Below are 72,089 nucleotides of genomic sequence, written 5' to 3' on the forward strand. Positions count from 1 at the left end.
ATTTTTACTTTCCCACCAAATTAAAGTTGTTCCCCCCATTCTAAGTGTAGCTAACTGAATTGTCGTTTTATCGTTAGAAATGTTCTGAATGTGAAAATACACTTCTAACTGCTTAAGCCAGTTATCTAACTTTTGAGGATTCATTTCGCCATAATAAATAGGTAACTCGAATTTTACATCAAGTTTCAAAAGAGATGTTTTCTTAGGTTTCTTTTCTGTTTCAGATTTTGCACTGGAAGAAGAAGATGATGATGATGATGATGATGGAGATGATGGAGGTGAAGGTGGTTTATCAGCCTTGCCTTTACCTTTGTCCTTATTCAATGTCTTTGAAGAAGAAGCCGCATCTCTCGCCTTCTTGTCTTCATAAAGTTCTCCCAACATCTGCTGCATAGTCAATAATGCTTACCACTTTGCTGACTAAAGAAACTGTGCAGACATGCCAGATAGACACCCTGTGTCTGTCACTATCTCCCTCAAAAATTTCACCATTTTTTCAGCCAGTCACCTAGTTAGTTGGCTTGCTACTCGCCTAGAAAACTACACAGTTTTAATGAGCAGTTTCCTAGCTGCCTAGCATCCCTCTCAACTCAGAAACTATGCAAGGATGTCTATCAGGCCAGCCTCCCAGCATTGCGCAGTTTTTTCCAGTAGCACTCCTGTAACCCGCTACCAGCTCCCCAAGAAAATTGCACAGTTTTTGTCAGCAGCACTCCTGTAGCCTGCCACTAGCTCCCCAAAGAAATTGCACTTTTTTTGTTGCCAGTCCCCCTCTGTTGCCTACACAGCCTCCCTGAAAAAATTGCGTAGATCTGCCCTCCAGTCGAGCCAGATCCTACGAACATTCACTGTTGATCCCAATTGTCCATCTTAGCCTCCCAGTGACCTCTGCGCAATTTTAATGGCAGTGCTCGAAGCCTGCATCCCAGCTTCAAATCCTCCTTGCGTAGTTTTAGAGCCTTGTCATCTCTCCCAATCACATGCATCCGAAAGCAAATGACAATGCATCATGGTAAACTAGGGGGTTTCTAAATTTGATGTCATCTCATCATGAGTGATTGCAGATACAGGTACATGGATGAGACATGACATGACGATGAATGGGATGAACATGAGGAATGCATGCAAAGATATTATGTCATGAATGGATGAACGAGGAATGCATGCAAGGAGATTGTTTCACGAACGGACGAGAAAGGAATGCATGTGAGGAGATTTGTTCATGAACAGACGAACACATGAAGCATGCCAAAGTATAAGTGAAGGAGCAGCGTGCACATGCAACATCAAGTGAACACCAAAATCATCGAAGACTTCGCACACCTTGCCATGCGGAGGTGAAGCTATGATACACCAAGAGGACATCCATCACTCAATAACACTGCAATTCGACATGCTCGCTACCACCAGCATGAACATACCAACACTGTCATGTTGAGTCATGCATGAGTCATCTCGGCCACATCTCTACTATGGGCCACAATATTGTAATCAATGTAATGTAACGTGGAAGTCCAAGAGTCCCACATGTAAATCTGAAGAGTCATGTAAGTCAAATAGTCATGCGAGAAGTCGAAGAGTCACAAGGGCTATTTTTACCCTTGGTTATAAATACCCCTCATTTGTACATCCAAAATACTTTTCACCTTGGCTCCTCACACATAGCCTTGAGAGTCTGTAATCTTTTCTTTGAGGAGCGAGTAGTGGCTCCAACACTCCACTATTAGGGCTAGCGATGCAATGGTGTATGGATGTGTCTTGGAACTTTCTCTTAATTCATAAGCCCGTTAATAGGCCGACATGTTTTCACACATGTATTGTATTCATTTGTAAGACTATTATTTGGACACTTATAATGCATGTTTCTTTAACTTGTATTAAGATAGTTTAACTATTTCGATTGTTTTAGTACATATGCTATTGGAAACGTGTTGTATCATTTGTTAACGTTGCCTCACTCGTGTGGGTTATTCCTCCGGACACTCGATAGGTTCATTCTTGTAAACTTGTTATAACGCACGTTGCACTTGTGTGGACTATTTTTCTGCATGTTATACGTGCTATATGTTCACCTTGTTTTTTTTATCGTCTCATCCGTGTGGAATACTCCCCCAAAAGCTACACATGTCTTGTTGTGTTGTGTGTCTCTAGCAGAGTTGGGACTATTCCCTCTCAACCTGAGACTCACTTCCACCCTCTCCCTCTACAATAAAAGAACTCTGACACAACCAAAACTAAGCACTCACCAAGCACGTGAACGTCGTTGTTCAAAGACAAAACATACCACTCTCACGTGTTGAAAAGCAAGAGCTAAGGAAAATCTTTAAGATAATGGCAACCAGGCCATCATACCGGATAGGACTCCTACACCAAATGATGTGAGGTCTAGTTAAGACTTCATACCGGGGAGATCCCCTGAATGTTGGCGGATCTAGCACCATCAACACTCATTCAAAATAAGTTATATAATTACAACTCGAATAAACTCATCCTAGATGCCTAAAATTTAGGGATCACACATAGATTACTACAAAAATACTTCCAACTCGAAATTCCTAAGCTAATTAAGACAATTAAACTTAATTATCTATTTACAAGTTGCTATGAGAATAGAATTCGATTTTAATTCACAGTTTAAAGAAAAATTAAAATGGAATTTCTTTTTTCCATTTCTCAACAAGATATTTCTAATCCCTAGACTAAATCGGAAGGTTGCATTCTGTACCCACAAAACAAAGTTGGAGAAGGAAGATGTTACAATCTTAGATACAGTGGAATCCATACATTTCTAGGTGAGTTGTACATTGTTGCATCATTCTCTATGCTATCACTAAAATAAACTGCCTCGTTCCACTCTCTAAATTTCAAATATGATATAGCCTGCTTTCTTCTTCATCCTCAGCTGTTTTGTCCAACAAACTAGGATTTTGGTCGAGTAACATTGGTTTTTTGAGTAATTTTTTAGTACTGTGTATGTGTGAAAGCCTAAAGGAAAATAAACAACTCTTGTTTTAACTTAGTACATGAAGATCATTAAATTTTATATATAAATTTATTCGACTCCTATTTTGAGGGAAGGTTAATCATGATGGTCACAGAATTTGACACTACTTGCAAGCTTTTCACTTCATCAGTCATAAGAGGCTTTGCAACTTAATAAAGTCTACGCTTATGCAATATTATTTGTTTGCACACTCTTCTTGTATGTGTGTGAAGCATTGTTTATGATCTTGGTGTCTTATTGCAGAATTGATGAAGAGATTGCAAAAAGAAGAATGATTGTCAAAACCAGTTTCAAATATTCTGAAGAATATTAATGACAAACGCAAAAACTTATTGAAATGCATGACAAGAGGAGAAGTGAAATCAAAGAAAGATAATTACAGGAGGAAATGGCTTTCGAGAAGGAATTGGAACGTGAAATGATCTAACTCCTAGAATAGTATTACAACAAAATGCAAGAAGTAGACTGTATTGTTGTTTAACTGCAAATGTTGGACAATTATTTCTAAATAATTGTGTAGCGATTTTTAATTATTAAACTATGAAATAAGTAAAAAACATATTTACCATTGGTTACTTCTTGCTTTTATTTAAGCAAGTTTTTTCATAAAAGGTGGATAGGAATAAAATGTAAATAAATATATTTATTCGCAATTACTTCTCACTATGATTTATGTTTTACTCAACACTTATGTAGTGGTACAACTCTAAATGTGTAGACAAGCTAGTGGTTATATCCAACAAAGTTGATGAAAGTCCATGTGCGTGAGCAAGAAACTTATTTATCCACTTCATATCTCAATTTATTAGTTCCTCCCAAAGAAAGAACCATCGACAAGCATTAAACATCATTATTGTTATTCTTCATTAAAAAATGTTACATTAATACTATCATTCGACAATACAATTTGTAATGAGATTGTGATTTATTGTTGTTTAAAATACACTTTTGAATGCATAAATGGATTTAGCACATTGAAAAACCTCTAAGACACTCGATATTTGCAAATTAAATAACTTAAACTTATGATTTTTTTTAAAATTGTATCGGATTTTAAACAAAATTGACTAGAAAAATGGTCGAACTATTTCGTCTATTAATTAACACATACACTTTTGAATGCATAAATGGATTTAGCACATTGAAAAACCTCTAAGACACTCGATATTTGCAAATTAAATAACTTAAACTTATGATTTTTTTAAAATTGTATCGGATTTTAAACAAAATTGACTAGAAAAATGGTCGAAAAAGAACTATTTCGTCTATTAATTTCTATATATATATATATATATATATATATATATATATATATATATATATATATATATATATATATATATATATAGATATAGATATAGATATATATAGATATATATATATATATATATATATATATATATATATATATATATATATATATATATATATATATAAACAAAACTCTGCACACACACACACATATATATGATGAGCGCCAGTATTGCAGCAAGGATGCTGCAACTCCTAGGCTACCAGCTTTACTTATCAACCGGGGTTCGTACAAACTTGGAGGTGTCAGTGCTATATACACAAGTAAAAGTGAAGGTCCTCGTTGTCACTGTTCATCCGGCGAGAGACCCCAGGGGTTCCAATCCAGACTTATAGAGTCAAAAGAAGCTTGATTCTTTGATGAAAGAAGAGAAAATTTATTCTAAGAGAGCTACTCTACTGCAGTAATGAGGAAAACAACATGTAATGCTAAATCACACCATATCCTAATTAACCATTTAAACAACTATGCTAAACAGAAGTGCTAAATCAACACTAACCTAATGCTGCTATATACATTACAGAAGTAAAGAGCGTCAAATCATACTAATGTGCAAGCAAGAAAACTAAACTAAATCTGTTTTCACTTTTTTGGTAAAATCAAGCATGCAATTTAATTGTTCTTGTAGATGTGACAAGTGGATGGAAGGTAGTTGAGAATGGATAGAAGGTTTATGGAGTGGTTGGATGGTGTGGAAGGGTCCTACGAGGATTTTTGTGAATTCCTAGAGATTCCCCATCAATTCAGCCTCAAAACAGGTTGTTTCAGGAAAACCTACTAGATGTACTAGAAACCTATAGGATGATCCTATAGGAATTACAGGAAACCTACAGGATGCAACCGAGAGCTAATTTTAAGGTGTTGGAGGTGTTGGGAAGCTTGGAAAAGGTGTGTGATGAGTGGGATAGGGTGTTAGAAGGTCTAGGAACACTCAGGAGTCAATATCCAAGAGAAGAGATGTCTAGATTCGCTCAATGTGTCTAGGGGTATTTCAATGAAAAGGGACAAAAAAACTAGTGAGGGTGATGGTGGAACAAGACATGGTTGAGGTGGATCAGGTGGAAGATGGATGCTAGTGATGAAGTCTATACATCCTCCTGAAGTACCTGTAGTGCTTAAAACATGTGTGTCTTCCAAGAACTATGCAACAAGATATATTTTCATCAACTAGACAAGCATGAATCAATTTCCCATATTATGCATGAAGAAAGCTCTTAAGTAAATGAGAACATGAGTGAGATCTTATTGCAAAAATAGAGTAATGGAAAAAGATGACAATGAAATGGACCAAGTACTGAATCAAGATACCAAACTCCAAAGCGCATGTAGGAACTAGAAATCTGTGTTTTTGGGGTTGCTAAAGGGTCTCTTCCTCAAGTCATGGTCCCACAGGGAGGAGGTGAGGCCGAGACACCTGTAGATAACCTTATAGTGATCTTTTTCTCCTTGCTAACCTGCTAATTGAAAGAAGGTACAAATGGAAGAAAACTAAAATACAACCAATCTACTCTACACTGTTGTAATGGAAATGCAGCTACTTAAGCAAATGAACAATTAAAACATGAACCTATGCTAGCATACATGTACAATAAAGAGGAGCCTTAGCTGCTAGGGTTGGGCCCTAACCCAAGAGCTTCAGCCCTCTGAGTTAACTTAGTGCTAGCTCAAAACAAAACTCATTCTTATTATCAAAATAATGGATTACATCAAAAACTGTCACAAGCCTTGCAGCTGGAAAATAGAGTAGATTTTTACAACAAACAATCTAAATCCTACTAAGGTCCTAGGCATCTCCACTTATACATCTAAAGTCTCCAATGACTTCCTTAAAATTAGGGAGGCTCGGCTCCCAAACTCAAGATAAAATGGTGCTTTGTCTTTCACTTGCTCGGCTGCCTTCTAGTCTTCATGATTTGGTTGTTTGCACTCTGAGCTAATGGAGGAATATTTGAATGGAGGGGTGTTAAATGAGGAGGATTTACCTCCTATAATTCCTCTCCCTTGTCCCATTTGGGTTTTTCCCAAGGTCTTTGCAAAAATTCCTTTCTTTTATCCTTTAATCCTGCATTAAATGCACATTAGACCACAAAGCAAAATATCCAACTCTAACTCATCTCATAAACAAAAGATAATCAAAAGTATGCAATAAGTTGTGAGAATAGTTGGTTTGACTAAGCTAGGAGGTGAATTAAGGCCCATATAATTACCCAATGATGAGGCTCATCATTACCCCCCACTGAAATTATTGCTCATCCTCTGAGCAACTTAGTCAATTTCCATGTCCTTCATGGCTTTGGTAGCCTCTCTGACATCCCATGCCTCTGTTGTGGTCTCTTCTTCTTGTTCATAGAAGCTTGCTTTCTCTTCTACTTCATCCCATTGCCTCTTTTCCTCTTCTTCTTTTCTCCCTTCTACCATCCCTAGGAGTAGTGGTGGACTGAGTTTTAGGCCTATCCAATTGACCTTCAACCTTTGCATTGATTTCTTATACATAGATGTCCTGTTGAGTGCCTCTCTCAACCTTTGAGGGGAGTGATATTCTCTGATCTTCAAGCTGTGTGGCAGTGTGTTCCATCTCCTTAGGCAGGCATGTATACTATCATCTCCTAGTAGCCTAAACATATCCTCAAAATGTGAAATTGCTTACTCTTGGGCAGCAAGATATCTAGGTGCCAGCTGAGGATCATTTGCAATCAGATTGTGGATGCTGATTAGGGCCATGGGATTTGATTGTTCAGCTCTGATGACAATAGGTTCATTTTTCTCTTTGGCCAATATTCTTTTCATCTCTACAGCCCTTGACTCCTCATGGTTCATCCACGATGCCATGCCATTAATTGTAGGTCTCCTAGCTTGGCATTCAGATCCCAAACATTCATGTCTGTGAGGGCCATGTTGTGCAAGTAAAACTCAGACATTTTGGCCCTATCCTCTAGTATACTTTGATCACAAAGATCAATAAACTGCCTGTAGTCCTGAAATGGCATGGTGCCCCTTTGTGCTAGTGTTTTAATCTAAAACTGCAGCCATTGTTCTTTGAGGTAAAGAGCATAGGATTTAGCTAGCATCCTAGACTGGATGGCCTCCAAGGAGAGGCTAGCCATACATGCTAGTTGATTCTCCCTTTCCTGCAGATGTCCCCTCAGCCATGCATTTTCCCTCTCAAGTTGATCTCTCATTATTACTTCTCTGTCCCTTAGGCCACTTAGCTCTTTGCCCATTTCCTTGAGCTTCTCTTCCATGTGCCCAATGTCTTCCACCCCTTTTGACTTGGCGATTTGCATCCATTGGTGGGTTCTGGCCCTTTTTTTCTCAAGTTTGAAAAACAATGGGATGGAAAATTTTTGAGGTATCACTCTGCCTCCCTCGATAAACCGATAGTAGGAGTCTAGGTTAGGTTGGGGGCTTGGTTCCTTTATTTTGGGGTCTTCTTCTTTTGTTTCTAGTTGTTCCCCTAACTTGCCTTCCAATTTTTGTGCTTCCTGTAATTTTTGCAGAGTATCCTGTAAGACTGTTTTTGCTTCCTGAAGGTTTTCTTGTGGATCCTGTAGGATGGCCTTACCCTTTGAGGAAGTTGACCTGGTACTAGGCCTCCTTACATAGGTGATTGGTGACTTAGGGGAAGACATTTTGTCTCTTGGTGTAGGGGAATCTTCAATCTCAATAGGAATTTTTTTTATAATTGTGGCTTCCCTTGTTTGATCCTTGTGCTCTTTCTTGTTTTGAAATATAGAGGGGTTTGACTCCTTCTTTTCCCTTTTTGCTTGATTGGGGTGCTGAGAGCAGTGAGGGAAGCTGCTACCTCCCTCTCAGGGGCCTATGGAGACACCCTAGGTGACCCCTCCTTATGTTCTTCCCTTTCTGTTTCAATTCCTTCTCCCTCTATGTTTTTCCTATCTTCTTCCAGTTGTTGTTCTTCCTCATCCTCATTAGTTTCTTCCTTAGTTTCCTCCTATGTTTCACCATCATCCTCCTTCTATTCTCCCTCTTCTTCTTCTGCTTCATCATGTTCCTCTGTATCAGTTTCTTATTCATCCATCTCATCCCTATCTAGATCTATATCTTCTTCTTCTTGTTTTGTCTCCTCCTCACTAACAGAAGGACTAACATCATAGGTGAGGGTTTTGATGTCATCATCTGCTAACAAGTCTCTAAAGACTTACCATGTTATAGAGATCCTGAGGTTTTGGAGGGAATCCTCAATGAGGATCTTGATCAACCCATGGTGAGCCAACTGTTGGGAATTCCCTTCATTTACTTTGTTGCTGGAGTCTATGAGTGATTGCATCAATAAATAGGGTATGTTGAGCCTTTGTGAACTAGTGTCTCTACCCCAAATCTTAATTCTTCAAGGATCCTAAAGTGGTAGCCATAAACAACACTGTATCTACCCTCACATGAGATATATTTGAACCTTTGACCTCTTATGAGGAAAGAGATGCTATTAACCACTAGGGTCACTAAAGGAATTCATAAATTGTAAGGATAAATATTATAAAACTAAGTGATCAACAAACCCAAGGGATCAATATTAAAAACACAAGAGATTATTAAACCCTAGGAATTAATTAAACCCAAGATATTAACAAACCCATGAGATTATTAGTATTATAAACCCAAGGGATTAATAAACCCTTGGAATTATAAATAAACTCCAAAATTAAAAATATAAACCATAGGGTTTATTAATTCTCAAGGTTTATTTATCTTTTATGTTTTAAACATTGATTCCAATGTCTTAATAACCCTTAGGTTCCAATGTATTAATAACCCCTATGAATTAGATTGTTAAACTCAAGGGATTAAATTATAAACTCAAGGAATTAATATCATAAACTCAACAAATTAATATTACCAACCCAAATAATTATAAAACTTAAGGGATTAATATTATAAACCCAATGGATTAATATTATAATCTGAAATGATTAACAAAACTTAGGAATTAATAAAACCAATAAAATTAATAAACCCAATATAATATAAATAAATATTAACCATATTAAACTTATAAATAAATACTAACCATATTAAACCTATAAATAAATATTAACAATATTAAATCTTATTAACCTAACTAATTAACAATATTACCTATGGTTTATAACAATATTAATATTTTTAGGTTGATAATATTGACAACATTAAACCTATTGTTTATAACAATATTAATAGCTTTAGGTTGATAATATTAATATTTACGGTATTGCGTAATAATATAACAATACTAATTTATAATATTTATCTTTAATATTAATTATTTATTCTAGAACGATTTATTCTAGAATGTTAATAATGAGAGACAAAATAAAAATAAAAATAAAAAAATATTGTAATTATTGTAAATTTCACATTATATAAGTTATTTATTAAAATGAGAGTTTTAATTTACAAGGAGACTGGCCCAATGTCACTAATATTATGTAAGATATATTCAAAATTTATATTTAATTATTTTTTAAATTGGTGATGGTTCATATTTTTTATTTTTAAACAATTTTTGGTAAAATAAATAGTTTTATAACTTGTTAGATCTAAAACTTTTGTGATCTATAATGTAGATGAATGCCTTTTCGGATTAATCACATCACTAAGATTTGGTCATTAATCGAATATGATCAAATCATAATCTTTTTTAGATTTTATTCTATAAATTTGTATTTTATTATTTAATAAAAAATTAAAAACTAGGTTTTAAGATCCAATGAAAAAAAAAAAATTGATAGCATACAAATAATAGAATCTAGATATTAAAATATGAAAATGGAAGATATTACACTTTTGGCAAGAATCTAAAGCCTTGGAAATAAAGGACATTGGAATTAAGTTTATGCTTATTGATGAAAACCATGAAAGTATATCCTTGGCAGGAAATTTTTAAATAAATTTGTAAAATATGTAAAGGTGAAAAACAGAAATTGGTCCAATAAAACAAAGGATGACTATATCCAAAAAAATTTTTGTTAATAAACAAGATAAATTTGATGTTTAAAACCATCATCAACCTGAAAAGTTGTGACTTCAACCAACACAACTCTTTAATGAATTAAATTTACACTCATGACTTCAAAAGTGAAAACTTCCCATGTGCATTTGACAGTATTAACATTAACAAAAAAAAATTGTTAAATTTTTATTATTATTAATAATTATATAAATAATAATAACAATATTATTTATATTTATATATTTATAAATATAATTATCAATATATTTTATATATTTGTATTGAGTATATTAATAATATTAATGGTATGTAAAATATATATTAAACTAAAATATATTATATTAATTTCTTTCATTATATATATATATAAATATAATATAATATATTATTTAATAATATTAATAGTTATAATTTAAATTATAATATAATTCATATATATAATATAATAATAAAAATATATAATAATAATATTTTATTATTGTTTATAATACATATTTATTTCTCACATTATTTTATTATGGCCGATAATTATTATATATATATATATATATATATATATATATAAATTATATATTAAATTAAATAAATATTATACTATTACTTATGTATAATATTATTATTATATTACACCATTATTAAGTAAATGGTCCCGTACCACCGCCCGACTATTAAATATTCGTTGTTGAGAACATGTAACTTTATCGCCTACTCTTCTTTACAGGAGAACACGTGACTTCATCACCTGCTTATCTTTACCGGTGTGCGGCTCTGACCCGATCACCTGCCCGTCTTTACAAGGGAACACGTGAGGGAAAGGAGCAACACCGAACTTTCTCACCTACTTCTCTTTAATAGAAAAGTTATATTATATAAAAAATAATAATATAGACATTAACAATGTGAACACTACATAATGCATTGTGGAATCTAAATAATATGTATTTTGTGTAAAGTTGTTTTTTTTGAAATGTTTAAGATTTTAGATTTTCATATAACATCAAAATAATCATAACTTTATGTTTTCAACCTGATTTTTGATTAGATAAAATATTTATTTTATGTAGTTTTTTTAAGATAAAAGAAAATATAAATCGTGATCGGAATATTACTAATTATGATTTTATTTTTAAATACAAATTTTAATTAGATAAATATTTTTTATATTGTTTTTCTCTAAGATAAAAGTAAAAGTAAAAGTAAAGAAAATAGAGATAGTTGTGGGAATAATATTAAAGTGTGACTAAAGTCAAATATTGTTTTTCTGTAAAAAAAAAAAAAAAAGTTAATAGAGGTAACAGTTGATAGTACTTGGAATAATACCATAATGTAACTAGGATTATTACTTTATTATTATTATTTCATATAGTATCATCACTTATGTAGTCCAGCAAACTCTACAAATTCTCTTAAATCAAATTTAAAATTAATATTGCCAATAAAGCATCTAAAAGTTGATGATAAAGTAATATGTTTCCAAACATTTCAATTTCTTTTCTTAATGCAAATTAAAAAACGCATCTTAAACTGTGCTCTGTGTGATCAAGCTCATCAAACTAGTAGAAATGGAGAAGGGGAAAATCTAAACGAGAAAACCTATGTCAGAGGTCTTACATGCTTCTTTGAAGGAACAACCTAATTTTATCTCAATAAGTCGGGATCCCTCTTACACCCCAAAATTAAATAAGTGCCTATGCACAGTCTTCTTAAAAAATACAAAGGCAAAGAAGAGAAAGGCTTCCTACGCAGAGAGGTGAAGCATGCAACTCCACCAGGGTATTGACCAGGCTCGTTGGTAGTGGAGCAATGCATGTGTTCCTGCATCACTCCCTTGGGGCACTGTCCAGGCCTGCTGGCAACGGAGCAACACCAGAGATGAAAACTTATACTTTGAAATTTTTTAACTTGCGAGCCAAACTGCCCTTCCCAATTTCGAAACATTGCGATGACGCTGAAACTTGTTATTGTGTTTGACTGAGTTGCCGAAAGGTGAACCATGCCTGTCCACGGGGTAAGTGGGGAAGCCAAAGTAACCCACACAATGATTCAATACTCCCTGAAAGACCAAGGCCATGTGCTGTCAATAGGCCAAAACAAAGAAGTTGGAGTTCAACGAGTGTCTCACCAAGTGTTGTAGTGGTTGCATCACCATCCAAAATTTTGGCATGCATCCAATTTCAGAGCCTTCCTTAGGTGTTTCCTTGATGTTTGCAAGCACTCAGGCTCATCCCATGAGCTTGTGTTGAGTCTTTGCACCCTCCTCGCTTGACCGTTCAGCGGACATCTTTTTACATGTTGGTCATAATGTCATGATTGCAGTCATGTTCTGGCCATGCACAAGGTCCGCCTTCGTGTGTACAGTTTGTGTCCACTATGTAAACATCCATCGCACTCACAAACGGAGTGGTATGCATTGTCGCGCAAGCGTCAACATAGTCGTTCAATAATCAATCACAAGTGTCACGCTTGTCACTCACACTGTCGGTCAGTCACACTAAGTGTATGTTGTCTTGTTGGTTTGAGATGTCTTGTCATCAAGTCATGTTGAGTGTGTGTTCACGAGGTCATGCATGTACAAATTCACTTGTTCACACACTTGGTAATTTTGTTGAAACATTGTCGACTGGACCATCCTCCAACAACCAGACATTGGCTGAGCTGCATTACGTAGTTTCAACTCTCAGTGATTATGTACTGCTGCCTAGAATTGCACAGACCTTGAGGCTACCTCTTAGACAGTTTGCACTGTGCAACCTTGGAATTGACTCAACAGATTGTCACCCAGAACAGCGCAAAAGTTTCCCAAAAATTCATTTCAATCTACGCTGCCCACAAGCACATCAACTAAGCCTCCATTTGGTCAACTGGAGAGTTTGACTAGGCAGTGACCCTGGGCCTTACTCCCCCAAAAAATTGCACAAAAGCTGCAAAACATGGCCACTTTGCTGACTGAAGAAACTGTGCAAAAATGCTAGATAGACACCCTGTGTCTGTCACTATCTCCCTCAAAAATTGCACTGTTTTTTTGGCCAGTCACCCAGTTAGTTGACTTGCTGCTCGCCTGGAAAACTACATAGCTTTGATGAGCAGTTTCCTAGCTGCCCAGCATCCCTCTCAACTCAGAAACTATGCAAGGATGTCTATCAGGCCAGCCTCCCAGCATTGCGCAGTTTTTTCCAGTAGCACTCCTGTAACCCGCTACCAGCTCCCCAGGAAAATTGCGCAGTTTTTGTCAGCAGCACTCCTGTAGCCTGCCACTAGCTCCCCAAAGAAATTGCACATTTCTTTCTGCCAGTCCCCCTCTATTGCCTGCATAGCCTCCCTGAAGAAATTGCATAGATCTGCCCTCTAGTCGAGCCAGATCCTACGAACATTCACTATTGATCCGGATTGTCCATCTTTGCCTCCCAGTGACCTCTGCGCAATTTTAATGGCAGTGCTCAGAGCCCACATCCCAGCTTGAAATCTTCGTTGTGTAGTTTTACAACCTTGTCATCTCTCCCAATCACATGCATCCAAAACCGAATGACAATGCATCATGGTAGACTAGGAGGTTTCTAGATTTGATGTCGCCTCATCATGAGTGATTGCAGATACAGGTACATGGATGAGACATGACATGACGATGAACGGGATGAACACGAGGAATGCATGCAAAGATATTATGTCATGAACGGATGAACAAGGAATGCATGCAAGGAGATTGTTTCACGAACGGACGAGCGAGGAATGCATGTGGGGAGATTTGTTCACGAACAGACGAACACATGAAGCATGCCAAAGTATAAGTGAAGGAGCGGCGTGCACATGCAACATCAAGTGAACACCAAAATCATCGAAGAGTTCGCAGACCTTGCCATGCGAAGGTGAAGCTATGATACACCAACAGGACATCCATCACTCAATAACACTGCAACTCGACATGCTCGCTACCACCAGCATGAACATACCAGCACTGTAATGTTGAGTCATGCATGAGTCATCTCGGCCACGTCACTACTATGGGCCACAATATTGTAATCAATGTAATGTAACGTGGAAGTCCAAGAGTCCCACATGTAAATCTAAAGAGTCATGTAAGTCAAATAGTCATGCGAGAAGTCGAAGAGTCACAAGGGCTAGTTTTACCCTTGGTTATAAATACCCCTCATTTGTACATCCAAAATACTTTTCACCTTGGCTCCTCGCACATAGCCTTGAGAGTCTGTAATATTTCTTTGAGGAGCGAGTAGTGGCTCCAACGCTTCACTATTAGGGCTAGCGATGTAATGGTGTACGGATGTGTCTTGGAACTTTCTCTTAATTCAGAAGCCCGTTAATAGGCCAACATGTTTTCACACATGTATTGTATTCATTTGTAAGACTATTATTTGGACACTTGTAATGCATGTTTCTTTAACTTGTATTAAGACAGTTTAACTATTTCGGTTGTTTTAGTACATATGCTATTGGAAATGTGTTGTATCATTTGTTAATGTTGACTCGCCCGTGTGGGCTATTCCTCCGGACACTCGATAGATTCATTCTTGTAAACTTGTTATATCGCACGTCACACTCGTGTGGACTATTCTGCTGCGTGTTGTACGTGCTATATGTTCACCTTGTTTTTGTGATCGCCTCATCCGTGTGTAATACTCCGCCGAAAGCTACACATGTCTTGTTGTGTTGTGTGTCTCTAGCAGAGTTGGGACTATTCCCTCTCAACCTGAGACTCACTTCCACCCTCTCCCTCTACAATGAAAGAACTCTAACACAACCAAAACTAAGCACTCACCAAGGATGTGAACTTCGTTGTTCAAAGACAAAACATACCACTCTCACATGTTTAAAAGCAAGAGCTAAGGCAAATATTTAAGATAATGGCAGCTAGGCCATCATACCCGATGGGGCTCCTACACCAAATGATGTGAGGTCTAGTTAAGACTTCATACCAGGGAGATCCTTGAATGTTGGTGGATCTAGCACCATCAACACTCATTCAAACTAAGTTATATAATTACAACTCAAATAAACTCATCCTAGATGCCTAAAATTTAGGGATCACACATAGATTACTACAAAAATACTTCCAACTCGAAATTCCTAAGCTAATTAAGACAATTAAACTTAATTATCTATTTACAAGTTGCTATGAGAATAGAATTCGATTTTAATTCACAGTTTAAAGAAAATTTAAAATGGAATTTCTTTTTGCCATTTCTCAACAAGATATTTCTAATCCCTAGACTAAATCAGAAGGTTTCATTCTGTACCCACAAAACAAAGTTGGAGAAGGAACATGTTACAATCTTAGATACAGTGGAATCCATACATTTCTAGGTGAGTTGTACATTGTTGCATCATTCTCTATGCTATCACTAAAATAAACTGCCTCGTTCCACTCTCTAAATTTCAAATATGATATAGCCTGCTTTCTTCTTCATCCTCAGATGTTTTGTCCAACAGACTAGGATTTTGGTTGAGTAAAATTGGTTTTTTGAGTAATTTTTTAGTACTGCGTATGTGTGAAAGCCTAAAGGAAAATAAACAACTCTTGTTTTAACTTAGTACATGAAGATCATTAAATTTTATATATAAATTTATTCGACTCCTATTTTGAGGGAAGGTTAATCATGATGGTCACAGAATTTGACACTACTTGCAAGCTTTTCACTTCATCAGTCATAGGAGGCTTTGCAACTTAATAAAGTCTACGCTTATGCAATATTATTTGTTTGCACACTCTTCTTGTATGTGTGTGAAGCATTGTTTATGATCTTGGTGTCTTATTGCAGAATTGATGAAGAGATTGCAAAAAGAAGAATGATTGTCAAAACCAGTTTCAAATATTCTGAAGAATATTAATGACAAACGCAAAAACTTATTGAAATGCATGACAAGAGGAGAAGTGAAATCAAAGAAAGATAATTACAGGAGGAAATGGCTTTCGAGAAGGAATTGGAACGTGAAAGGATCGAACTCCTAGAATAGTATTACAACAAAATGCAAGAAGTAGATTGTATTGTTGTTTAACTACAAAGGTCAGACAATTATTTCTAAATATTTGTGTAGTGATTTTTTATTATTAAACTATGAAATAAGTAAAAAACATATTTACCATTGGTTACTTCTTGCTTTTATTTAAGCAAGTTTTTTCATAAAAGGTGGATAGGAATAAAATGTAAATAAATATATTTATTCGCAATTACTTCTCACTATGATTTATGTTTTACTCAACACTTATGTAGTGGTGCAACTCTAAATGTGTAGACAAGCTAGTGGTTATATCCAACAAAATTTATGAAAGTCCATGTGCATGACCAAGAAATTTATTTATCCACTTCATATCTCAATTTATTAGTTCCTCCCAAAGAAATAACCATCGACAAGAATTAAACATCATTATTGTTATTCTTCATTAAAAATTGTTACATTAATACTATCATTCGACAATAAAATTTGTAATGAGATTGTGATTTCTTGTTGTTTAAAATACACTTTTGAATGCATAAATGGATTAAGCACATTGAAAAACCTCTAAGACACTCGATCTTTGCAATTAAATAACTTAAACTTATGATTTTTTTAAAAATTGTATTGGATTTTAAACAAAATTGACTAGAAAAATGGTCGAAAAAGAACTATTTCGTCTATTAATTACACTACACCTACCTATATATATATAAACAAAACTCTGCACACACGCACACATATATGATGAGCGCCAGTATTGCAGCAAGGATGCTGCAACTCCTAGGCTACCAGCTTTACTTATCAACACGGGGTTCGTACAAACTTGGAGGTGTCAGTGCTATATACACAAGTAAAAGTGAAGGTCCTCGTTGTCACTGTTCATCTGGCGAGAGACCCCAGGGGTTCCAATCTAGACTTATAGAGTCAAAAGAAGCTTGATTCTTTGATGAAAGAAGAGAAAATTTATTCTAAGAGAGCTACTCTACTGCAGTAATGAGGAAAACATGTAATGCTAAATCACACAATATCCTAATTAACCATTTAAACAACTATGCTAAACAGAATTGCTAAATCAACACTAAACTAATGCTGCTATCTACATTACAGAAGTAAAGAGCATTAAATCATACTAATGTGCAAGCAAGAAAACTAAACTAAATCTGTTTTCACTTTTTTGGTAAAATCAAGCATGCAATTAAATTGTTCTTATGGATGTGACAGGTGGATGGAAGGTGGTTGAGGATGGCTAGAAGGTTTATGGAGTGGTTTGATGGTGTGGAAGGGTCCTAGGAGGCTTTCTTTGAATTCCTCATCAATTCGGCCTCAAAACAGGTCGTTTCAGGAAAACCTACTAGATGTACTAGAAACCCATAGGATGATCCTATAGGAATTACAGGAAACCTACAAGATGCAACCGAGAGCTAATTTTAAGGTGTTGGAGGTGTTGGGAAGCTTGGAAAAGGTGTGTGATGAGTGGGATAGGGTGTTAGAAGGTCTGGGAACACTCATGAGTCAATATCCAAGAGAAGAGATGTCTACATTCGCTCAATATGTCTAGGGGTATTTCAATGAAAAGGGACAAAAAAAACTAGTGAGGGTGATGGTGGAACAAGACATGGTTGAGGTGGATCAGGTGGAAGATGGATGCTAGTGATGAAGTCTAGACATCCTCCTGAAGTACCTGTAGTGCTTAAAACATGTGTGTCTTCCAAGAACTATGCAACAAGATATATTTTCATCAACTAGACAAGCATGAATCAATTTCCCATGTTATGCATGAAGAAAGTGTTGAAGTAAATGAGAACATGAGAGAGATCTTATTGCAAAAATAGAGTAATGGAAAAAGATGACAATGAAATGGACCAAGTACTGAATCAAGATAACAAACTCCAAAGCGCATGTAGGAACTAGAAATCTGTATTTTTGGGGTTGCTAAAGGGTCTCTTCCTCAAGTCATGGTCGCATAGGGAGGAGGTGAGGCCGAGACACCTGTAGATAACCTTATAGTGATCTTTTTCTCCTTGCTAACCTGCTAATTGAAAGAAGGTACAAATGGAAGAAAAGTAAAATACAACCAATCTACTCTACACTGTTGTAATGGAAATGTAGCTACTTAAGCAAATGAACAATTAAACCATGAGCCTATGCTAGCATACATGTACAATAAAGAGGAGCCTTGGCTGCTATGGTTGGGCCCTAACCCAAGAGTTTCAGTCCTCTGAGTTAACTTAGTGCTAGCTCAAAACAAAACTCATTCTTATTATCAAAATAATGGATTACATCAAAAACTGTCACAAGCCTTGCACCTCAAAAATAGAGTAGAGTTTTACAACAAACAATCTAAATCCTACTAAGGTCCTAGGCATCTCCACTTATACATCTGAAGTCTCAATTGACTTCCTTAAAATTAGGGAGGCTCGGCTCCCAAACTCGAGATAAAATGGTGCTTTGTCTTTCACTTGCTCGGATGCCTTCTAGTCTTCATGATTTGGCTGTTTGCACTCCGAGCTAATGGAGGAATATTTGAATGGAGGGGTGTTAATTGAGGAGGATTTACCTCCTATAATTCCTCTCCCTTGTCCCATTCGGGTTTTTCTCAAGGTCTTTGCCAAAATTCCTTGCTTTTATCGTTTAATCCTGCATTAAATGCACATTAGACGACAAAGCAAAATATCCAACTCTAACTCATCTCATAAACAAAAGATAATAAAAAGTATGCAATAAGTTGTGAGAATAGTTGGTTTGACTAAGCTAGGAGGTGAATTAAGGCCCATATAATTACCCAATGATGAGGCTCATCATTACCCCCCCACTGAAATTGTTGCTCATCCTCTGAGCAACTTAGTCAATTTCCATGTCCTTCATGGCTTTGGTAGCCTCTCTGACATCCCATTGCCTTTGTTGTGGTCTCTTCTTCTTGTTCATAGAAGCTTGCTTTCTTTCCTACTTCATCCCATTGCCTCTTTTCCTCTTCTTCTTTTCTCCCTTCTAGCATCCCTAGGAGTAGTGGTGGACTGAGTTTTAGGCCTATCCAATTGACCTTCAACCTTTGCATTGATTTCTTATACATATGTGTCCTGTTGAGTGCCTCTCTCAACCTTTGAGGGGAGTGATATTCTCTAATCTTCAAGTTGTGTGGCAGTGTGTTCCATCTCCTTAGGCAGGCACATATACTATCATCTCCTAGCAGCCTAAACATATCCTCAAAATGTGAAATTGCTTGCTCTTGGGCAGCAAGATATCTAGGTGCCAACTGAGGATCATTGGCAATCAAATTGTGGATGCTAATTAGGGACATGGGATTTGATTGTTCAGCTCTGATGATAATAGGTTCATTTTTCTCTCTAGCCAATATTCTTTTCATCTCTGCAACCCTTGACTCTTCATGGTTCATCCACAATGCCATGCCATTAATTGTAGGTCTCCTAGCTTGGCATTAGGATCCCAAACATTCATGTCTGTGAGGGCCATGTTGTGCAAGTAAAACTTAGCCATTTTGGCCCTATCCTCTAGTGTACTTTGATCGCAAAGATCAATAAACTGCGTGTAGTCCTGAAATGGCATGGTGTCCCTTTGTGCTAGTGTTTTAATCTAAAACTGCAGCCATTTTTCTTTGAGGTAAAGAGCATAGGATTTAGCTAGCATCCTAGACTGGATGGCCTCCAAGGAGAGGCTGGCCATACATGCTAGTTGATTCTCTGTTTCCTACAGATGTCCCCTCAGCCATGTGTTTTCCCTCTCAAGTTGATCTCTCATTATTACTTCTCTGTCCCTTAGGCCACTTAGCTCTTTGCCCATTTCCTTGACCTTCTCTTCCATGTTCCCAATGTCTTCCACCCCTTTCGACTTGGCAATTTGCATCCATTAGTGGGTTCTATCCCTTCTTTTCTCAAGTTTGAAAAACAATGGGATGGAAAATTTTTGAGGTATCACTCTGCCTCCCTCGATAAATCGATAGTAGGAGTCTAGGTTAGGTTGGGGGCTTGGTTCCTTTATTTTAGGGTCTTCTTCTTTTGTTTCTGGTTGTTCCCCTAACTTGCCTTCCAATTTTTGTGCTTCCTGTAGTTTTTGCAGAGTATCCTGTAGGACTGTTTTTACTTCCTGTAGGTTTTCTTGTGGATCCTGTAGGATGGCCTTACCCTTTGAGAAAGTTGACCTGGTACTAGGCCTCCTTACGTAGGTGATTGGTGACTTAGGGGAAGACATTTTGTCTCTTGGTGTAGGGGAATCTTCAATCTCAATAGGTATTTTTTTTATAATTGTGGCTTCCCTTGTTTGATCCTTGTGCTCTTTCTTGTTTTGAAATATAGAGGGGTTTGACTCCTTATTTTCCCTTTTTGCTTGATTTGGGTGTTGAGAGCAGTGAGGGAAGCTGCTGCCTCCCTCTCAGGGGCCTATGGAGACACCCTAGGTGACTCCTCCTTGTGTTCTTCCCTTTTTGTTTCAATTCCTTCTCCCTCTATGTTTTTCCTATCTTCTTCCACTTGTTTTTCTTCCTCATCCCCATTAGTTTCTTCCTTAGTTTCCTCCTCTGTTTCACCATCATCCTCCTTCTCTTCCCCCTCTTCTTCTTCTACTTCATCATGTTCCTCTGTATGAGTTCCTTATTCATCCATCTCATCCCTATCTAGATCTATATCTTCTTCTTCTTGTTTTGCCTCCTCCTCACTAACAGAAGGACTAACATCATAGGTGAGGGTTTTGATGTCATCCTCTGCTAACAAGTCTCTAAAGACTTACAATGTTATAGGGATCCTGAGGTTTTGGAGGGAATCCTCAATGAGGATCCTGATCAACCCATGGTGAGCCAATTGTTGGGAATTCCCTTCCTTTACTTTGTTGCTGGAGTCTATGAGTGATTGCATCAATAAATAGGGTATGTTGAGCCTTTGTGAACTAGTGTCTCTACCCCAAATCTTAATTCTTCAAGGATCCTAAAGTGGTAGCCATAAACAACACTGTATCTACCCTCACATGAGATATATTTGAACCTTTGACCTCTTATGAGGAAAGAGATGCTATTAACCATTAGGGTCACTAAAGGAATTCATAAATTGTAAGGATAAATATTATAAAACTAAGTGATCAACAAACCTAAGGGATCAATATTAAAAACACAAGAGATTATTAAACCCTAGGAATTAATTAAACCCAAGATATTAACAAACCCATGAGATTATTAGTATTATAAACCCAAGGGATTAATAAACCCTTGGAATTATAAATAAACTCCAAAATTAAAAATATAAACCCTAGGGTTTATTAATTCTCAAGGTTTATTTATCTTTTAAGTTTTAAATATTGATTCCAATGTATTAATAACCCCCAGGTTCCAATGTATTAATAACCCCTATGAATTAGACTGTTAAACTCAAGGGATTAATAAAAAAGAGATTAAATTATAAACTCAAGGAATTAATATTATAAACTCAACAAATTAATATTACCAACCCAAATAATTATAAAACTTAAGGGATTAATATTATAAACCCAATGGATTAATATTATAATATTAAATGATTAACAAAACTTAGGAATTAATAAAACCAATAAAATCGATAAACCCAATATAATATAAATAAATATTAACTATATTAAACTTATAAATAAATACTAACCATATTAAACCTATAAATAAATATTAACAATATTAAATCTTATTAACCTAACTAATTAACAATATTAACAATATTGACAACATTAAACCTATTGTTTATAACAATATTAATAGTTTTAGGTTGATAATATTGACAACATTAAACCTATTGTTTATAACCATATTAATAGCTTTAGGTTGATAATATTAATATTTACGGTATTGCCTAATAACATAACAATACTAATTTATAATATTAATCTTTAATATTAATTATTTATTCTAGAACGATTTATTTTAGAATGTTAATAATGAGAGACAAAAAATAAAAAATAAAAATATTGTAATTATTGTAAATTTCACATTATATAAGTTATTTATTAAAAAAGTTTACAAGGAGAGTTTTAATTTACAAGCTGACAGGCCCAATGTCACTAATATTATGTAAGATATATTCAAAATTTATATTTAATTATTTTTTAAATTGGTGATGTTTCATATTTCTTATCTTTAAAAAAAAATTGGTAAAATAAATAGTTTTATAACTTGTTAGATCTAAAATTTTTGTGATCCATAATATAGATGAATGTCTTTTTGGATTAATCATGTCACTAAAATTTGGTCATTAATCGAATATGATTATATCATAATCTTTTTTAGACTTTATTCTATAAATTTGTATTTTATTATTTAATAAAAAATTAAAAACTTGGTTTTAAAATCCAATGAAAAAAAAAAATGATAGCATACAAATAATAGAATCTAGATATTAAGATATGAAAATGGAAGATATTACACTTTTTGCAAGAATCTAAAACCTCGGAAATAAGGGACATTGGAATTAAGTTTATGCTTATGGATGAAAACCATGAAAGTATATCCATCGCAGGAAATTCCTAAATAAAATTGTAAAATATGTAAAGGTGAAAAACAGAAATTCGTCAAGTAAAACAAAGGATGACTATATCCAATTTTTTTGTTAATAAACCAGATAAATTTGATGTTTAAAACCATCATCAACCTGAAAAGTTGTGACTTCAACCAACACAACTCTTTAATGAATTAAATTTACACTCATGACTTCAATTAAATTTCTAAAAGTGAAAACTTCCCATGTGCATTTGACAATATTGACATTAACAAAAAAATTGTTAAATTTTTATTATTATTAATAATTATATAAATAATAATAACAATATTATTTATATTTATATATTTATAAATATAATTATCAATATATTTTATATATTTGTATTGAGTATATTAATAATATTAACTGTATGTAAAATATATATTAAACTAAAATATATTATATTAATTTCTTTGAATTTTATATATATATTACTACGTCGTAAGGCGTTTCCCTCTAAAAAGAACTTCCCTGGAGGCCACCTGTCATCACTCTGTGCCAATAGATCTTATGTTAAACGATTGGAGAATTTATAGCGGTTCGATCAGATGAAAGTAGTTGGAACCATTCAAGTGAAAGTAGTCGAAACCGTTTAAGATATTTGAAAAAGTTGCAATTGAGATAGCTTCCTACTCCAGGCTTTCGAGCATCATCCGAACACTGAAGGTTTTCGTAGCAGGGGTTGGCTTGCCATGACAAGAGCGGTAGCTCTATTCAACGTTCTCTTGTAGGGTAAGAATCAAGATTTTATCGTAATCCATTTATTTGACCTTCCTGAATAATTGCATTCTGTCTATGAAAGCTTGTTGAGTTTGTAATGCCTTATGTGCCTGTAGGGTTATGAAATCTTGAATTCCCTACAACTTTCACTTGGCCTCATCTGTTCACAATTGGGGGTTTGAGCGCACGAGCCTATGTGAGAATACAATACCGATCACCTTGGCTACTTCCGCTAGACCACACTCTTGCGAGGGATTGGTATGCAATTTTTTTATTTCACACTTCAATTAATGACCTTGAAATGCCTTCTGTAACGTGTAACGGCCCATTTGCCACAATTTATTTGCTTCTGCTACTTTTGTGTACACCATGGTATAATTATGAGAAACCGAAAATGAAAGAATTCATTGATGACGGTGAAAGAAAAATAGCAGGGTGAAATAGTGTCACAGGTTGTGTAAAGACTTCACATTTGTAAGTAATTAGGTTGGATTCTTCGTAGCGAACACAAAAGGAAAGTGATTAGTTATATAAATATTCCTAATGGGAATTGGCTGGCAGGGATGTGGCTTAGGCAGATAAGAGAGCGTAGCATAGAGGATAGAGGATGGGTGTGTAGTCGGTCCAGTAGGTGATACTTGTTTCTTCGATTGAGTCTTTTATTGACTTATTCAGAGTTGGAACATCCCAGCAGTGGGTAAACTGGATGTAATTTTTCTTGTAAATTTTACAACTCAATTTCCTTCCAAGCTTCGGAAGAAATTATATAGAAACTCATTGTCTGTTTACCATTTTGGGCAAGCAGGGAGTTTTGGAGAAATTCGTTGAAACTGAATTTTGGTACCAAGATAGATCAAAAGATGATTCACCAATATTTGTTCATTTTTTCCACAAGAAAAACAAGTACTTGGATTATGAAGAATGGATCATGGAGGACAATATTTGTTCATGTTTTGGCATTAATGACGCTGAGGCCAATAATTTAGTTTGACTAGGCCTACGAGACGAATATCTAAAGAAAATGTAAGTTGAAGTAGAATACATTTATTTGAGTATATTTGAATATTTCAACTATTCATATTACATAATAGCAGGCTCTAGCATGCATGGCTTGGTGATGATGCTCTCGCCCTTTTTCACCAAATGCAACTGTGAGGACTGAAGCATTTCAGTTCAAAGAAACTTAAATAATTTTTTATTTTCAATAATAGCACTTTTTCTTTTGGAGATAAGTTTGTGAAAGTTTTTAGTTAAATATTTTTACAATTCAAAGAGGCATATAGGGATATTCAATACCTAGCAGCTATATCTCATGGGAAAATGTGTAATAATTTGGTATAATAATGATTATTTTGTGTTATTTTTTATAATTGCCATTTTCAAGATGAAAAAAAGAAAAAAAAATTCACATTAAATAACAAATGCTATTTTCCTAAAAATATGGACTTGTTAGTAGAATATAAATATAAATGCAGAATGAAGCTAAAATAGAACTGTTAATTTCTTTTTTCAATTATCAACAATTATTGTTGTACCTCTGTTAAATTTTATATTCTTAAATAACTTGTATTGGAAGGTTTAGCTTTAACTTAATCACATCAAATAACAAATGCTATTTGCCTAAAAATATGGACTTGTTAGTAGAATATAAATATAAATGCTATGAGAGGAATGAAGCTAAAATAGAACTGTTAATTTCTTTTTTCAATTATCAACAATTATTATTGTACCTCTATTGAATATTTTTCCTTTCCGAGGTCGTTATATTTACAGTGCATTTTGGAGTGGGAAGAGATACGTCCACATTGTGATATTCTCTTGAGATTTATAGGCATCCTACCTTTAGCGTTCTATTATGAGATATGAGATGTTTCACTTCATTCAAAGTTTGTAAATTAATTCCACTCTCATGCAGTTCTATTTTCTCACACACATAAGAATGCGGAGAACAATTCTAGATGAGTACTATCAGCCAGACACACCGCGTGTTAAGATATAAGACGACCCTATAGGCTAAGGCTATAATTTTTGTCAACCAATATGGCTATAATTTTTGTTCATATAGTGGAATTGAGAAGTTCATATAACAAAATTGAGAAGTTGATATATAACACAATTAAGATAGTAGAATTGAGAAGTTGATATATATCGGAATAAAGATAGCAGAATTGAGAAGTTGATATATACACTTTATGCACCTTCTATATCCACAAGAGACATCGAATACCTGAGAGCCCTAATTTATCTCTCGTTTATGCAACCATATTCGTCCTCGATTGTCATATATCCATTGTTGATTGGCACAAAAGGGTTAGATAATATTATAAATGTGGTGCCAAGCTTGACTACATGGGGTTTAATACCCGTTCTCATTTCCAATTGCGATGGGAACCATCATTTCGTAGCATTTCTTTGCTCTCACGTCACCAAGGTTACAATATTATTCTATTTCAACTCCCATAATCATAGCAACATTGTACCTAGCCAACAGTAAATATATATAGAGCCAAAGCACTCGTCTTTGAAGCATATGGATGCTAAAAGATTTATTACCAAAAATTCGATGTCTAACCAAAACTCATGGGCCATAAACTTCCTTTTCATATTTAGACAATTGCATGACATGACAAATTCAAATGCACTTGCCCTTGGACTATTTGAAGTGGCACTTTATTGAAGCAGCATGAGCTACAATTGCAAGGACACCTATGTGCATGTTATCATTTGAAAACACTATTAAAAACATAAGCACTCGGGATATGTTTTCTCATCTTATCACTAACCCCTAGTTTAGCCCCACCTATTTTTATTACTACTCTTATTTACAACTCTGTTATATGCAATAGTTTTAGGCATGCTAGCTTTGTCTTTTACAAAGTGTCAAAGGCTTTTCCATGGAATTTAATATGCACTAAATTTTATCTCTTATAGGGTTCGTTCGAGGTGTAATTAACTAACTTCCACTTTTAACATCTATGATAGCATCAAAGGGATCTATTGGGAAATTTTTTTTTCATATATTCAAGGATATCCATCATGGCTAGAAACTTTGTTGCAATACTTCTTTTCTTATTGCTTTAATTGTGAGAGATTGTGTTGGTTTCCTTAATGATTTAGTGACATAGAAATTGGACCATTGACACATTGTACTTTCTATGTTGAATTCTTCCTAGTGAGATAATATCAATCAAAGGGTCTTCTATAATATTTGAATAGAACCCATATAACCTCTTTATAAGTTACAAACTTAAAAGAAATTTTCCTTATGCATTGCATTATGTATAGCCAACAACTTATCTTTTTTTTGGTTAAAGAATAAGCCAACATGTTTGCAATTACTTCAAGATTATGTTAATAAATCCTTGTTTGTTTTTTGACAACCAAAAAGGTAAACTACAGAAACTTGTCAGTCGTTTCACCTTCATTATCTTCATAAATTAAAACAATTCCCACTGTAGTCTTACTTGCACCTTTCTCTTTGGAAGTCCCTCTAGGTATGCCAAAGCCATCAATTTATTTCTCAACAATAGAATAGACTCTCTTTGCCATAAATGAGGATGCACCACTCTTATGATTGTTATAACTTCAAATGTTGACCAAGCCTTTATCTCATATATTACTTTTGGAGATTGGAGTGCTACATAGGTTTCAAAGGCCTCCTTAAACATTCTCTCTATGGGTATCCATGAAATTCATGAAGCTTTCCTGAACATAGTGTTGCACCCACTCAGAAAATTGTTAAGGAGGCTTGTGAAACTTATGTAGCACTTGAATATCCAAAATTATTGTCTTACATAAATGCTTGCCCAACACCTTATATTGCAATATCATAAAAGATCGGTGCATCCTAATTTATAGCTCAATAACAAAGGAAGTGTAGTCTCTTATCGAGAAATAAATTGATGCTTTTGATAGTTTACTTAGAGGAACTTCTATGTCTAATAAGAAGAGTTGGGTAAAGCAAAAGGAAAAATCTTGTCGAGAAATAAATTGATGGTTTTGATAGTTTACTCAGAGGAACTTCTATGTATAATAAGAAGAGTTGGGTAAAGCAAAAAGAAAAATGTGCAAGAGAGCAGTGAGAAAGTGCTTTAAATGCTGGAGATAATGAAACTGGAATGAGGTTTAGAGACAACCTTCGGCTTTTCTCTTAGGTTTTTAGGTTTGTTAGAGTGAACCTTCTTTGGCTATGTTTTACTCAATCCTGCACTTGAATCCCTCACAAGTCCTATCTAGATTCGATCATCAATGTAGATAAATTATTTTCTATTTTATTTATTTATTTTGTGTAGTGGCTTTCTAGGCCATAAATGCAAGATGATTGGGTTGGATGTGACTTGCTTGAGATTGAAGCCTTCTTCTCATGCCACCTACTAGAAATCACATTTAATGGTGACCAGATCTAGCATTTCTATCAACTAAAATTCATTCAATTACAGTCTTTTGACAGAGAGGCTTCCCTTCTGTAAGGACTTGATCAAAGGTACTCTCCTTGTTGTGTGGTCCATGAACTGTATAGTTTCTTGAGTTCCCATGATAGTCATTGCATCCCATCCATACATCCCAAGTTCCTGTTCACAAAATGATCATAAAGATTCTCTTTAGTGGAGTATTTTTAGGTTTTTGTAACCATTGGTTTGTTCATTGCATCCCATTCATACATCCCAAGTCCTTATTCACACAATGATCATAAAGCTTCTCTCTAGTGGAGTATTTTTAGGTTTGTGTAACCATTGATTTGTTTTGTTGTTTTATTCGTAGAGCTACAAAGCAACAACTAACAAAAAGATAGCAATGAATAGAAATTGTTGAAAATGGATTTCACAAAAATTGACTTGCAAAAAAATCTCTGGAAATAACCGTGGAAATTGACCAGTAGCTTGGATTAGGCCCCTAGATACCATCTCCCGTGTCTGCCTATGCCATTCAAGATCCGACATAAGTATATCTACTTTTCACCGTTTCATGTGAATCTACCTCACCCTTTGAATTATTTATTGACACATCTTCGAACCTATACAATGAATGTTATTCCACCACCAAAGCTATGATATTTTTGTCCCTTTTCTTCACCAAGTATCTGCATATTGTGAACAAAACCTCTACATGCAGATTTTCCTCTCTAATTTGGTTAACAAAAAATAATTTTCTACTTAGACCAGGAATGTAAAGAATAGTCTTTTAACATAAACTTCTCATTGCTTGTTACTTGTAATTGTACATTCTCATGTTGTTCAACAAAATGGGCCATACTTTTTCGTTTAGTATATGTTTATGTCATTCACATGTGGCTATTGTTACTCAATTTATGCCTTACGGTGTTTCCTTTGCAACCCCTGATGCAAATGCTAATAATATATTATTTAATAATATTAATAATTATAATTTAAATTATAATATAATTCATATATATAATATAATAATAATATTTTATTATTATTTATAATACATATTTATTTCTCACATTATTTTATTATGGCCGATAATTATTATATATTTATTAATATCCGCAATATATAAATTATACTATTACTTATGTATAATATTATTATTATGTTACACCATTATTAAGTAGATGGTCCCGTACCACCGCCCGACTATTAAATATTCGTTGTTGAGAACATGTAACTTTATCGCCTACTTTTCTTTACAGGAGAACACGTGACTTCATCACCTGCTTATCTTTACCGGTGTGCGGCTCTGACCCGATCACCTGCCCGTCTTTACAAGGGAACACGTGAGGGAAAGGAGCAACACCGAACTTTCTCACCTACTTCTCTTTAATAGAAAAGTTATATTATATAAAAAATAATAATATAGACATTAACAATGTGAACACTACATAATGCATTGTGGAATCTAAATAATATGTATTTTGTCTAAAGTTGTTTTTTTTAAAGTTTAAGATTTTAGATTTTCATATAACATCAAAATAATCATAACCTTATGTTTTCAACCTGATTTTTGATTATGTTTTCAACCTGATTTTTGATTAGATAAAATATTTATTTTAGGTAGTTTTTTTAAGATAAAAGAAAATATAAATTGTGATCGGAATATTACTAATTATGATTTTATTTTTAAATACAAATTTTAATTAGATAAATATTTTTTATATTGTTTTTCTCTAAGATAAAAGTAAAAGTAAAAGTAAAGAAAATAGAGATAGTTGTAGGAATAATATTAAAGTGTGACTAAAGTTAAATATTGTTTTCTGTAAATAAAAAAAAAGAAAAAAAAGTTAATAGAAGTAACAGTTGATAGTACTTGGAATAATACCATAGTGTAACTAGGATTATTACTTTATTATTATACTTCATATAGTATCATCACTTATGTAGTCCAGCAAACTCTACAAATTCTCTTAAATCAAATTTAAAATTAATATTGCCAATAAATCATCTAAAAGTTGATAATAAAGTAATATGTTTCTAAACATTTCAATTTCTTTTCTTAATGCAAATTAAAAAATGCATCTTAAATTGTGGGTGTTGGAGTTGTGGCAGGACAAAGGGAATCCTTTTTAAACTATACATATTAGTTTATGTTATCGCAGTCAAGTATTCATAGAAAAGTGAGAGACTGTTGTACTCTTGATGATGTATAGCTTGCAATCAAATATTCATAGAAAATTGAGGAGTAGTGGCAAGCTTGCAGTCAAGTATTCATAGAAAATTGAGGAGTGGTGGCAGACCCAAAACGACCCCAAAGGGGCCATAAAAAATATAGCCCAAAACGATTAGTTGGGCACAAGTCACCCAACAGGCAGGCCCGAACTAAACAAGCATAGAGGCCTCCTTTTTAAGTAAACAAGCATAGAGGCCTCGATGAAAAAGGTCCCACAACAAAAACCCACAACAAAATCACTTAGGTAGGAAATAGTACAAAGGATCAACCAACTATCATGGTAACAAAAGGCCAAAATATAAAGAGGCACAAAACAATGACATTTGTGACATGAGACAACCACAATCCCACTCCTCAACTCCCCACACGCACCCCAACTAGCAAATCGACAAAGCTACAAAAACCAAAATGAACCTCACCACAGGGAAATGTAGAGCAACAACCCACCAACGACATCAACCAGTGAAAAGATGACCACACCTAAGGCAACACCATCAAACCCAAGCGCTAGATGCAAATAGAAAGTCACTACAACCACCACGAGAAGAAATAGAAAATTACCAAAACCCTAACAAGATCTTCCAAAAACCCTCTAACTAATCTCTTTCATCCAATTAAACCAACCCTTAAAATTACACTCTATATAATTATTACAATTTTTATATAAAAAATTTAATATTAAATATATTTCATTCAAATTCAGTTCAACATACTACAAATTTGGTATGCATTTAAAGCTGAATTAATTTCCAACGCAAAAATAATGCAAATATGTTTTAATTTAAATTAAATAACAGAAATTTTATGAAAAATATAATATATATGAAATATTTTATAAAATATAAAGTTTATGTAAAATATTTACACGGTTGGTGGAGAATGTTGATCTCGATGTATTTGGTCGGTCAGTGGGGAATGCGTTTCCTGGAAGTTTAAGGTGACGGAATGATATCGCCAGGTATAGATCACTGGTTCTTATGTCCTAAATAATTGCGGTGAAAAGTTGCTCTGTGGCCGTGAAGAGTATCATTTGATTTCATGATCAATGATCCAGAAATATTGGGTATTTCTATTAACCGTTTTTGCTTTTTTTTTTTTTGAGGTTTGGAACAGCCTTTCAAGGTATTTCATGGAAGGGTATCTGCGTTGATTTCAGAGAGTCTAGCTAGGGTGGGGCGCACACTGTTTCTGGGTTCCAGAGAATTGCAGATCTACAACTCAATATCAACCATTTGAGAGCTGCAACTCTGGGAGAGCATGTCTATGCAGTGGCTAGGCCTATGGTCTGTCGAGAATCCAGGTTGGTTTTCAAAATTTTCGCAATCATATAAAAGTTATATTATGTTTAACAAGATAGTACTTGAAGCCCAAGAAAAACACCCGTCACGGGAGAGATGTGAGCAGAAAGAGTGGTAAAATAAGTGTTATGATATTTTACTTTCTCTTCAGCATTTGGTTTAGCTAAAGCTTGGTTAACTGGCACAATCTCGTACATATTTTATTCGCGGAAATTAGATGGCCTCAACTAAGACAGGAAAGCCGTACGAATTTATAATAACGGAGGTGTTGAAAGGCACAATCTTTTTCAATTAGTTTTGCAAACGACTATATGATCCCTCCAAACAACCAAGCTGGAAAGAAATTTTGATTATACAAGTTCTTAGATTGTTTGGAAAGAAATTTTGATTATACAAGTTCTTAGATCATTGGACTGGTGATGTTTCAGAGTTTTAAATGGATTTTTAAATTGAGATAAAAGAATTAGATATTTTTATTTTTTTATTTTTTTTAATTTTGTGGCTGAAGAACTATCTAGATCAATAAAAATGTCTAGAGAATTGAACCCATGACTTTTAGGATTCCTGAGATTTTAGAGTATTAGGATTCCTGAGATTTTAGAGTATGACTTTTTGAACCCATGACTTTTCGGATTCCTGAGATTTCAGAATATTTTCAATTTCAAAGTTTTTAATATTAAGCTTTTTCAAATTAAGATAAAAATCCAGATAATTTTTTCTATTTGTGGTTGAGAGACCGTTAAAATCCGTGAGAATGTAGAAATTACTGTGAGTGTAGAGAAAGTTAAACCCATAAACTCTTGTACTGGTAATGTTTCAGAGTTTTAAAAGTTTAGCTTTTCAAATTTTTCGCGAAAATCAAGATATTTTTATTCCCATGCGGTTGAAGGACTCTGAGATGGGCGAGAGTGGACCAATTGATCTAACCTTCTAATTATGTAATATAGAAATTTACAGTTTTTATCACTTCTAAATTTTGACTTTATAATTTGGGTTGTTTCACAACTTTTTTACAGCTCAGATGGTTTCAAAATTCAAAATCTTTTCAGGATATTGTCATAATAAAACTCATAATAAAACTCCTCAATCGTGAAATTTCAACTAAATTTTTTATCAAATTTCTGAACCAATGCATATCCCTTTATTACAAGATGATTAGGTTATTCAATCGGTACTTGGATCCCTTTATTACAGGATTAGGTTATTCCAATATTATTCCGCCCTGACAGTCTAAGACCAAAAAGAAATGGGTTTAATATATACTGGTGTTGCAAATCGAGTCGGTAATGCTGTATGAAATTGGGTGAGTTTCATGACAATGTTTCTTTAAAATTCTTGAAAAAGTAAATCAGATGCTGAATATTTGCTTCCAAACGTTTGATTTAAACGAACTTTTACTTTTCCTATTACCAGTTTCAGAATTCACAAAAATTATACAAAGCCCTGTCCCGTGTGAATTTCTGTAAAGCTTTTATAATCCAGAAAGTCTGAAAATCAAGGGTTGCGCAAGGCAAATCAAATCAAGGGCTGGGCTAAATCAAATCAAGGGCTGGGCTAGGCAATTTTTGCAGTGCTTACGCTATATCTATAGTCACAATTCAGTTTTTTTAGGAAAAAAAAAATTATTATGGAAAAGAAAGTAAATATATGAATAAGAGTAAATTTCAATCACTATAGATGTGTTGGTCGTGTTCAGACGAGTCATATCTATATGCTGACACAAATCTACTTAGACTTAAATGTGATAACATCTTTGTTAATGGTAACCATGGTGAGGTCAAAATTTGGGATGTGATGTTATTGGCATTCATTGTAGGAAAGCATGCAAAGCACCAAAAAGAGAGAACTCTCTTTCATCAAGGCTTGAAAAATCAAATTCTCCACCTAATAGCTCAGAGTTATTAAAATATTCAAGAGAATAACACTTTTTCAAATATGAAAATATTAAATTAACTTTCATTTTCATTTAATTCGAGTAATGTCAAACATAGTAATGTGAAACTCTTGTCACACTTTCTTTAATATTATTTATGATATTTTTAATTGGTTTTAAATTTCAAAACTTCTTAAATTTCAAAAACAATGTGAACCATACATAATAATGCATTATAAATGGTAAATAATATGGATTCTGAGTATCATTGTTTTTATATGATATGTGTAAGATTTTAGATTTTGATATAACATTAAAAGAATTATCATTTTATCTTTTCAACATGATTTTTGAGTATGATAAATATTTTTTTATTTAGCTTTTATCTGAGATAAAAGAAAATAAAAATTGTGGTTGGAGTGAAACTGATCATGACCATATTTTCAAACACAAATTTTAACGAGATAAATATTTTCAAGGCATTTTTCTCTAAAAAAATAAAAATAAAAGAAATAAAGATAATGATTAGAATAATCCCATAGTCTAATTATATAAAATATCATTTTTCTGAAAATAAAAATAAATAATAAAAATAAAAATAGTTAATAAAGATAGTGGTTAGAATATAAAATAAAAGTAAGTTAATAGAAGAAAAAAAAAGAATTAATAAACATAATAATTGGAATAATAACATAGTGTCACTTATGTATTCCAGTAAATCTTAAATATTACCTTTACTCAAATTTAAAATTAATATGGTCAATAAATCATTCAAAAGTTGATAACAAAGTAATATGTTTCCAAACATTTCAATTTTTTTTCTTAATGCAAATTAAAAGATGCATATTAAACTGTGTGGGTGTTGGTGTTGTGGCTAAACTGTGTGGGTGTTGGTGTTGTGGCAGGAAAAAGGAATCTTTTTAATGGATACATTTGCAAAGTCGAGCATCGAGCGACGGTGGCAAACGGAATGATTAGTTTATGTTATTGCAGTCAAATATTTATAGAAAAGTGAGGTACGGGTGGCTTTATGTTATGCTCCTAATGATATCCGGTTTGCAATCAAGTATACATAGAAAATTGAGGTGTTCGCCGATGGAATCTTTCCTTTACGTTGTATCCCTATCGAGCTACAGCTCGCAGGTAAATGTTCATTGAAAATTGAGAGACTGGTGGTATTGAGATCCAGCTTGCAGTTAGAGACTCATGGAAAATTGAGAGACCGGTGAGAGATTGAACCAATAATCTCGTTGTATTCCTATTGGGTTCCAGCTTGCACCAATTACAGTCGTGTGCCCACCGGCTGGCGCCATTGCCACGTTGGTCTGTAGACTAAGATGCTAGGATATAAATAAGGTTTAGATTTCAGTTTGTGAGGAGCCAAATACCTTCATTTTCTTAATCTATCAACCTGTGCTTCACTTCTGTTTTGTATTTCTGTTCAATGGCAGATCGGCTAACTTCCACCGATTCCTCAATGGATATGCCATCAATCTACACGAACCCAAACAGCTACTACCACGATGTGTTTATCAATCATCGTGGTCCCGACGTTAAAGAAACTTTGGCTACCCGTCTTTACAAACGCCTTCTTCCACATAATTTGCGACCTTTCCTGGACAAGGATGAACTGCAGAAGGGAGATTACATAGATGCTCAAATTGAAAATGCCATCCGAACCGCCTCTATCCACATTGTCATTTTCTCCCCAGATATGCTGAATCTAGGTGGTGTCTGGATGAGCTGCTCCTTATATTGAACAAGTCTGGGGATACCATATTTCCCATCTTTTATAAAGTGGAGATTTCGGAGGTGCGATGGATTAAAAATCGGTATGCTAAAACTGAGTGATCATGAAGAGAAAGGCAGATACGACGATAAAAGACTTGAGAATTGGAGAATCGCCCTCAACAAAGCGTCGTTAATAAACGGCTTCGAACTCAAGGCCGACAATGAGTTGGAACTCTTAACTCTTCCTGTCGTTATTATTTATTTATCTAACTGGTATTGCAATACACAATGTTTTGTTTGTTTGGAGTGGATTTTACAATGCTTTTATGTGCTTTGTTGAGAATTTCCAGGGACAAAAACAAGCTATTGGAGGAGGAAGACAAGCTCGTGGAGGAGGTCGTGGAATGCGTGCTTAAAAAGCGCAGAAAGACACCGCTGTATGTCGCTGATTTTCCAGCTGGTCTGCAAGAAAAAATAGAAGATTTTGAAAGGAGTGTGTTATGGCAGCAACAGAAGAATGACAAAGCTCGGGTGTTGGGGATTGTTGGCTTCGGCGGAGTGGGCAAGACAACGCTAGCCAAAGAACTCTTCAACAGGAAGAGAAACCATTTCAACAAATCCTCTTTCTTATATGATGTCAGAGAGAGAGCACGTCTAAGCTCTTTGAACTCCTTGCAGAGCAAACTTCTTGAGGGCTTGACTCAGAGCACTGAGCCAATAGATAGCATTGAAAAAGGCATAGAAATTCTCAGAGAACGTCTTTCATCTTTACATGCTCTAATCATTTTAGATGACGTAGATCATGCATCTCAGTTGCGTGCATTTTTGCCAGTGGCAAACGTCCTCCATTCTGATAGCTTGATTTTGGTTACATCTCGCGACAAGAATGTCCTCGCAAGCTCAGCAATAGCAGAGTCATCAATATATCAGTTAACAGGCCTCGATGATCAATACTCTCGACAACTCTTCTGTTCGCATGCCTTCTTGCAGCCTTATCCACTGGTAGGATTCGAAAAACTTGTAGGCAAGTTTTGCAAAGCCTGCGATGGATTGCCTCTGTCTTTGAAGGTGTTTGGGGCACATCTCTATGGAAAGAACGACCAATGTTATTGGAAAGGTCAATTGGAGAAACTTCGCCAAACCAAACTTCCCAATGAGATTATGGAGAGGCTTAAGATAAGTTACGATGCTCTGGATGGAGAAGAGGAAAGGCAAATATTCTTAGACATTTCCTGTTATTTCATTGGGGAAAACAGGGATATGGCGATAAGAATATGGGATGGATCAGGCTGGAACGGTCTGGTGGGCCTTGCAAATCTCCGGGACAAGTGTCTCGTTGAGATAGACACAGAAACAAATACCATAAAAATGCACGATCATCTGAGAGACCTGGGAAGACAAATTGTGGATCAGCAGAATTCATGTGGAGTAATCCCGCACAGTGAATGGCGTGTGATGAAGGACATTCCTGAGTTGTGGCGGCAATATTCTGTAAGTGCTTGAATTATTTGTACAACTTTATGGTCTCTTTATTATGCAAAAGCAGAAAAGAGGAATCTTGTTGCTCTGTTTAATTTGTTTGTTGCTTGTTTTTAAGAATGAACAGGTAATAACTGAGGTGCGCGGAATTAGGACGGTTCATCTTCTCAAAATGTACCCAGAACTTTCAGCAGAAGGGTCGTCATGGTTGAAAAGTTGGTGTGAAGAGGTGTTCGGAAACTGCCTGAGGAAGTTGATCGACCCTTCACCGTATCGTTTCTGTAAGTTACAACTTGTTGCGACTGAAGGTGATGATTTAAAAAGCATATTGAGTAGGGTTGATTCGCCAAATTTGATATGGCTACGCTGGAGTGACTGTCCGTACAACTGCCTGCCTCGCTGGCTTCTGATTCTGATGAAGAATGTAAGGGTTTTAGAAGTGAGCGGAAACAAATTGGATACACTATGGCGAGCAAAATCTCAGGTGAAAGTTAAGGCTGGTTCCTTCGTTTGCATATCTATTATTCTTATTATTTGCCGCTCTATTTTATGGGAGATTAGATTATTGTTGCTATCGATATAGTAGTACAGGGTAGGGATATGGGGATGAAAATATCGGGAAATGGGGATGGAAATATCTTATATTTGACTACTGCGTTGCAGGCACCTCTAGAGTTGCGGGAACTGACTATTCATTCTATTCATTCTCCTCATTCTCGTGATTCTCCTCTTTTCGAGTTTCCGAAGTCCATTGGTCAGCTGAAGCACATAGAAAAGATTGTGGTGAAGTCTCATTGTCTCGAATTGTTACCAAAAGAATTTTGTGATTTGCACTCCCTCAAATACCTCGATCTCAAGAATTGCCGACGCTTGCAAATGCTTCCAGATTCCTTTGGGTGCTTAACAAATCTCCTACACCTTAATCTCTGTAACTCGGGTTTGCAAATGCTTCCAGATTCCTTTGGGTGCTTAATAAATCTCGTGCACCTTCATCTCAGTCATTGCAGGAGTTGTTTGCAAATGCCTCCAAATTCTTTCGGCAATTTAAAAAATCTCGTGCACCTTGATCTCTCTTACTCGGGTTTGCAAATGCTTCCAGATTCCTTTGGTTGCTTAGTAAATCTCGTTCACCTTAATCTCGACGGGTGCTCAGACTTGACCATATCGGATGAAACATTTGCAAATGTCCGTTCTCTTGAATATTTGAATTTGAGTTCTGTTCGTATGGAAATGTTGCCTCGGCAAGTTACACATCAACAGTCCCTGAAGAATTACATCTGCTGTTTACAGATTTACAAGAATTGCCTAAGGATATCAGAAACCTCGGGAATCTGGAAGTACTTACTGTGGGAAGCCATTCCTTGAAAGAACTGCCATGTTCGCTGGGTCGCCTGAGTAGACTGAAGCACTTGGAGCTCGTCTATTGCACAGAACTTAAATCTTTGCCCGATTCGTTGGGACTGCTGACTCAGCTGTCAGAGTTGAAGATAGAATCTTGTGGTATAGAGTCCTTACCGGCAGAATTGGAGAAATTGAGCAACCTGGTAGAGTTAAGAGTAAAATCCTGTCCGATACGCGAGCTGTCATTTTTAGAGCTGGAGAGAACAAAAATATCGGAGATATGTTTGGTTGAGGGTGTTTGTCCCAGCCTTAAACATCTCTACATCGATGGTTGCAATGATCTGGTGGAGGTTGGAGCACTGCCACCGACACTCACAACGCTGTATGTGCTTGATTGTCATATATTGAGGAAAATGGAAGGGCTTTATAATCTTACAAACCTTCAAGAACTCGACATCCACAACTGTAAATATTTGGAGGAGCTGCCGTGTCTTGAAAGGTTAATATCTTTGAAGACGATCCGGGTGAGTGGTTGTGATAAGGTGAGGAAAATGGAAGGGCTTCATAATCTTACAAACCTTCAAACACTACACATCTCGGAGTGTAAAGAGTTGGAGGAGCTGCCGTGTCTCGAAAGGTTAACATCTTTGAGGACGATCTTTTTGTATCGCTGTGATAAGGTGAGGAAAATGGAAGGGCTTCATAATCTTATGAACCTTCAAGAACATCAGGGAGTGTAAAGAGTTGGAGGAGCTGCCGTGTCTTGAAAGGTTAATATCTTGGAGGAGCTGCCGTATGTTGATATATTTTGGGCGTGGGTGTTGTAAGTTAAAAAGAATAGAGGGCTTGGGGCAGCTGACACAACTTCAAGAGTGTAGCGTGGCTGTACACGATGCACCAGAAGAGATTGATGTTGAGATTGTTGTGATGAGTACCGGAAATGTGCAATCTGCGGAAAGTACCTTAGCATCTGGCACAACCACAGAGACAGCAGCAGCTCGCTTCAAGTACACCGTGGCTACAACAGGTGGCGTGAAGTACACCTTGGCTTTATGCTATGCACATGCACCAGCACCATAAGATATTGGTGTTGAGTGAAAAGTGAATCTGCGGAAATGTGCATTCCCAGTGACAGCGTGCAGCAGCATTTGTGTTGAAGTCTCAGAGACAGCTAATTGTTGTAACTTTGTTTCTTTTTAAGGTACAAAATGCTTTATCGCTAATTATTTTTCTTATTTTTTATTTTAAATTTAAAAAAATTAAAAAATAAAATAATTATTGTAACTTTGTTTTTTTAAGGTAGAAAACGCTTTATCACTAATTATTTTTCTTATTTTTTATTATAAAAAATCAAATAATGAACGGCAGATTGAATAGTATTTTAAATGTCATGTAGTGTTTTCTGCTTCATTCATAATGCTTTTATGTAGTATTTTCTGTTTCATTCCTAACTTTCACTTTTAAAAAAAAAAAAAAAAAAAAATTATAAAAGATTATCTTATTTTTATTTCTATAGGTGATTTCATAATTCACATTAAATTTATTATTAATTAATATTGTTATTTTTAAAATGATTTCTTTTTTTTTTTTAATTTTTAATCTATAAAAAAATATCTTATTTTATTTCAATAGATAATTTAATAACTCACATTAAAGTTATTATTTTTTAAATTTAATAATATATTTTATTTCTTATTAATTTAAATTTATTATTAATTAATATTTTTTAATGTTAATCTATAAAAGAAAATATCTTATTTTTATTTCAATAAATAGTTTAATAATTCGCACTAAATTTATTATTAATTAATATTAATATTTTTTAAATTTGATAATATATTTTATTTCTTATTAAAATATATTTTTTAAATGTTAATCTATTAAAAAAATTATCTTATTTTTATTTCAATAGATAATTTAATAATTCACATTAAATTTATTACTAATTAATATTATTATTTTTTAAATTTAATAATATATTTTATTTCTTATTGAAATTTATTTTTTATTTTTAAATATATTGAATGATGATATTTAACTTCTACAAACACCAATGTGATATGTTGGATTTTAAGAAAGTAAGAAATTAATTCATAATCTTTAATATTTTATTTCTATAATAAAAAGAAAGGGAATAAACATTTCTAAATCACAACAGTTTTGTTTGACAAGTCGAGAAAGTGGTAGTGTGACAAATGTTTTGGAAATGAGAACAAATGTATGTAACAACCTTGTAATCCAATATAAAGTTCTTTTCATTCCAAGGTGTTATGGGAATAGACCAACACCTGGTTTCACTTCGAAGCTCATAAGAATTGGTTCTTATCTTCGCAATGTTCATTTTCTTATTAGGATTGGTAAAGATAAACATAATTCTAGTTAGTAAGAGTGGGGTTCATTACCTCTTTATAATATCTCCTCAACTTCCCTTTCCCCTCTAGCTCCTTATCATCCCACAACTTATGCTTAAATTTGGAATTAATAGAATTTTTAATATTATCCTTATTCTCCAAGATGATGTCCTCCTTTATCCGACAATGGTTGAGCCAAACCTGGACATGCTTGTGCCATTCTCACTTGAGCCGGAGGTGGGGGTTTTGACTAGAGTTAGAAACAATTTTGGGGAACTTCTTGGCTTCCATGTTGTAAAACTTCTTCTTATACAACAAATACCTAAACATAGCCATGTTTTTAATGGGGCAAAGGCTAGCTTCAATCAAGAGGATATGATAGGGAGTATTTCCTTTAATCTTAAGGTTGTAAGTTATAAATTTCTTAATTCAATCTTCCTTCATGGTTCTCTAGATATACTACAACCCCAAACCTCACAACCATATAAAATAATAGGGCTGACAAGAGTCTCAAAGATGAGTATTTTTTACTCCAAACCTAAAAGTCAAAGAGTTCTTTTTAACTCCAAACCTAAAGGTCAAAGAGGAGTTCTTTTTTACTCCAAAACTAAAGGTCAATCGGCTTACAATTGTTTTTAATCTCATAATAAGTTTTTCGTCCTCCAATAACCTTTTTCTCAATGTTATAATTCCAGTTGAGTTGATGTTTAATGTCAATACCTAAATATCTATATGAAGAAAACTTATCCAAATAATTGTTATCATAAATGAAATTATCATGATTGATATTTTTGGGTTTAATTATCATGACTTTAGTCTTGTCTGTCTTAATAGTCATACCCATCTTCAAGGAAAATTTTTAAGATGGAAATTTATTTTAAAGTTTAGAAACCTTGGCAAATCTCACTAGTACATAATATGCAATTTGTAAAATATTTGGCAATGTTTTTATAAAATTATTCAAATTTCTAATAGTTTTATATAATCTCTATATAATATTTTGGCAATCTTAAAGATAAAATAATTTTATACTATAAAATTTGGGTGAATATTTTTTTAGAAAAAAATAGAAACTAACAAATCTTTTTTTATGGAAAAAACATGGAAAATTAGCCCCCTTGCGAATATTAGCTCCTAAAATTTTCCCTGCCCATCTTGTAGCAATGATCCTGGAGGATTTTATGTTGTTTATTGAGATCATGATGACTTCTGGCTAGGAGGATGATATCATCAACATAAAGGAGAAGAGTAATGGCCATACTTGCAAGCTTGGGGCCATTGCACCCCGTAGCTTCCAAAACTTCTTCTAGCTTATCAATGTAAATGCCAAAAAGGGTATGGGATAGGGGGCACCCTTGCATAACGTCAATATTACATTTAATTTGTTTAGACCAACACTTGGTGATCTTAAGCTTAGAGACAGCATTGTCGTATAGCCAAATCACAACACCCTCAACTCGAGAGGAACCATTATCTATTCAAATCTTTACCATAGCTTATCTTGAGGAACTCTGTTGAAACTTTTCGAAAATCAACAAAACAATGACGATGAGACTATATTTTTATTTGAAAATAATATATAATTTTATGCAATTTTGCATATATATAAACAATTCTTTGAACTGATATTTTCTATAACTACATTAGTTCATTTATTCATATTAATTGATTTTTTAAATAAAATATTATTTTACACATTATTTTAGTTTTTCTTTTCTTTTTTATTATAATAATACAAAAACAAATCATAATTCAAAACATAAAAAATTGTTAACATTATGTTGCAGCAGCTACAACCACCCTCCAAAATTTTACCTTAGCTTCGTTTTGGAACCTCCCTACCAACCATCCTTAGTAGCATGTCTTGCACTATCTAGGTACATATGCTTCAATTGAGTTTTAGTGACTTATCAACTTGTGTTTGCTAGCTTGTTTTCCTTCCACCTGCAAGCTAACATCCCATAACTTGGTCATTTTTTGGCTATTGTGCTCACTTGGGAAATTGCGCATAACTAGAGGGGAACCAACCTTCCTCTCGAGAATTGTGTAGAACTTCAAGGCAGCTTGCTCCTCTCCAGAAATGCGCAGAGAAAGCAAGCAACCTTCCCTCTAAAAATTGCGCAGAGAAACCCATCACTAGGCTTGATCTCAAAATTTGTGCAGATCTGGCTCACAACCTTGGCTTCAGTCCCGAAATTGCACAGAGCCTAAGAGGCAGCTAGAGCCACTCAACCTAGAAACTACGCAAAAGTCACTCCAAGGCTTGCAGTCCATTGCATGTGCTCCCAAGTTGACCGGTTCCCTCTAGGACTGAGAAATCTTGATTTGCATGCATGGGCTGATTTTCCCGAAAAAGAAAAAAGCAAAAGAAAAAAAAATCCTTAGATTTTAGGGATCCATTTTTAGTAGTTGGAGGTTACATGCAAAAGTCATTTTAGAAACCCCCCCCCCCCAAGTGTCACTTTTTCCTAAATTTGTGGCATGCGCATCATAAGCCTCAATCTTATCAAACTTATTTATTCGACGCTTCAGAGCTCATTCTTCACTTCGATCTTGGAGCTTTCGCATCCCACATCGCATCTAGGAGCATTCGACACACTCAACTCAACTTTTTCTAGGTAAGTTCGCTTTTCATGTATTTTGCTGCTTTTTTGTTGCTTTTTGTATTTCAGTATGTGTGAGTGTTGTTTGCTTGGTTTTGTTGAACGCTTGATGTCATTTTAATGCATGTTAGCTTGTAGAAGCATTGTTTCAATTTTTCCATTGCATCTCACTATTGTTGCATGCATGACACTATTTCTTCACTGACGGGCGTCATTGCGGCATCTCGCTTCACACGCTTACTTGTCTTCCCATTTACTGAATCCTGCACTCATTGTTTTCATGCATGATCATTCACTCTTGTCTACACTCAACTTCGCACAAGCATTCAACCTTTACATGTTTTCAGTCGCCCATCGGCGGGTCTCAGCTACCTTGGCCCGGACCTTGCATTTCCCAGCTTGCACTGCACATTTTTGATAGTGAAGGCTATGCCTTCTTCCGAGGAATTGCGCAGAGCCTGCCCAACATTGGCCTCCTAGGCTTTCTCTATGCAATTTTGAGAGGAAGTGCTCTGTTGGCCCCCGGAATTACGCAGATTCAGTTTGACCGAGTTGTAGTCAATCTAACTGAAACTGCGCATTGCACAGTTTCAATCCTCAGCGGGCCAAGATGGATTGTGCTCTGTGCAGTTTCACCAATCATTCACCTCGCTGACAGTGCGGGCTGTGTTCTTCGTAGTTCTCGAAGTTAGTCTCCCAACCTCCTGGTGAAAATTGTGCAAACCTTCCAGTTAGTCACCAGGTGTGTTGCATGTCAGTCCTCAAGTTGATTTTGGTTTTCAACTGAAAGATTGTTTTCCATGAGTGTTTCTCTGTCTCCAGTTATCACAGGTCTTCATCCGTCTCTCAGCAATACAGGTACAATGGCTTCCAAGAGAGCAGGGTCAAAGGACACCCTTGAAAGTGCAACTGAAGATGCAGTCGAGAAAGTGTCTATTAGCTTGCCCATCTATGAAGATACTAAGTTATTCATAGACAAGGAGATCAAAATGAAATGGCAGGACATCAATGACATCTTTTCAGGTACATTTGAGGAGAATTTGGAGTATCACAGAGTCTATGTCAACATACACAAGTCTAGCTTGTACCGAATTTCATGCAAGTATCCCACATTTCCATGTGCGGACATGATCCATTGGATTTTCTCGCATACTAATCTAGAGACAATGGTGTTGAGTGGTTTAAGTGGAACAAAACTTTCTACCATCAGGGCAAATGACTTTCAAGCGATTTATCGCTTGCCGTAGCCGATGATCACGATGGATACACCCTTCACCAAACCCAACAGTAGTGCAAACTCAAGAGACATCTTGAAGAGCTGGACGAAAGAGCCAGCTATGTTTAGGAAAACACCAAACCAAGAATACAAGACAGGGATACTATGGAAGGTATATTAGCTCCTGGTCATCTTTTCATGCCGCTTATACGACTAAGAGAGTACATAAACATTCCCGCAGACTTGGGTGATTGTGTTGGATCAACTGGCGAAGAAAGGAATACCTTTTAATTGGTTCAACATGTTAGCTCTCAGGTTGAAGGAACAAGTGACAGAAGCTTGACATCTGCCCAAGTGTAAGCAGGCAAATATTTTCATGTCCGCTTACATACATGATGTAGTCTATGCCCGTTAGCAATTCCCAGGCTTCGGTTGGGCATGGACCCCTTCATAAACCTTTGTGCACACTTATTGTAGGTTATTCTCCGAACGCAGCTTTTTTGAAGTTATAATACAGCTAACAGACCACTTTGTCACCCCGGTGTATAGAATGATATTTGAGTAGGATCCACCTAAGTTGCATGTCACAGACAACGATGGAGGCATTGTTTTACATAACATATTAGTATGCCTCGCCCCTTGGAACCTTCATCCGGATGTACAATGCGAAGAAGGTTCCTCATGTGTTTATCAAAGTTTTCCATGGATAAGATGGTCATGCAAGAGGTTTCATATCACATCTCAACATGGTTGTCAGTGAGACTGCATAGGAAGAATAAGTCACCTTGGCTTGCTCTTCCTTTGCAGATTGGGTAGTATGAGATCCAGAATCTCAAGCATGTTGAGGCAGAGATTGAGGAATTCAAGAGGTTCACCTTCGGAACCAGAAGTTTCAATCCATATGACCCATATTACTTAGTGAAGGAACATTGTGCGAGAGTGTATCACCCTTGGATCCACAGGGTGTGTCATTGGCCTGAGGAAGACCCATGGAGACACTGCTATCACTTCTCAAGGATCAATGAACCAGTCATCATGGATGTAGAATGGTGAGCAGTGTAGAAGGCAACAATGTCTCAGAGAGCAGCATCATCAGTAGCAACAGAAGGCAACAGACCTGCGCTTAACAAAGGCAAGAGGAAGGTTGTTGACATCATAGAGGTGGAGAAAAGCTGCAAGTTCAAAGAAGATCTACTTGTGTTGAAATCAACTTTGGATATTGACGCGAAGAGGTGACAGGAGGATCGTTCAAAGGTAAAGGGAGAAACAGAAGTTGGAGGAAGCAGAAAAGGAGTTGTAGGAGTTGAAGTAGCAAGTCAGGGAAGAACAAGAGCTACATAGAACAGAGAAGGAAGCCCAGCAGGGACAAGAACAATAGGAGGTGCAACATGCACACATTGATGAAACTGCGCCTATACAAGTTATTGATTCATCTGAACAGCTAACACATGGCAGACAGGGTGAGCAGTCACAGGAGCAGAACTTTTCTCAAGAGATTGAACATATGTTGGAGCAGATGGACACGACATGGTTCAACCCGAGTTAGATCAAGACACTGACCTCATGTCTCAACACTAAGAGGTAACCCCACTGACTTCACCAGATTCAGAAGGAGAGTAAGTCCCAACCAATCAAGGAGACACTGAAATCCTTGAGGAAAATCTAGAAGCAGATGTGCACAACATATCTTTCGACGAGTCGTAACACAGAGTTGTGCAGTTGCGCAAAGTGCCCACTCCGGATGTTCATGTATCTCCTGCACAGTTTGAAGAGTGAGTGATCATGTCCGATGTGCACAGAAATCCTACTACATTAGCTGATGCTACCAAGGCATATGCCAAATCCACCAGCTTGAGTGTTAAATTCTTGATAGCTAAGAACGAGTGCATGGCTAAGGAGCTACAAGTGGCCAAGCAGGGAGAAGAACAAGTTACAACATCCTCCAAAGCAGAGTTGAGGAAAGTGATACTTGATGAGGTATCATCTCTCAAGATAGTCATGCGGAAGTTTTACTTCAGGTTCGTCACTGTGCATAAGTTACTTGTCCATCTCAACGGTTGGCAGCAACGATGTGCTAGGAGAGCACACATCTTGTCAGACTTACACAATATTGTTGATCACATGAAAATATGGAAAATGAGGTACAAAGGAGCCCCATTGCACTTGCCAAAGATGATGAATCCAAAGGTAGTAAAGTTAAAGGCACGCATTCGAAGCTAGATCTAGAACTATGAGGAACTCCTACATCTCATCACTAGCTTGCGAGATTCACATGCACGAGTGTTTAGGAGCATGGGTGTCATTGTGCGCACGCATGTGATCCTATCCATTGGCACAGTCACCGAGGCGAAGGAAAAGAGCCAAGTTTGACTGGAGCTGGACATGTGCTTCGATCAGTTGATGCGCATAGCCACCAACACAGACTTGTGGATGATCACAATCACTATGCAATAGTATGTTGTTGGTCCAGCTACACTCAAGACTATGATGTGCATATTATCCAATGAGTTGGATAGAGGTGCCAAATCAGTGTACCTGGATGCAACAGAGGTACGAGTTCACTTTCAGAAGGATGTCACCACAGAGCATGCGAACACCATAACAGACTACCAAGCTTGGCATCAGTTCGCCACCGTTAATCATCGAGAGGATGTCGAAGAGTTAGTCTTCCCACAACTGTCTGAGTCTTAGTGATGTATTTCATGGCTTACTCAAGCCCATTTTTGTCTCACATGGGTACATGTGCAGATTGTAATGTAAACATGTTGTAAAAGTAAAATAACAAGTTTCAATAGTAGAATGTAACAATCATGTGTAAGTTGAAGTGTCATGAGGGTAGTTGAAGAGTCACAAAGGGGAATGTCAAGGGTCACCCCACCCTTTGCTATTTATAGAACCTCATAACTCATTGTACAGGATTTTTGGAGCCAAGCTTCCTATAGGTATAACTTAGAGAAAGCTTGGAGTGTATTGTAATGAGCCTTGGATTCTCCACAGTGTAGAGCTAGTACATCTCTTTGGAGGAGCAGGCGGCAGTGACTGTAATGTTCCGCTATCGGGGCTAGTGGAAGTCATGGTTGTATGTATGATTGGATCTTTCACTCTTTTAATATAATAGAGCCAACATGTTTCATGCATATATTGTTATTGTAGTTCAGTTATCCTGGTTACTTTAATTATGTATGTAGCTATAATTTACACATGTATGTATGGAATATTCTGTATGTGTTTGTATGAATCTTATCGAAGCATGTTTTTGGTATAATCCATCCCTTTGGATTGTCGTCTATCTTGATTTCCATCTCATGATGTCTTTCTGCTTGTGTTCCCCTTCAAGCCATGTGCTATCACAAGTTGCTAAGGGGCACACTCACTCCCCCTTTTGTGTGTTAAAGCCTTTCATGAACCTTCCTTGACTTGTTGCAAGGTCACTCTCTTGCTACCAACAAGGACATCTTACTTATCTCTGCACACAACCGCAGTCAATGCAATACCGTATTACCCATTGTTGGGAATCCTACTCCAGATGGTCTGAGGTCTAGTTGGAACTTCCTAACTGGGAGATCCCCTGACATGTTGGCAGGTCCAGCACCATCAACAAATTATTAGAAAAAAAATAAAAACAAAAGTAATATAGACAGGTCTGTTACATTTTCAAATAAAACAAAACTATACACAATCAATTAAAAAAAACATATTTTAGCACAAAACAGTAAAATGTGTGTCAACTAACGTGAAAATTGACGGTTTACACTTTTTAATTAACCTGAGTTAGCAGTAGCCATTATGGAAAGCATAATGTGCAGAGTGATGACATATCGCTCCAAAATAAGGAAACATGGTAGTTGCAATACATGATTTATGCATTTTGATATGGCCAAAATAAGTGACATGTGGTAGTACAAAGCTTGAGGTGTCAGGTAAAGTATAGTACCCACATCATGCTTAGTGATTTGTTTCTTGACACAAATTCATAGAGTATCATTTAGAATTGGTGGGGAGCATGGCATAATAGAAGCTGCGAGACATGTATCTTTATTTCATTTAATGATCTGAATTTAAATAGGAACACAACAAATTACAGATATAACCATACACACAAAGATGCATCGGAAATAAAACTTCATTTCATTAATATCAAAGAACTTAAATATGCTTACATACAGAATGGAAATAAACTAGCTCGGGCAATGGTAGCTTATCTCTGAGAAGAGATGTGGCAACTACATGCCTCTGAACTGTGTTACAATCAGGCTTGAAGGCCTATTTATTATTGAAAAACAATGGAAAAATCTAAACATCCAAAAACCTAACCCTGGGAGATGAAACATCAAATTATGGGCCCTGTTGGGGTAAGTTGGTACATCAACTTCCCGGGGTCATAACTTTGGCATACGATCTTCGTTTGATGCACACGATATCTTGTTAGAAAGATATATATGAGGACTACAACAAATGACAATGAATATCAAGTTCAAAGCTCATACTTGTCACGGGTGGTTTTCCCAAAAACATCGTTTAGGGCCTCGAAACAGTTCTGAAAGTTTAGGACCTGAGAAACTGCCAAAAATAGTAAAATGTGCTATAATTAAGGAAACTAAAAAACTGAAAGAAACAATGGTGGGGGTCTAAGTAGAATAGGCAAGTGGCCACCAATATTCACCTAGATCATTCCTACCCCCTTAGGATGCATTCCTCCATGAAATGAGGAAACATCTGCTGAACTTGGTCCCTGGTGAGCCACTTTCCCTAGTGAAGGAGTAGGTCTGCTTTGACAACTCGATATAGTTGGATCCTTTGCTGTTAGGTGTTCTTAATCTGTGTGTCCATGATTCGAACAATTGTGGCTTGTTCCATGCAGTATGAGTTTAACTCTATTGGTTTGAGTTTTTCTACAATGTTGGATGTGTCCAACAATGGTGGAAAGTAGGGCCGAAGGCGGTCTACATTGAACACTGGGTGCAGACCAAGGAATGGTGGAATACTAAGCTCAAAGGCATTGTCCCCTACTACCTTAGTGATGGTTTCTGGCCCATATGAGAGCAGGCGAAGCTTGCGGTGGGTCACAAAAAGGCGCTCCTTCTACAAATATAGCAAAACTTTGTCAGCCACCTAGAACTTGTGTGGCACCCAATGCTGATCATGCCGCTACTTGTACTTAGCATTGGCTCTATCCAATATGTCATGGACCTGTTAGCGGATGTGATGGATGTGCTCAATAAGTTGTTTTCCTTGTTGGCTTCAGACTAGACATGAGCCAAATCTGTCGAGTAGTTGCAAATGGTATGGCCACATCAATGGGACAAAGTGTAGAAATTCTCACTGTAGATTAATCTGATTATGTAATGTACTAAAGAAAAATACTTAATCTACTTCTTCTATCAAACTTGCAGAATCTTAATCGATTTGAGCATGATCAAACAGAACACATATAATAGAGAAGAAGAAACAATCACAAATGAAATATAGAAGAATACTCTGGGGAAAGCCTCAACTAAAAACCCCGCTATCTATATTATCATACAAGTGGAAATATCTCAGGATTACACAAAGCTTTAGCTCTCACAGCTATCCAGCTCTCAGTACAATCCCTCACTACTGCTCATAGACAGAATAGACAATACATATGCCTCCTACTCTATCCTTAAAGCCTCCTATTTCCTTGCGCAATTTTTCCTAGTGCTTCAGTTGTTACGTAGTGTGACACTGATCACACACACTGCTCTTGCCTCTGTAGAAATTGCACAATCCTCAAGGAATGAAAATCCTTCTGCATGCAAGAGATTTCCTCATGGGAATATTCTTGCAACTGATAGTACATTGTCCCTGCCTTGAATCTCAACTAGGTCTTTGTCTGAATTGACATGCATGATTTATTTATGAGAGAATATTCAGTTATCTGGAGAACACTAGTTGCATGCATGCATGCATTAACCTACTGAACTCACAATTAGTTCCTCAAACTGTTTGGAACTAATTTAACTAGACTTAACTCAGTTAACTGAGCTAACTAATTACAACTCAAATACAACTCATCCTTATCTCCTTAATTAAGGGATAACTTCCTCAATCAAAGGGATAATTGTTGCATGTCTTCACAAAGACTTCATGTTTGAATTTCTCCAACTAATTAACTCAAGATGAATTAATTAATTATTTTTCAAACAATTGGTGAGACTAAATTCAAATTTTAATTCTCAATTTTAATTCAAGGACAAATTAAAATTGGAATATATCCTCAAATGCTATCTATAGCAATGCTATTTATAGAATTTCTATTTTTAGCATTTCTTGTTGCTATTTTCAACACTCCCTCTCAACATGAAAGGGATTATCTGCCACCTCGATCCTGTCTCTATGGAACTCGAATTTACACTTTGAAAATGCCTTAGTCAAAATGTCAACATCTTGTTCCTTGGTCAAAATATACTGCAACAACATGATCCTCCTCACCACACAGTCTCTGAGATGATGATACAGAATGTCGATATGTTTGGACCTGTCATGAAATACTGGATTTTCAGAGAGTTTGATACAACTCTGATTATCACAATAGATGACAGTTGGATCCATCCTCTGATCAAACAAACCAACTAGAATTTTCTGCATCCAAATGGCCTCACATGCTGCCTGACTTGCAGTCATGTATTCAGCCTCTGCTGAGCTGAGTGCAGCTGACCTCTTTTTCCTGTTGTGCCAAGAAACTGCAGCTGAACCAAGGTTGAAAGTTCCTCTAGATGTGCTCTTCCGATCTGATGGACTCCCTGCCCAATCTGCATCTGTGAAGCCCTGTAGCTTCACTCCTTCTGACTGTCCGTACCATAATCCATACTGAGATGTGCCTCTAAGGTATCTCAAAACATGTTTAGCTGCCTTCCAAAACAGCTTGGTAGGCTGAACCATATCTTGACTCAGTTGGTTCACCACATAGCACAAGTTTGGTTGTGTGTTCACTAAGTACATCAGTGAACCCACAAGCTGCCTGTACACAGTAGCTTCTACTACTTCTCCTGAAGTAGCATCCTCCTTCCTCCAGTTACCTGCTAGAGGAGTCTGCATGGGCTTGCACTTCTCCATGTGGAAACTCCTGAGTATCTCATTGGCATACTTTCCTTGAGACACAAACACTTCCCTGTCCTTCTGCCACACTTCCATGCCTAGAAAGTAGTGCATGAGACCCATATCTCTCATCTCGAACTCTCTTGCAAGGTCTTCCTTGCAAGACATGATCAACTGATCATCACTTGTCAATGTCAGATCATCAACATAAAGAACAATGATCAACTGCTTACCTTCCACCATGATGTGGTACAAGTTCGCATCCGCTTCACTCTTTATGAAGCCCAACCCGGTGAAGTAGTTGTTGATCTTGGTGTACCAAGCATGAGGTGCTTGCTTCAACCCATACAAAGCTCTCTTGAGATGACACACATGCGACTCACGATCGAAGGTCTCAAAACCTTCCGGCTACTCTATGTACACCTCTTCCTCAATCTTTCAATTGAGGAATGCAGTCTTCACATCCATCTAATGGATCTTCCAACCCATCTGTGTTGATAGTGCCAACATCGATCTAATAGATGAGTACCTTGCTACAGGAGAAAAAGTCTCATCATAGTCGATCCCCTCGACCTGTGAGAAACCACGGGCAACAAAACTTGCCTTATGTTTCTCCACACTACCATCAACAACATGCTTTACCTTGTAAAGCCAATGGGAACAAAAAGAAACTGTGATCAACCTCTCAATTCTGGCTCTAGATGACAATTTGAAAATGCTGCTAGAAAAAGGCCTGAATTTTGCTTTATCTCCAGCAAAAATACCTGTATATGATATCATTAGCAGCGTTGAAGTCATCATCAGAAACACTAATCTAAATGTTGCTGAAGAAATAAGACAAGACGTGGCTAGAATTCTTAGAAATGCCAGACCTCCTCCCAGCAACATCTCCAAAGAAGAATCCATAGCTTTAAAAAACATCAGGAAGAATAAGGACATCATAATTTTAAAAGCAGACAAAGGAAATGCCACTGTTATTATGAATAGGTCAGATTATGACAATAAGATGGAAGAACACCTTAACAAGAGTGGTTGCTATAGAATTCTTAACAAGGACCCCAGCAACAAAATTCTCCGCTTAGTTAGTAACAAAATCAAAAACTCCTCTCTTGACTCTATTAAGAACAGATTAATACCTAATAGTGCCATCATCCCTAGAATTTATGGAGTTCCCAAAATCCATAAATCTGGAATTCCTCTCAGACCCATTGTGAACACCATATGATCACCTACTTACTGGTTAGCAAAATACCTTGCAAACAAGCTTAGACCTTTATCAGGTAACACTCCCTATTATATCAAAGATTCTGCCTCTTTCATAGAATGGATTAAAAACCTAGAAATCAGTGACAATGATCTCCTTGTTAGCTTTGACGTAGTGTCTCTCTACACTATGATTCCTGTAGATAAAGCCATAGAAGTTTTAAAGAATATTACAGACCATGAAACTGTAGATCTAGTAGACATTTGCCTAAAATCTTCATACTTCAGTTTCAAAGGTAAAATCTATGAGAAAACTCATGGAGTTGCCATGGGTTCTCCTTTATCTCCTCTGATTGCCAATTTATATATGGAACATTTTGAACAAATGGCTCTCAAATCTTTCCCCTTTACACCTGATGAGTGGAAAAGATATGTTGATGATATTTTTGCTAAATGGAGACATGGTTTAGATAAACTTAATGAATTCTTATCCCACTTAAACAATCTCTCAGAACACATAAAATTCACTATTGAGATTGAAAAATATAACCAACTCCCCTTCCTAGATGTCCTCCTTACCAAGAAAAATGGCAAACTAAGCCACCAGGTCTTCAGAAAACAAACTCACACCGACAAATATCTTCACTCTAATTCCCACCACCATCCGAAGCAAAAAGTAGGAGTCATCAAAACCCTAGCTACTAGAGCTTCAAGAATCTCTGACCTTGATCATTTAGGAGAAGAACTTAACCATCTCTGCAAAGTCTTCATCAACAATGGCTATCAAAAAAACATTATCCAAAAGATATTCAAAGAATCCACAACCAATAACCAAAAAAGGAAAACTCTGGAAAACCCTAGAATCTCCTTACCCTATATTAAAGGAACCACTAACAAAATCGCTAGAATTCTCACCAAGCATAACATTACGGTTGCCTTCACACCCCCTAACACCATCAAAAACATGCTAGACTCTGCCAAGGACCTTATTGACCCAAAAAATCACAAAGGGGTATACTCAATTCCTTGCTCTTGTGGCAAAGTATATATAGGTGAAACAGGGAGATCCTTTGGCATTAGGCTAAAAGAGCATATTAATGACATCTCAAGAAATAGGTCAGAAAAATCTGGGCTAGCTGAGCATGCTTGTTCCTCCTCACATTATATTTGCATGGAACAAGCAAAATTAATTCATAAAGAAGACCATTATTTAAAAAGAAGAGTAAAAGAAGCAATTGAAATCGAAAAATCCTCCAATAATATGAATAGAGACGACGGTCTAAAATTAAGTGATACCTGGAAACCCCTATTAAATAAAATAAAAAAGCAATAATCATAATAATTAATAAATATATAATCATAATAATAATAATAATAATAATAATAAATAAATAATAGATTTATTTAGTTGAAATTTAAATAACAAATTATATATATATATATATATATAAACACTAATATAATAAAATTATAACCAAATAAACAAACAATAATAATATATAATAAATATAATTAAAACCTATCTGAATAAATAGGTACTTATTAATTTATTTTATTCACCTATAATAAATAAATAAAAATAATTAATAAATTAATAAATAATAACAACAATAATAATAATAAAAATAATAACAAATAAATAATAGATTTATTTTATTTGTAATTTAAATAACAAACTATATATAGATATAAATAAACAATAATATAATAAAAGTATAACCAAATATATAAATAATAATAATATATAATAAATAGAATAAATACCTATCTAAACAAATAGGTACTCATTATAAATAATAATATATAAATAATAGATTTATTTTATTAAAAATATAAATGATAAATTATATATATAAATAAACAATTATATAATAAAATTATAACCAAATAAATAAGCAATAATAATATATAATAAATATAATAAATACCTATCTAAATAAATAGGTATTTATTAAATTATTTTTATTTATTTATAATAAATAAATAAAAATAAATAAACAATAATATAATAAAATCATAACCAAACAAATAAACAATAATAATATATAATAAATATAATAAAAACCTATCTAATTAAATAGGTATTTATTAATTTATTTTTATTCATTTATAATAAATAAATAAAAATAAATAATAAATAATAACAATGATAATAATAATAAATAAATAATAGATTTATTTTATTTGAAATTTAAATAATAAACTATATATAAATAAACAATAATATAATAAAATTATAACTAAATATATAAATAATAATAATATATAATAAATATATTAAATACCTATCTAAATAAATATGTACTTATCAAAAAATAATAATATACAAGTAATAGATTTATTTTATTAAAAATATAAATAATAAATTATATATATAAATAAACAATAATATAATAAAATTATAACCGAGTAAATTAACAATAATAATGTATAATAAATAAAATAAATACCTATCTAAATAAATAGGTATTTATTAAATTATTTTTTATTTATAATAAATAAATAAAAATAAATCAATAAATAAATAAATAATAATAATAATAATAATAATAGAGTTATTTTATTTGAAATTTAAATAATAAATTATATATATATATATAAATACAGAACAATATAATAAAATTATAACTAAATAAATAAATATTAATAAATATAATAAATAGAATAAATAGCTATCTAATTAAATAAATTAAATAAGTATTAATGAAAATACCATTCATAAGTTGACTACTAATAAAGACAACAACAATATTTTTCTAATAACTATTAATAAGCTCTGTAATTTTCACGCTCTCTCTTCTCAAAAACAAATCTCATTGCCCTGATGATGGACTCACTAAGCTAGTCCGAAACGTTGGTTTCAAATATGTTCACAGGTTTTTCCTCAAAATAAAAATCACAACTAACTTGTTCTCCGGTCTTGGAACTACATCCCAAACACTGTTTCGAACTATGGAGTCATACTCCTCCACCATATCATCAACCCAAATTGGCTGCTGCATTGCTTGCTCAAAGGAAGATGGTTCGGTCTCAACACATTCCCCAACAAGGGCCATGTATCTAGTGTACCTATGAGATGACCTCCTCTGTCTGCACTGAGAAGATGGTTCTCCCACATTCTCTCTTGCATCTGACAACAATCTGTCAGCTTCTCTCATGCGCTTATGCCCATCTCTGGAAGAATCTGCTTGACTGGATGTCTCCACTCCTGGAACCTCTGCATGTGGCTGCTCCGCATCAGTCCGAGGCTCCTCCTCCTTAGGAACCAAAAGTTCCTCCACAACCTATAGTTGGAGCTCCCTCTCAAGGGAAACTCGCATGGCCTTCTGCTCATCAAACTTAAGATCTCTGCGAATCACTGTCTTCCGACTGGTAGGAAAATACAGACGATAGTTGTGGGGTGTATCATTGTACCCCACAAGTATCCCCAACTTTGTTGTCGGCTCAAATTTCTTCTGGGCATACTTGGTGACATGGCAATAAACCGATGAGCCAAAGATCCTGAAGTGACCCACATCTGGTCTCTTACCGGAGAAGGCTTCCTTTGGTGTCTTCATCCCAAGAATGCGATGCAGACTTCTATTCTGCAAATATGTCATTGTGTTGCATGCCTCAACCCACAAGCGAATTGTTAGGCCTTGGTCATGCAGCATCGCCCGAGCTGCCCCCACAATCATTCTGTTCTTCCTCTCGGCCACCCCATTTTGTTGTGGGTTATGAGGTGTCGTCAACTCCCATTTAATTCCTTCCGCTGCACAAAAGTCCTTAAACTCTTGAGAGACATACTCTCCACCATTTTCGCTTCTTAAGGCCCTGATCTTCTTCCCTAATTCTTTCTCAACCAAAGCTTTGAACTCACAAAACTTTGAGAAGGTTTGATCCTTCTTCTGCATGAAATAGATCCAGCGTTTACGAGAAAAATCATCAACGAAAATCACATAATACCTTTGTTTTGCAGTGGATGCTGTTGAGAATGGTCCACACACATCTGTATGAACTCACTCCAAGATTGCTTTAGCTCAACTGTCTCGATCATGAAAGGAAGATTTTGCATACTTACCCAAGGTACAACCTTTGCATGTGTCCACTTGCTCAAGTTTACCTTTGGGAAGTCGGGTAGAGATCTACTGCATTATCTTCAAGGCCCCATGATGCGAGTGGCCCAACCGTCTATTCCATAACTTACCAATATCTTGGCTTTGCACCAATTCTGCTTTGGAACTTAACGCAACACAGTCATCTACTTCCATCTTGTAGAGATTCTTCACTCGAATCCCAATCCTCTTGTTCTGACCTGTGGCTATGTGTCTCAGGAACGCCTTTCCTTTACTGAAGACTACATCATAGCCTTTGTCTTCCAACATCGCGACCGATACCAAGTTTTTCTTCAATCCAAACACATACTTTACATCAGTCAAGGTGAGAGGAGCTCCATGCTCCCTCTGAAAAACAACCGTATCGTCACCTGAAACACGGTACTTTCCATCATCGCCCATCTCTATGTGCATCTTGAGGTCTTTCTCCTCCAAGGTACTGAATAAACTCTTATCGTTGGTCATGTGGAATGAGGCTCCACTGTCTAGGTACCAAACACAACCCACCATTGATGAAACCATGCATGTGATGAGGGTAAAATCTAATTCGAACTGAGAGGTCAGTGCCTCATCTTTTGATCCTTTCAAGGATCCCTTCTTGGATTTCTTCAATGGACAATTAGTTGCATAATGGCCCACCTCATGACAATTAAAGAATCTCACTTTATATTTGTCAATCTTCTTCCCACCATGGGAAGAACTCGATTTGGAATGGGAAGCCTTCCCTTTCCCTTTCCTCGCCTTACTTGCTAAGGCTAAATTTTTTTCATTATCATGCTTAGATGAAGAACCATCTCTGGTGCTCCTCCTGATCTCTTCCTGCATCAGATCCGACCACAATCGTTCCCAATCTGGTAGTTTCTCCCTTCCATTCACTGAGTCCTGGTAGCTATTCCAACTCTTAGGAAGATTGAGGAGAGAAAGACCCACCATATCATCATCGACTTTTGTTATTCCTACACTTCTAAGCTCATCTCTGCAAGTGGTGAGCTTGTTCAGATATGTAGAAATCGTGTCGCCCTTTTCACACTTGATTTTCCGAAGCTTTTCCTTGAGTGCCAGCTTCCTCTGGTCACTATTGTTCTGATATAGGTCCTTCAATGTCTTCCACATTGAAAATGGAGTCTCCTTCCCATGGAGACTTGAGACAATATGGTCTTGAACTCCCTCCAGAAGAATCCTCCTCGCTCTTGCCACACACTTCTTCCATTCCACCAATTCTTGGGCATTAGCTGCTGCTGGCTTGGGGACTTCTTGATCAATGAAATCCTTCAAACCATTGTCTTCTAATACCACTTCCATGCGATCCTTCCATGCTATGTAATTCGAGCTGCCATCCAGGGCATACTCGAGTCTCAAGCCATTGAATGCCATTGGTGAATTTTGAGGTGTGATAAGAAATCCATTTTGTACCTGCAATCAAGAAATTCAAACTTCAAACTTTTCGCTTCTCAATATGTTGTTCACAGCTCTGATCACCTTTGCTCTGATACCATGTAGAAATTCTCATTGTAGATTAATCTGATTATGAAATGTACTAAAGTAAAATACTTAATCTACTTCTACTATCAAACTTGCTGAAGCTTAATCGATTTGAGAAAGATCAAATAGAACACATATAACAGAGAAGAAGAAACAGTCACACATGAAACATAGAAGAATACTCTGGGGAAGCCTTAGCTAAAAATCCCACTATCTGTATTATCATACAAGTGGAAATATCTCAGGATTACACAAAGCTTTAGCTCTCACATCTATCCATCTCTCAGTACAATCCCTCACTACTGCTCATAGAGAGAATAGACAACACATATGCCTCCTCCTCTGTCCTCCAAGCCTCCTATTTCCTTGGGGAATTTTTCCTGGTGCTCTAGCTGTTACCTATTGTGATACTGATCACACACACTGCTCTTGCCTATGTAGAAACAGCGCAATCCTCAAGGAATGAAAATCCTTCTGCATGAAAGAGATTTCCTCATGGGAATATTCTTGCAACTGATAGTACATTGTCTCTGCCTTTAATCTCAACTGGGTCTTTGTCTGAACTGACATGCATGAGTTATGTATGAGAGAATATTCAGTTATCTGGGGAACACTAGTTGCATGCATGCATGCATTAACTGACTAAACTCGCAATTAGTTCCTCAAATTGTTTGGAACTAATTTAACTAGACTTAACTTAGTTAACTAAGTTAACTAATTACAACTCAAATACAACTCATCCTTATCTCCTTAATTAAGGGATAACTTCCTCAATCAAAGGGATAATTGTTGCATGTCTTCACAAAGACTTCATGTTTGAATTTCTCCAACTAATTAACTCAAGATGAATTATTTAATTATTTTTCAAACAACTGGTGAGACTAAATTCGAATTTTAATTCTCAATTTTAATTCAAGGACAAATTAAAATTGGAATATATCCTTAAATGCTATCTATAGCAATGTTATTTTTAGCATTTCTATTTTTAGCATTTCTTGTTGATATTTGCAACACATAGTGGCTGGAATCCCAAGCCCACCTGAAAAGGGTTGTGGCCAGTCAAGCTGTGGAGAGCTCAGTTATAGACGTGCTGGACATAGGGGAGGTTCTCATCCCATGTGCATGGATGCTTTGAGTTGTACATGCGTAGAATGTGTATGATCATCTTGTTGACGACCTCTGTCTAGCCATCAGTTTGGGGATGGAAAGTTGTGATATCATGCATATCCTTGGGTTTCCTTTAGCACCTTGTTCATTATCACATTGCATATTTGGATGCATTGTATATTTCCAAAAAATGAGACCAATACTTTATTCAATAGTGAACAACTATACTATTATTATTACACCTTTTAGTTTGCCGTCACATTACTTTTTCAAACATTATAATTTGGCTCCTTGTAATGTTGCAAATGTTGTAGCTATGAGATACATAGTCTTAAGCCTGCAATCGTATGGTTTCCACGCTCAAATTTATAAGCGATGGGGCTTTAGTGCTAGTGATTCAATATTGCAGGATGTTGTAAAAGATTTGAACTTAGATTCGCCTTTCATCAATGTGGCTTCCTTTATCATAATGTTTTGTACCATTCTTCGTAGGGTGATATAAACACCATATTATGATATTCAATGCACAACTTTGTGGTATATTGTTCCTTAGATATTTCTCCAATGCACCCTTTATCATGTCCATTATTTCTCATATTACATGTACATAGCCTTTAAATCTTTTGATAACACCATACTTGTGTGGTATGATTGATACATTGACCTGCATTTGTTGCCTCGCATGCATGGATTTATCATTATTATATTAGTTGAACTAGATCTTTCATGTGCGCTTTGTCGCATCCCTTGCATTCTTTTATTTCACCTGGTGTAGTCTTCATGATCTTGTCGCATTATTGAAATGGTAATTTTGCATTAATTACAATTTTTCGATTGTATGCTTTTTATAATGTTCCTTAATCCTACCAGTGTATGCAATCTTTGAATGGATTCACTCCAATGGTGAGTTCAATCTTTGTATGTGACCTTGGGTATGAGTTCAATCTTTGGATGTGACGGGTGTTCACATAGCTAAGACAACCCAAACACACAAAGACAAACCTTCGAAATCACCAGAGCAAGATCGCAAGCATTACAAAGAAATCATCATGCCAAAGACAATAGTTGGTTGATGAAGCAAAAGGGTAAAAAAGACTTTGAAGAAGCTCAAGGAATGAACTCAAGTGTTTGCAACCATCAAAGGAAAATCCAAGGAAGGCTCTGAAATTTGAATGCAATCCAAAATTTTGGAGGGTGTTGCAGCTGCTATAAGACTTGGCGACACACTAGTTGAATACCAAATTCTCTATTTTGGTCCATTTATAGTGCACGACGTTGGTCCTTCAGGGAGTATTGATTCATCATGTAGATAACTCTGACTTCCCCACTTATGGATAGACATGGTTCGCCTTGTAACAACTCAATTGAACACAACATAAGATTCAGCCCCATCATAGTGTTTCAAATCGGGAAGGGTAATTTGGCTCGTGACGTTAATATTTTCAGAGTATAGTTTTTCATCCATGGTATTTCCTTGCTGCCAGCAAGCCTGGATATTACCTCGATGAAGTCACGCAGGAACACAAGCATTGCTTCACTGCCAGTGAGCCTGGATAGTACCCTAGTGGAGTTGCCTCCTTCACCTCTCTAAGTAGGAAGGCTATCTCTTCTTTCGCCTTTGTTATTTTGAAACAAAACTGTGCATAGGAACTTATTTATTTTTGGGGGGAAGAGGGATCCTGACTTATTGAGACCAGGAGAGGTTGTTCCTTCAAAGAAGCATGTAAAGACCTCCGATTCAAGTTTTCTCGTTTATATTTTCCCCTTCTCTGTTTCTACTAGTTGGATAACCTTGAACACACTAGAGTAGAAAATTGAGTGTAGGCATGAGGTTTTCCAAACTAGACATAGGTTCATGGTTTGAACAAAACTCTCCTTATAGATATATCATATTTTTCGCCAAGACTTAATCAGTCAAAATTTACAACCAAGGACAAAGAAGACGAACACAGGACTGGCCAAGAATTGTAGTGTCATGAGACTCTTTGAACTTCAGCCACATACACATTTAGAAGCTAGAACATAGTGCAGAACAACACTTATTTACAAAGCAAACAACAAAATATTAAAGCAAAGAAAAACAATAAGCAAAAAAAAGAACAAGCAATGGAAATAATATGTACATAGCATGGGGCACAGCCCCAGATCATTGGAAATAACATTTTAAGTCTTGACCATGACAGGGAGGGTGTCAATATTCCCGTCAAGTGATTGAAGATGATACATGTGTTGGCCAAACTTCTCGTGGATGGTAAATGGGTCAATCCATAAGGATTGAAACTTCGTGTGCTTTCCTTTGTCCTCATGGGGTTTGTCCCACTTTAAGACTAAGTCACCCACACTTAATCTGGTACTCCCTGTAAACTTTTTGTCAAACTGTCTCTTAATATAGTTCTGGTGGAGTGTGAATTTTTCTTTTGCTTTAATCCTTTATTCCTGTAGCTTGTGCAGTGTGTCCATCCTACACTAAATTAACAGACACGACTTGCCTTGGGATTCTTGGGACAACTGGAGAGCAAGCAAGTAGATGTTCGGCATGAAGATGGCTTCTTTTCAATATACTAGGAAGTACGGGGAGGTATTTAGAGAAGGCTTAGGTGTGACTCGGTTAGCCATAAAGAATTCACTAGAGAGGAGTGCCAATTTTGTTTTTCAGAGTAAATAGTATTTTTGATAATGCAGATGAGGTTCTTTTTTGTAGAATCATCAAGACCATTCCCTACGAGTAGTAGTTAGCTGAATGTTTCAACGCAACATCATTTTGCAATGCAAATTCATAAAGCTTTAACGAATAAAAGTACAATGCATTGTAAAAAACAAGTGATATAGGAACACCAAACCTGGAGATGATATTATGTTGTAGGAATCTGATGACTTCCTAGTCGTTAACTTATTTTAGTGAAACTGCTTCTGTCCACCATGTGAACTAATTTGTAGTAATCAGAATATAGTGGTGCTTCTTTGATGAATGTGGGAGAATCTCCCCAATGATATCCAAGTCCCATTGTTGGAATGGTTCTTGCACTACAACAGGTCGCAACGGGGTTCTTGACCTTCGGTTTCTGCCGACATATCTCTAAAAGACCAGATATTTGTAGGCATAGGCATGTGCATCCTTGAAAAATGTGGGCCAATAGAAGTTGACCTGCATGACCTTGTGTGATGTTGTGTTACCCATGAAATGTCCCCTAGCTGGTCCATCATGGAGATCACATAACACATTTTCTAAATCCTGTGCCTCCAGGCACTTGAGCAGTATACCATTGTGGTGATATATATAAATCACTCCATGCACCAACTGATAAGACAAAGCTTTGAGTTGGAGTGCCTTCTTCTGCCGCATAGAAAAAAGAGAGGGCATGGCACTGGCATGATCTAGGTACGGGTACACTTCTGCGTACCAAGAGATTTCGTGCGAAGTGGGAGGAGTTCACTCAACATTATACATTCTATTTCTTGCTCCTAGCCTGCAAGCTCTTCTTTTTCCTCTTGCTCATGCATTGCTTCCATTGCTAGTATGCAAAGACTGTGACCCTTGATGGTGTGAACTGGCTTGATTTCAAGGTCGTACTCTTGTAGTCCTGTCATCAAGTTCGCCCTCCTTTCAAAATTCTTTTGCTGAAAAAGCAGTGCTCTGAATACTAGGTGCAACACAAAGACAATGCAATGATTATTCAAGAGGTAGGGTCTGAAATGCTTCACCACCTTGTACACTGCATATGCTTTTTTGTCCACAGAGGGATATTTGAGCTCAGGTCCCTACAGGCTCGTACTCATGAAGGAGGTGGGTCATTCATTATTCAACTTGTCCTTTTGAGTGAGCACAATAGCGAGTGAAGGGTCAAAAGCAAAAGTGTAGAGAAAGAAATCTTTGTTGAAGTTTGGGTTGTAGAGAGCGAGCACCTCTGCTATAGCTTGCTTAATATAGATGAACGCATCATTTTCCTTCTTCCCCCAACTGTAAACTGCATACTTCTTGATCATCTCTTGGATGGGTTTAACAATCTCCGCATAATCATAAATGAAATTTTTGAAGAAGTTGATCTTCCCTAAGAAATATTTCATAGCTTTCTTGTTCACAGGGTAAGGAATCTGCGTGATGGTCCAAACTCTGTCTGGATATACCTTGATCCTACTTTTGGAAATGATGTGTCCGAGAAAGTTACCATTGAACATTGTGAAGACGCTCTTCTTGGGATTGAAGGATATCTCGTATTTTCTACATCGCTTGAAAATTTTCTTGAGATGGTGCAGATGGTTTGACCACTATCTAGAGGCTATTGTCACATCATTTAGGTATACCACTATGCTCTGTCTGATGATCCTATGGAATACGATATCCATTGCACACTGGAATGTCGCGCTTGCGTTCACCAGCCCAAATGGAATTCTTCAGAAAGCGAATGTACCCTGCTTGGTACAAAACTTTGTCTTGAGTTTGTCAGGCTCTGCTACCAGAACTTAGTTATATCCTGAAAAGTCATCAAGAAAAGAAAACATATCTACACGAACACATCATGGTATTGTCTGAAAAGGTGAATGAAAGCTTGCCTCTCTTTTGATGTACAACATGTAGCGATATTTACAAACTTTAGATCCTTATCCGTTCCCATATTAATATGTTCGTGCAACAATATAGAGTTGTGGGTTTTGGCATTCACGGGCCCATGAAAGGGGTTCTTCAAGTCAGACAACTTCTTGAGTGATACCACACCCTTGGGGATGAGGTTTCCTTTTCTTTCATCAGCTCCATCCTTTAGAGATTGTTCGTGTTCGTCCTCGTCTATCGTTGCATCCTTGAATATGTCATTTCTACCCATGAAATGTTATATCTTTTGATCATCATCAAAAACACGTAAATTAGTGATTTTTTCTAGGACAAATGGTTTATACAAAATCTAAACAAAAATTATATCCCTTAACAATGACATCTTAGTAGCTGCATTCGCCAAGGCATTTACAACTGCATTACACATTCTTGGTACAAAAATAATATTAAAAGCTTGGAATTGAGAAATTATTCTCCATACCTCTTATTGATAACTCTTAAGACGGGGTGACACATAGTGTATAGTGTTACGTACCTAACGCACCACGATCTCTTAGTAACCTACCACTTTTATCACAACAACGTTGAGGCTAATGGCTTTCTATAATCCCAAGCCGAGTTCTTCATACTTTGCGGTGTTGTTTGTGCACCTGAAATCCAAGCAGGTAAAGATTAAGTGTTTCCTCTACAGCGGGCTGTTAAAACACAACCAACTCCTTAGTCATCCTATGTCTTGGATAATCAAAGTACATGGTCCACATGTCATCTGTATAAGGACCACTTGCTACACTAGTACTACTATCACTACTACTACTACTGTTACAAACTACTATACATGTTTAATTTTCGCCAGTTGGAAGGAGACCCAACTATGTGTCTGGTGGGGTAGGGGATGCATTTGCAAGATACCACCCCAACTGTGTTTCTAGAAAGAAATTTTTGGACATAAGATTTGTGAAAGCCAATGACTTGTTTTATCCATCCAAGGGAGTCACATTGTGTTTCATATATCTTTCTAACAACCACCAGATCTGATTGTTTTTTCCCCTATATGGAAGCCATAAGTGTGATCATTCAATAGCAAAGTATCCCTGCAGCTTTCTTGGCCAATATTTTCTTAGTAATACGCCATATGCTTCTGGGATGTCCACAATAACAATGTTAATGCACTGATGAACCCTTCCGTCAGACGATAACCAAATGATTACATCCTTGAGTTCACCAATGCCTGTTACGAATGTTCTGTCTAGTTGGATGATCTACGCTTTTGTGGTACTCCATTGAGCATTGATCTTCTTAGCAATGGAGAGTGAAATGACATTCACTGATGCACCAGAATCAACCAAAAAATTGTGGGCATTGAAATTAAAGATTTCAAATGATAACAGGAAAGGTGGGTAGAGTGAGCTCACCTCTTCCATATGGAGCGCATTGAGCATGGATGGGAGTGTGTCAGGAAGCTTACTTGATCCCTTGTTGGAAGAGGTACAATCACCTGTAGATGTTTTCCCAATTGCGTGCAGAAGAAAGTCCGCTGACTCGTGATTTTGGTTAACTCATAAAATGATATGTTGGCACGAGTCTTCTTCATGTCCTCTACAATGTTGTAATCTAGAGTGAGAAGAATCACTGAGGTGTCTGGGGGTAGACTTGTGTTCATGGTATCGAGAGGGATGCTCTTCTCTTTGCTACTCATGGAAATACTCTTTGTTTTAGTTGTCTTTGCAGACTTTCTCTGAGTTTTATGTGTTGAGATGGCCAGAAAATATATTGTCCTTAGCATGTGTTTTCTTATTTTATCTCTTCGCATCTCGAACACAGTGGGGACCCCTTGACTTCTTAAGTTGTACCAATTGTTTTGATTTGGGGTCAGGCCATCACTCAGGGGCTCCACCTTCGTGGTGGTCTTCTGGGCTATGCACGAACACTGATACATGTTTACTGCATGCCCAGTACTTGGGGCTTCATCAGATACAACATCTTCTTCATCTTCATCATTGGGCTCAACCTGATCATTAGACATGATGCCTTCTGACAACCGTGTGTCCATGATTCTCATCATATAGTTCCACTCCGGGCACATTCTTTTCGAATGTTGTTGATGGTGGAATGAGTAGTACAAGTCTATCACGAGCTTGTCAATTATTTCTGAGGCTAAAATTTTGGGAAATTATTTCAAGCGGGTACTTCCATACCTGCAACAGAAGGCAACTGTAGGCTTTCTTGAAATCTTTCTCAGCAACCCCGAGGCTCAATCTCAAATCCTCATACTCCTCTTTCATCCCAGGGAAAGCAACATAGGTCATCATAGTTACATTGCTTATGCCTTCCTATTCTTCTTCTCTCCATTCTTTCTTCTTATGAATGAGTTACTGCTAGCATCAACCAGCCTTCCAAGTTTGACAGCCATGATATCAAACAAAATAACTCGCTAACCTACAAACATAGTTGTAAGTCCAGATGCAAACCAATCTAATCCTCTAGATCCTTAGATGAGTGTAACGAAACCCAACTACTAACCTTCAGAAAATACAAAATAATTAGTGAGAATTGATGCAGATATGTGTCTCAAAGAACATAAGAAAAATAACATGAGAGGAACTATAAGGTAAGAATTCATACGTTAAGAGAAGATAACCTATCACTCTTCCTACTACCAAGTTATCTATGGAACGAGCCATTGCAGTAGAAGTGAACTCCAATTTTCTTCCTTCCCACCTTCGTTTCAATAAAATTCAAAATCGAAGTCGATTCAAGTGATGTGATAAATGTAGTCCAAGTGTCTTATGGCATGTAAATTAATGGAATGAACTAACCTGACATGTTGCCTACCACATGTATGATAACAAGACGAATTTCCACCACATATGAACCGAAATAGAGGACAACCGCTATAATTTTGAGATCTACATTTACGCTCTACTTTGCCTCTTTCAAATGCTCTCATAAATACTAACTCTTAAATTTTAGAGAGAAGGTTGATTGAGACTTGATTCTTGATATTGTGTTGGCCAAGATTTTGAACAACACTGTCCCAAGAAATAGAAGATTCTTTGAGTGACCATTATCCTATAGTATTATGGCTAGCTAATGAGTAATGGACAAATATGAAAAGAGGATATGATTGTACTGTTTGTTGGACATGTACTTCCCCAGAGGTCGATATCTACTTTGGTAATGTTGGTGGAAGCATGTTGGAAGTTGTTTTGAACCACATCAATATGAAGGCTTGAATTCCAGTTTGTGGAATGATCTCTCACTATAATTAGGTGGTTATAAATGATGTATTGTTATACCAGTGGAGTCTATATGCAATAGCTTAGGTTGTTACAGTTTATTAATGTATATTATACATGTGTGAGCAGGAATGGAAGCAGCGTTTTGGATTGGGAAGCCTGCTCAACTTGGTGGGGAAATGTGCCAAAATAAAGGCTTCCTGTATGGGAAATACCTTCATCTAATGGCAAAGTTCTTTGAGGAGATGACAGGGTACATCAAGCAAGGATAAATTAAATACAAGGAAGATGTTATAGTGAGGTTGGACAGTATTTTGAAAGGTGTCAATTCCATGTTTAGTGGAGAGAATATTGGTAAACCTGTCATTTATCTCAAGCCTCTGCAACACAAATGAATTCTGCATGAAGGCATCACAATGAATTTTCGATGAATATGAGAGGGCATGTTTCTTGAAGAGGATCATATCTACAATGGAGTGTTTTTTCTCAAACAAGTGCAATAAATTTTGATTGAGCATGAGAGGGTGTGTTTCTTGAAGTGATGGGAATGGTTAGAGGTTTTTACATATCTATAAGGGATATGTAGTCATATTGCTCTTCATGACACAAGCTATTTTCACTTTTTATGAATGATAACTATTTGCGGATTTTGAATTTTGGTTTTAATTTTTTTTTTTGAAATTTTAGTTTTATTTATTAATTTTCATTTTTTTATTATATTTATTTACACATTAATCTATATAATTTTATGTAAATATTTCAAATATATTTATTAATTTAAAATTTTATTATATTTATCTTAAATTAGACTATATATAATATTATTAATCTTATTTAAAATGTAATTAATAAGTCCATAAGAAATTTAAACATTTTAGAAAAAGAAATTAATAGATATTTTATTTATGCACAAATTTGATGCGTGGAAAAAATGATGTAATCAGATTTTTTGTGAATTTTTCTAATCCTGGGTTATGGCCTACTTGATGGTTAAAATGTCCAAATAGATGGAACGATAAATTACAGGTAGTGCACACTTTTCTCTTCTAAAAAACGCTCATTTTTTTCATTTGTCTTCTCTGAAATGGATGTATCACAAGAAGCCGTGTCATGAAGCTATAATGCTCCCTATAATGTAGGTGGCCATCATTGTATGTGGGGCTTCTAAGTCACAGAGTTAAAAATAGAAATGGTGTTGTTTATTGAGGTGTCAATTTGTGTGGAGAGTTAAAAATTATCGGAATTTGGTTTATTGTTTTTTTCTTAAATTTATATTAAGAGAGTTTGAATTGTGTTTTTGGAAAATAGATTTAGCATTTTTGAAAATTTCTAATGTATTCAAAATTTTAAAATCTAGCAATTATAACTTGCATTTCCCAAAATATTTGCTAAATTTTATCAAAATCATGCAAAAATTAAATTACAATATTAAAAAATTTGTAAAATTCAACTATGCTCCATTTATTAACTAAATACCAAATACATCTATTTCTTTTGTTTTGTTATCATACATTTTAGATTAAAATCTAATAATAATTTTTCTTTTTTAATTATAATATTTTATTTTTATATTAAAAAAAATATCATTTTATTTTTATGTTTTTAAATATAAAAATAATTTTAATATTTTACACAAATTTAAAAACATTTAAATTATGAATTATTATTATTATTATTATTTTCATTTCTAATAAAAATTTCAATGTAATTGACCAAAAAAATTTATAAAAAAAAACCAAACGTTCCCCATCATACCACTACAATCCATAATAAAAAAAAATGTTGTGACTAGCACATTCACCTAAGGTCCCCGCATCATACACCTACAATCCATAATAATAAAAAAATGTTGTGACTAGCATGTGAATGTGTGGGTGGAGTCCAAAGTTTCGAGGATTAATCGAGAATATTGTAATTTTAATCTTTATTCCCTATTGTGCGTTTTGTAGTACCTCTTGAAGCAATTGGAATAAATAATGTCTGAATTTGAAGTTCAATGGTAACAGAAAAGCGTAGGGCCTAACTACATAGGTTCAGTTCCGTTATATTAAACGGCCAGGTGTGAGTAAACGTTGATCCGGTGCTTATGGGTTATTTTAATTTGGGCAATGTCATTAAATACATGCATTTATGTTTTTTTAATTATTTTATGTAAAATTTTGGGTAAAATTGTAAATTGATTTGAATAATAAATGGTTTTTCTTTATATTAATTTGGTTAAAATTTCAGATTTATAATTATTTAATTATAATATATGTTATATATTTATTTAAATATTAAAATTTTTATCTCATCACAAAAATTAGTTATTTATAAGTTATTTTGTATTATTTTTGTTATTATCAATTAGTTAATTTATTTATTTATTTTTTTAAATATATCAATATTTTTGAATTTTTTTAGCAAAGGTTCACTTAAGATTTGACATTTTGCTTCTCCTATCAACAAAAGTGGAACTATAAAATTTGGACAAATTAAGTATACCAATATTTTTGCCCTTTTATTAGTAAAGGTTCACTTAAGATTTCACATTTTGTTTCTCCCATCAACAAAAGTGGAATTATCAAATTTTGGACAAATTAAGTATATCAATATGTTTTACTTTTTTAGTAAAGGTTCACTCAAGATTTGACATTTTGCTTCTCCTATCAACAAAAGTGGAACCATCAAACTTGGACAAACAAGGACAAGGACAGAAAAAATTAATAATTAATTAATAAATGGGAAAGTGAAATTACTTTGTCATGCAACAACTATTGAAGTAGAAAGTTGCTCTTAACAATAGAGTTTTCTCAAAAAAATTTCAAATAATCTTTTTCAATACTTATTCTATTAAAAATAAGAGCTTTTATATTTATTCATTTCATTTTTCTAAATGATTTTCTCAAATCTTTCACTCTTTGGGTGTACTTTGCACCTTTACGGGCAATTGCTAGTTTACTCTTGTTATTAATTATACATAGATACACTTCATTAATCACACCTTTGTAAGAAAATATTTTCATACTATTGAAATACACAATTTGGTTACTATATATATATATATAAAGAAAAATATTGTATATATTGATAAGGTAAAGTATATACATTGTTCCTCATCTGTTTTTTCAGATTTTCTTTTCTAGACTTAAAAATAATTGAATGTTACCTTGCTGCCTAGATACCAAAAATTTAATGGAGTAAAACCTTGTGTCTACATTTTTTTGCTCGACTTATAACAAAGAAGAAAAGTACATAAATACATTAGAATGCTAAAAGGAGAGATTGGTTGTCAACAAGTCAATCTCCTCAGCATGTGCAAATTGATGGAGTCCAACAAAGCTTACCAAAGGTTGGAGAGCTTCCTTTGATAAACCACCTAATTCCATGTTGAGCTCATGTAAAATATGATAGAAACTGATTTGATACAAATAATTATGAACAACCTTGATCTCTGATAATAACACGTCAATGCCAATTATGCATACACTTTCCATATGGTTTGCCCAATTAATGACCAACTTTGATGGCATATGGTTTGCCCAATTAATGACCAACTTTGAATCTCCCATCACCTGGAGATTTCAAACACCTTTTTTCTAGGCCACTTCTAGTAGAAGTCATAAGGCTACAAACTTGGCCTTGTTATTTTACCCCCTACGAGGGGCATAACATGCATATAAGAAATGGGAGTGACTTAAGTACAAGACTACCCGACACCACGTTGTGGAGGATGGTCGTGGCTAGCACCATCAAAGAAACCCCAGGGAGAACCGAAATCAATTTCAAGAATACATAGGCTCCTTTGTTTGGGGAGGGGAGGGTTTTCCTTAAATTTCTAAGCCAAAGTGGACACCTTTTCAGCACATGCAGATAGGGGGATGAACTTGCCCTGAAAAACAACAAGATTTTATGATTTCCAAACAAAAGCAATAAGTAGACAAGGTAGAACTTTAAAAGAAGAAACTTGTTTATTAGACCACCACATTTTAAAAGCATTAGCGAAAGCCAGCCCATCCACCTTGAATTTGGATTAAATATTTCCACAAAAACTCACAAATCTAATATATATAATTTCATCTCATAAAAAGGTGAGGGTGGGACTCCTCTCGTGCTTTGCATAGGGGAAATTAATTAAGACCAGACCAGTTGCACCTTCTAAACTTGTCCCAGATGAGTAACGTGTCACTAAGAGCTATCCATGCAAAGAGTTTAGCCTTTAGAGGGTTGTTGGTTCCCCAAATATATCTCCACAACCAACTTCTTTCCTCAAATGAATTGTTATTCAAACCACACCTTATAACCCATCTTGGCAATGAAAGATCTTGTGTGGTGACCTTTTGAGCAAACAAGTAGGTTTGGAATATTGTCTCTGATATACAAACGATTCTCCACCAATAAGTTGATGTACCAATCCCATTCTATTGTTATTTTGCTCGCTAGACTCATAGGTCTAGGGGGCTAGGCACTAGCATCTACTACAACAGTAATATTCAGACGATCAAGAGAGGATAATAGAGGAGCAAAGAGGTTGTAATCATTACCTACACCATACCAAGGGTAACGTCCTATTCATATTTGATGGCCATCCCCTACATGCCACACGACCCAATTGTCAACTAGGGGAAAGGCTCTTACCACTACTTTCCATATTATTGAGCCTTTGGAGGACTTATTTGGCACTATGAACCATTCCATAATTGATTCTCTAGGAAAATATTTAGCTTGCATTACTTTGTACCAAAATTAAAGACCTTGTGTTAACATCCATAGGTTATATATATATATAACTTAAAAAATAATCAAGGAAAATTTTAAGAATATTATATATTTATTTTAAGGTTTAAAAGCCTTGACGAATCTTACTAGTCCTTAATATTCAAATTGTAAAATGCTTGGAATTTTCTTATAAAAATATTCAAAATTTTAATTATTTTACATAATATCTATAAAATATTGGTGATTTATAAGGTAAAATAATTTTGTAATATAAAGCTTGGGCGAATCAATTTCAGAGAAAGAATAGAGATTCATGAATATTTTTTCTAAAAAAAGCATGGAAAATTAGCCTACCTGCAAATATTAACCCCTAAAATTTTCCCTAAATCACACACACACATAATTTATTAAATGCCAAAATTTGAATGTGTGAGTGTCTCAATATTCGTTAAAAATAATTTAAAAAAATATTTTTATCTTTAATGAATATTAGTGCCCACACAAAGATATATAATTCAAAACTAGTAAATATAAAAAATTATATTGAAAATTTTAAATTCAAATTTATTAGATTCAAATTAATTTTTAATATTTATTAAACTATGCCCCTGATTAGGGAAAGGGTGCACACTTAGTATTTACAACCTCAACCACAATGAAAAATCATATTATGGAGAGTAGGGGATGGTGACACAACTATCACC

At 35.4% G+C, this 72,089-nt stretch overlaps 1 protein-coding gene across 6 annotated transcripts; it reads left to right on the forward strand.

Moving 5' to 3' along the window:
- The first annotated feature begins 30,931 nt into the window (after positions 1-30,931).
- LOC149231847 (disease resistance protein RUN1-like) lies at positions 30,932-38,556 on the forward strand. Of its 6 annotated transcripts, none has more exons than XM_089379284.1 (6): positions 30,932-31,023; positions 31,179-31,365; positions 34,142-35,192; positions 35,318-36,458; positions 36,565-36,930; positions 37,110-38,556. In XM_089379284.1, the coding sequence occupies exons 3-6, from the start codon at positions 35,071-35,073 to the stop codon at positions 37,809-37,811; spliced, it is 2,331 nt and encodes a 776-aa protein (XP_089235410.1). In that variant the 5' UTR covers positions 30,932-31,023; positions 31,179-31,365; positions 34,142-35,070; the 3' UTR covers positions 37,812-38,556. The 6 variants fall into 6 exon arrangements, with proteins under 6 accessions (XP_089235410.1, XP_089235409.1, XP_089235411.1 ...); XM_089379283.1 differs by having other exon boundaries at positions 30,946-31,023; positions 31,168-31,365; XM_089379285.1 differs by having other exon boundaries at positions 30,993-31,128; positions 31,222-31,365.
- The last annotated feature ends 33,533 nt before the right edge of the window (positions 38,557-72,089 follow it).

The sequence above is a fragment of the Pinus tabuliformis genome, chromosome J, assembly GCF_031772625.1.
Source record: "Pinus tabuliformis cultivar Carrire ecotype Pingquan chromosome J, CPIR1, whole genome shotgun sequence".
Taxonomy (NCBI): Eukaryota; Viridiplantae; Streptophyta; class Pinopsida; order Pinales; family Pinaceae; genus Pinus; species Pinus tabuliformis.

Bases quoted from the DNA above. Each gene is read 5' to 3' on its own strand.
- LOC149231847 (XM_089379284.1), top strand. From the start codon at position 35,071: ATGCTAAAACTGAGTGATCATGAAGAGAAAGGCAGATACGACGATAAA. The intron at 35,193-35,317 runs GTTGGAACTCTT...GAGAATTTCCAG, and splicing joins GAACTCAAGGCCGACAATGA to GGACAAAAACAAGCTATTGG. The intron at 36,931-37,109 runs GTGAAAGTTAAG...ACTGCGTTGCAG, and splicing joins TATGGCGAGCAAAATCTCAG to GCACCTCTAGAGTTGCGGGA.